This window comes from Corvus kubaryi, unplaced genomic scaffold (assembly GCF_017639235.1).
Source record: "Corvus kubaryi isolate FWS band 111438036 unplaced genomic scaffold, C.kubaryi_AGA036_p1.0 68, whole genome shotgun sequence".
NCBI classification, from domain to species: Eukaryota; Metazoa; Chordata; class Aves; order Passeriformes; family Corvidae; genus Corvus; species Corvus kubaryi.
Window position 1 is genome coordinate 576697 of NW_024582056.1, and position 72089 is coordinate 648785.

General features: G+C 38.8%; 1 protein-coding gene across 1 annotated transcript; it reads right to left on the reverse strand.

Annotated features, from left to right (window-relative positions):
- Window positions 1–26747: 26747 nt before the first annotated feature.
- On the reverse strand, window positions 26748–28539 carry MC4R (melanocortin 4 receptor). Its single transcript, XM_042048885.1, has 2 exons — window positions 28314–28539; window positions 26748–28165 (listed from the first exon to the last, which is right to left on the reverse strand). Exon 2 carries the CDS (start codon window positions 28080–28082, stop codon window positions 27087–27089), a length of 996 nt encoding a protein of 331 aa, XP_041904819.1. The 5' UTR covers window positions 28083–28165; window positions 28314–28539; the 3' UTR covers window positions 26748–27086.
- Window positions 28540–72089: the final 43550 nt, after the last annotated feature.

Genomic DNA, 72089 nt, shown 5'->3' on the forward strand with positions numbered 1-72089 from the left:
GATTCTGAACTGAACAATAAAATAAAAATAAAAATAAATATATGGTCCAAAATAAAAATAAAGCCAATTTGTTGCGTACCGCAGGAGGTATTTTTAAGCCAAGCAGAGACATATGTTACAGAAGAATAAGACAACACCTTCTAAAGGTCAAGAGGTGAAGGAAATGAGAACTAAATCAACCACTTTGCCCATCAGGGTTTCAGACTAACAATGCAATTAGAATGTTCTGGGAAAGGAAAGCCCAAGGGCATGAAATTTCCAGCTGATTATTTTTCTGGGTTTATACAATTATGAAACTCTATTTTTTACTGAGTATTAGTTATTCCTGGAAGAAATCTGGAGGTCACTACACCCTCAAACCCCACTGCTGCATTGTGCAGAGGCTCACAGTTCACCTTGGCAGTCAGTACAACCAAGGCAGGGAGCAGCCCAGGCTGAGTGACTGCACAGCTGCTCCTTAGTGCAGCACAGCTCCCCCCCAGAGCTGCCTCAGCAGTGATAGCAGACATGAAGAACATTTTCATTGGTGCTACTTGGTTTGTAACATGACTGCCAGCATTGTCTTTCAATTTCTTATGTTAAAACACAAATTTGAGTAATAACTGGCACACTTCTTAATTATTCTTTTTATTTCTTCTCCTTTAATTCCACAATCCCACAATCTTCTCTCCCACTCAAGTCAATGACAGCTTGACTTTGCAAAGATAAATGTCTTCAAAAAACTTTCAAAGCTTCCACAACCTTGTCTGACGTACAAATTAATTCCGCCTTTCTTGTCCCAAAATAAATAGTTCGAAGTGGCCTAACCAAAAGGAAGAAAATATTTACTACCAATTTTCTCCATTTGTTACATCTGCATCTCCCAGTAGTGCTTCTCCCTGCTCTTAGTAAGATGACCTACATGTGCTAAGGGTCATTGGAGCAGCAAAATGACTGAGAAATTTGCACAGCAACAAGCTGATTGGGGGGCATCTGAATATCTAGGTCCTGTCCTGGTTTCTTCTTCTCTTGGGCACTGGTGAAATTCCACTTCATAAAATTCCCTCAGCAGAAATTTAAAAAACACTACCCACAATAGAAAACATTTGTTTGCATTTTGTGTGTGCTGCACAGGGAAAAGAACTATTCTGTTACTTTGGATATTAAGCAGCTGGATTCATCTTATTTACTGTCAGGCTGACATATCATAAGCCTATAAAATGGGCAAGATGGAGAAAAAAAGATACTGTTAAAAAGGTTTTTTATATTTAATTCTAAAAGCTTACTAATGCAGATGAAGAAAATAACTATTTAACTATTTATTTCAAAGTAAATTATAGAAAAATATTATGAAACAGAAACAAAGACATACTCATCAATAAGAAATTGGGTTTATGCTGTGGGAAAAAAAATGCCTGTGGAAGTGACGTAAGTGCACAGAAGGACCACAGATGAGACAGCATTAAGCTCTATTCATTGGAATCAACTGAGAGAAACACAAACAGTGCTCTTCCAGTCACAGAAAAAAAGCATTTCCCAGAAATCCCTGTTAGATCCTGACCTTCCACTAGAACAAACTAGCACATGATTCTGTGCTGAAGGGACTATATCCTGGTCATATGAAGCAAAACATAATGTTCAAGCTTTTAAAAAAAAGATGTTAGTACCCAGTAATGATAGAACCATAGAATAGCCTGGGTTGGAAGGAGCCTGAAGGAGCATCTCATTCCAACCCTCCTGCCGTGGGCAGGGGCACCTTCCACCAGACCAAGTTGCTCAAGGCCCTGTCCTACCTGGTCTTGGACATTTCCAGGGAAGAGGCATCCACAGCTTCTCTGGGCAGCCTGTTTCGTGCTTCACCACCCTCATAGTAAAGGATTTCTTCCTAATATCTGATCTAAAGCTGCCCTCTTTATTGCCCCTGTCCTGTAACTACATGCTCGTGTAAAAAGCGCTTCTCCATCTTTCTTGAAGGCTCCCTTCAGGTACTGGAAGGCTGAAATTAGGTCCCTACAAAATCTTCTCTTCTCTGGGCTGAACAAACTCAATTCTGTCAGCCTTTCCTAACACTCCATCCACACTCAATAGCCCGTCTAGGCTGCAAGCAGAAAGTACCTGGTGGTGCACACGGGCAGCCAGCCCGACCTGCCAGCTCTTCCCGGGCTTCCAGCAGGGCACTGCATGGAAGGAACCCCAAAATCTTAGTCACATGCCTGCACTGGTCTGCAAGAAGGGGGTGACCTTGTGGATGATATTGATTTCTAATCTGTTTCACAATTTACTTTATTTTGTCTTTAAATTAAAAAAGAAGATCTCTAAAAGGAAATGCTTTGTAAATATCCTTTGAGTTCTCATTACAATGAAAAAGACAAGTCCTCTTTTGTGTAAACCTAAAGAAAAAGATTTCTGTACTGATTTTTTAGTTTGGCAGGCCAAGCTGAGCTTTCGAATATAGAACTTAGTCTGAGAGAATGCAGCAGCAGAATGAACCTAATAGTAAAGAGTCTTAAATTCAAACCACTGAAGCCTATGATAAACTGACAGGTAGTTCTATTTTTTTACAAATAATCCATCTTTAGTTAAAGCATGCATTTAACTGGTTAGGCTTCTAACTCCTCATAAAACACATACCTGTCATTTTTTTTCATGTCATATTAAAATTTTGGTACTTTGAATAATTTATTTGTCAAATTCTATTATTCTTTTACAGAAGAGTACTTGCAGAATTTATAGTAGGCCAGATTGTTTTGTTGTTTCTGGCTAGAGTCCATAGATTCTGATCAATTCTAATGATCCTTCCTACATAATTCCCAACAGCAGACTTAATGAATCTAAATACACATTTTTATGGAAAAACAGGTGTTTTAATGTGTAATTGACAAAATTGCTATGATTTTAACTGACAGGCAGAAAAAATTATTCCAATAATTTTTTTGGTTTTAATTCACACTTTTTTTTCTGCACACAGTTTTGTGAAACCTAATAATAGAATAGAATTAGGCCACATTGTTTAAAATGATGTTACAGCAAGCTATTAGTATGAAATTATGCTTTGAATAAGACAGAAAGGCTGATTAATATCTCAAATGTACTTGCATGAAGACACCAGTTTCTGATTTATATTTAAGAAGCTATGTAATGTCTCTGTAGCCATCATTTTCATTCTTTCAGTAATCCATCATGTTCCTGGCAGGGACTCTTTCCATCCTATTTAAAAGCAAAAAATACAAAAGATGTCTGAAAAGACATCAATAATAGGGCAAGGCCAGCCTTAAGGCATCTGCAAAAGTCTGACTGTGGTTTTAGCTACTGTGCAAAGATGAAGACGAAAGAAAGGTTGGAGTTTCCCTGCCCACTGAGGATAAGCCATGCATATCAACAAAGGCGCTTCTTCAGACTCTTGCCACATAAGATGATCAGCTGCTGGAAAGGCAGACAGGCAATCTGCCCTTCCTTTTAATCAATTGTGTGTGGTTAAAAAGCTTGGATGTACACACAGATGGATGCTGTAGAGGGCCAAGAGCCATGAGAGAAGAGCTCAAAGCTCTTGAGGTTCAATTAAGCACATTCAAGGACAGCCAGAGGTCACAGTCACTGGAATACGCTGCTGCATTGTTGGTTCCCACTTTGCCTTTTATGAACATCTATAGCTGAAATCGCCCTTCACAGGGCCTGAAAAAAGAAAACTAAATGGTACATCTCATGATAAGGAGAGCTCTGCAGTCAGGCAGGGCTGAGACAAGCAGGGCCCTGGACTTACAGGCAGAGTCCAGAGAAGTGATTTGCAGTCAGCAGGCACACAGCTGCCCTTGGAGTCAGGATGGAGGGTCAGAGCAGCAGTGTCCTGGGATAGAACATAGTGACAAGTAAGAATGAGATTGTCTGGAAAGGGAGATTTTAAAGCAGAAGCTCTGCGGTTTCATCTTCAAGAAAACATTAGTCAAAAGGACATGATGTACTCAGAACTATAACGAAGAGGAAATGGAAGCTCTGGAGAGAGGAAGGATCTTTTTCTTCTTTTTTATTGCAGCCAGGACCAGCCAAACAAAAGGCCTCATTCAGAGAAAGGCAACAGAAAACAATGTAATAATAATCTCTCTGTTTTTCCATTACAAACTAAGTCAGGGTGCCATGCACTTTGAACTACATCAGCTTTTGTTTACACCAAACAATCCAGTCCATTGCCATTCTGTGTTGCATCCACTTTTGCTTGTGGTTCTTCCACAGTGGATTATAGCAGAATATTTCTTCAACACCTTGTATTTTAATAATTCCTGCTGTCAACTCAGAAGCTTTAGCAGGTTAGTGAGAGGCAGTGGCTGGAGGTATTATCATTACAGTAAATATTTTCTCACACAGGTTTAATCCATTTTGTGTGATTTTAAGTTTTATCTTGGATGTGAAGTGTCATCTCCTCACCTTGATTATTTCTGGGTTTAGTTTTCATAGTTTCCATGCTAGACATGTTTCTGACGCTGGACTGGGCTGAAAAAGGGAGGGACAAAGTTGACCATTTTGGCCAAGAATGCCTGCATAGAAAGAATACATTAGAGACCCAGCAGTGTGATGTTCCAAGAAAAATCTTTGGTTCCTAATGTTTTTGCTTAGTTGGCTCTAATATGCAGAAGTTCTACTTAGCAGTAAATCTCAATGGACCAAACAAACCAGGAGCATCCTGATCCCATCTCCTCACTGCTCCTGTGCAGTGCTGGTAGGTATGTTGAAAATCTGGCTATAAAGCCACTTTATCAGGCCCCCAAGCATACCACTGCCTTTTGGAAATACTCAAGGAAGTAGTCTGGGTCGATTATTATCCACCTTTTTACCAGCAGAAATGAAAAAAAGAGCACAGGACAGAATAACAGCCTTGATCTCTTGATAAATTAGAGACAAAAATTATTCCCAGATTCCTGAATCTACAGCTACAAAACTGTTTACTGTAAGACAAGGGATATTAACTATTAATCATAAAGGTTGGACTCAGTGATCTTGAAGGTCTTTTCCAATCTTAATGATTCTATGTTTCTATGATGAAGACTTTACATATCAGACTCAATCTTGTGCCTGCTTCTCTTCTAGATGAGAGAGGCGCTCTGGACCTCTGCCAAGATGTCTCATTCTCCCATGGCACTTTTGCATCTCAGTTCATGGGCAAGAGCTGGCACATTCAGTAATAGAACATACAAAACACTACTGGGAGCCACCATGCCATACCCCTAATTGGCTTTTTTTTTATTCTTGAACCCTTACATATTCTTACCCACAATCATGCAACTGGTCAAGTTTTATAGAAAAAAAATTCTGAAACAGTGTTATATTAAAATAAAGACCATTTACACAGCAGCAGCTGTGTAGTAATGAAGTAATGTGTAGTAATGCTGCAGTAATGAAGACCACATACTGATAGATAGAGAGGAGCACCAGACTTGTTGCTCTGATACAAGGAAGGAGCATGCTGGTAGACAAACCAAAGCCAGAAGCACTACTGACAGAAAAAGAACCTGACAAGGAGGGCAGAAATGACCCTAGAAGTCCTGCAACAAGAAAAGCTGTCTCACCCCACCTACCCCACTGCTCAGAAAGTGTCTGTCTGACAGACATGATGCAGAAGGGGCAGTGATTGCATTACCAGCTGCATGAGTGGAGCTGTAAATGATGCCATGATGATTTTTTGCCTTTTCTTTTAAACCCCTTTTATATACCTTTTTATAACTTCTGTATTTTTAGTGCTTTTTAGCCTATATTCTTAGACTTGTTTGTTTGGCTAGGAGACTAAACTTAGAAGCCTCGTAGTTAGGGATCAGAATGCCCCAGACACCAAGGTCCTCTCCAGAACACATTTTGTAGACTAAGATAGAACCATCCAGTGGAAGGTTCCTCGGGGAAGGGGGGCTCACTTGAGCCTCTCACTGGGGAGTCTTTCATAGATATGCTAATTAGTAAGACCTATAATGTTATACCAGATCTTTTGTGGGTGTGCATTGTGGTGTGCATTGAGGTGCATTCGACCTGGATGTGGTGCACCTAAGGATCCTTAAAATAAATACCAAGGTAAAATCCCTTTTTCCCCTCTAACTGTGTTTGATTCTTGATTTTAAAGCCAGAAAAAGGCATCACCAAAGGTTCATAATACTCACTTCTCACGCTTGTTGAAGAGAGACATGCACAGTGGTGCCAGAACTACCATCAATGAGACTAAAATGAGAAACTTCAGCATTACAGAAAAGCAGGAAGCACAAGCATATACAAAGTATCAACACAGAAAGTGAAGCCAAAGCCCCAATTAACCTCTTTTCTGTCCCCACCCTCAAAGAAATCTGCTGTTTTGGAAGTCCAGAGGCTACATGGATAGTTCAATGTAATGATTTCAAGTGAAAGAGAGCTAAAAAACTCCACCAGAAATCCAAACAGAAAAAGGTATTTGTTAAGGGTACTCATGATTCCTATCTGTCTCCATAAAGTATGCTCAACCTTTTTCTTCAGAGCATCTCCACAGTCATTTGCTGGTCCTCTTGTTTCTCTGTTATGGTCTGTATTGTTAGCATTTCAGACCTACTAATGTTCGTAAAAAAACCCTGTCTCGCCATAGCTTCTGGGTGTTTTTCTTGCCATCTGATCAGGGGGAAATGTAGCTTGATTAATGTAGAGATCTGTTTTCATGAGTGTAGAGGCAAATAGGAAAATTAAATTATCTTCAGTTTTCCATATAAATATGTAAGTATTTAGTTTAAATAGTAGTCATTATCTTTCACTGAAAGATGTTCTGGGGTCCTGATGAACTCCCTCTGAAACTGCTGTCTCCTATAGTGAATATATCCTTACTTCAGCCTGTTGAACCAAGACTTGTTGCCTCCAAAATCCTGGTCACAGCTGGAGGCCAGACTTCTGAGGAAGTTCATACCTGTCACAAGGGGTTTCAGAGCAAATACCTCTTTTTCCAGAGAGGCACCAGTGCAAAACTTTCCCATGGGACCAACCAGCCACTGTATTTTTTCCAAATGGAGCTTTGCCAAGGTATGCTGTTTCAACCTCATATGAAGTAGCCTTAAACCTCTGTGCTTATGTGTTGTGGCTGACATTTTCAAACAACACTGTCCCATTCACAGAACACAGAGATGCTCTACTATTTCACCATTATGCTTTGCTGCTCCTCTTTTTATTATCTTTTTCTCTTTGGTCTAAAGCATGAGTATGAGCTACATAATATCTGACTAGAAAATAGTGCTATTAATTTTCTACCAGTTAATATCTAATCCCACCTCCCTTTTTGGTGCTTAGCTAAATTCCATATAAAGCCATGTCAACGGTGTGAAATACTGCAAATATTCTGGTTTGCTGTTTAGCACACATTTTTGGGGTGGACATTAGCACATTCAGTGGAAAAGAGATGCAGTTTTTGGTGACAGACATTTGTTTGTCGAGTGGCAGTGGCATTCAAAAGGACAGCATAGAATTATAGATTTGTTTGGGTTGGAAATGACCTCTATGATCATCAAGTCCACCTGTTAGCCTAACACTGACAAATCCGTCACTAAACCATGTCCCTAAGGGCCGCATCAGCCCATCTTTGAAATATCTCCAGAGGTGATGACTCCACCGTTTCCCTGGGCAACCTGTTTCAATAACTGACAACCTTTTCCATGAAGGACATATTCCTAATATTCAATCTAAACCTCCCCTAGTGCAACAAGAGGACATTTCCTCTCCTGCTATCGCTTGCTCCTTGGGAGAAAAGGAGGACAACCCCCACCTCACTGCAACCTCCTTTCAGGCAGCTGTAGAGAGCAATAAGGTCTTCCCTCAGTCTCCTTTTCTCCAGACTGGTCAAGCCCAGCTCCATCAGCAGCGGCTCATCCAGCTTGTGCTCCAGACCCTTCAGCAGCTTCATTGCCCTTCTCTGGACTCACTCCAGGACCTCAACTTAATTCCTGTAGTGAGGGGCCCAAAACTGATCACAGGGTTCAAGGGGTGGTCTCACCAGTGCTGAGTAAAGGGGGGCGATCACTGCCCTGGTGGCCATGCAATCAGAAAGTTTTACTTTGTGGTTCAAATGAAAAAATGAACCAAAGCCCAGTGTCATTTCACTCCCACTCATCACTTCTGGGAAGCTTTGCTGTGTACAGAGTTTGCATTCTGATTCTTCTGCTCCTTCACCACATATGGAATAGTCTCAATTACATTTTGCTCATTTGAAAGTTGAGGAAACTCAGGCTGTGCTCAGCAGATGCTTAAATTTCTTGGTTTTCAGACTCCAGCAGGCCCTTAGGGGATGAACATAGTAGAGGACTATATCCTGCTTTCTTTAAGGTACCTTCCCTCTAATGCAAAATCCCAATCCCAAAGATCACATTCTTTGACTCCATACACAGCTCACTGGGAAACACAGGACACGAAAAAAGCATCCCAAATGTCCTTCAGGTTTAGCAGAGAAGAATGTAGACTTCCATGCAGACAAACCATTAAGTACATCTGAATTCTTACTCCTTCACCAAACCCTCTGACAGAATTTATAATTTCTGTTTTATCCTGTAGCCAAGGGCTGGGCTCTGGCTGTCATTTTTTTCAGATGATAGCTGAATTTCAGAAGATCAGTTTGGAATTCAGACAAACGGTGAGCATTGCAGCACATGCCAGGGGCACCTGTCAGGAACTTTCAGGGAAATTGACTATAGAGGGAGCCTGAGACAAAGTAATGAAGTCTGACTGGCATTTCTAGATAACATCTGCAATGATTTATCTGAAAATGGGATCAATTACCCTCCATAGGCACTTTTTTTCCTATCTGTTTGAAGAGGGAAGAACAGATGAGTAATTTAGTCTACAAACCTAACTTTTAAAAGGCTAAAGTTAAGACAATTGAATTGCCAAAGATAGTCATCAGCTTTGCACACTGTGCAGCTGCCCTCTGTTTTACTTTTTCACGTTAAAAGATTCTTACAAATAGTCGAGCAGACACAAAAATCAGTAGACCAATCTGCTTCTTTTAATGCAAAGTATTGTTACAAACTTTTAAGAGAGATAATTATTAAGATCATGAAAGTTTATTAAAAGATTTGTCTTGATCTCAGTTTTTACGTAGAAATTTGAGGCAGCTGTGCCCCTGCAGCCCATGGAGGTCCATGGTGGATCAGATTTCCACCGTAGGCCACTGGAGGACCCCACCTTGGAGCAGGGGAATTGTGTGAGGAGTCCTCCCCCTGAAGAGGAAGGAGCAGTAGAGACAATGTGTGAGGAATTAACCCCAACCCCCCATTCCCTTATCCCCTGCACCACTGTGGGGGAGGATGTAGAAAAATTGTGAGTAAAGTTAAGCCTGGGAAGAAAGCAGAGGTGTGGAGAAGTGTTTTTAAGATTTGGTATTTGACTGGTAACAAATTAAACTCATTTCCCTGAGCTGAGTCTGTTTTGCCCATGATGGTAATTGGTGGGTGATCTCTCCCTGTACTTAGCTCAGGAGACTTCCCTTGTATTTTCTCTTCCCTGTCCAGCTGAGGAGGGGAGTGACAGAGTAGCTCTGGTGGGCACCCAGTGCCCAGTCAGGGTAAAGCCACCACAATATTAATTACTTTCCCATTGTTTTCTGATCTTTAAAATGTTTTTCCAATATATTCAGGAGATGATTCAGAGCTTTTTTTTCAACCAACTCTTTCTCTTCCAGCCCCTCCAATCAGCCCTCTGCTTAACACCCCAGTCTTCAATTGTCAGTCACTTTGCTACATGCTGTTCTCTTTTCAGAAATAAATGAAATAATAAGTCTCCTTAGAGTACAAAGAATAACTTTTTCATATGCAGGGAAGCTTCAGAGAGCATGTATGAAACTTAGAGCAGCTGTCCAGACAGTCTGCAGATTTGAGAACCAGCAGCGAGACTCAATTGAAAGATAACTTACAAAGACTTTTGAAAGTCATAGACAGGGAAACTTTAATCAGAGAGGAGGATCAAGATAATAATAGGTAGGATGAACTCTGAGTAGAAAGATCTGATGTGATTGCCAGGCAAAAAGAAAAAAGAGAGAAAAAACTCCACTAAAAGTCCTTCAATGAAATTCTGAATTTGAATTAGGAAGACTAAATCTTCTTCAACTTAAAATCCTCCAAAAGCATTTCAAATGCCACTACTCCATCTTGATTCTTCCCTTGTGCAAGTAATGTAAACAATATCCAGTTCTTCTATTTGTAAATTTTGTTTCAAATATAAAGCAAATACCAAATATCTGCAGTAAGTTAGTGAACCTGTAGCGAGAGAAAAAAAAATTAATTAGCGCCCAAACAAACAGGTCTCAAACATCCCAACTGCATGTAGACAAACTTTGGTACCTAGTCCTGAACTCTAGTAACACACCTGAGCTTTCCTACCTGAATGACACAAAAGAGTTATTGTTGTCATCAGGATGAAATAGTATTTGTGGCTGTATTTCACTTACCTAGAGATATATCCACTGTCAGGGTACAATTTAAACGTTTTGAATCCTCATTATCACTTTGATTTAAAGATCTCAGATTATTCAGTTTGCAATAAGCAAAAATTTACTTATGAGAGACAATTGCCTAGGACGTAAATTGCTTATTGTTCCCTAGTATTGCTGCCAAAGGCTCATTGTGCTTCACATTTACCTGCAGCTTAGTGGTGCTGCAGACCTCTTTTGACAACCAGAGACCTGGGAGCCCATTTTGCTGCACTCAAGCCAGGCCATGTCATCTCTGCATAGGCAGATGTTTCCACCTCTGCCACGGCCAAGCCTAAGAAACTGCATTTAACAATCATCTTTAATTAGCTAGCAAAGCCAGGACAGTTCATCCAATGGCAACATAAGAAAAAGCACAGAAGGCTTTCTCTTGCAGTACATTTCACTGATACCTTACACATATTATTAATTCCTGTGCATACTCCAAAGTTACCTGTTTCCAACAAATTTATGATTTTTGCACTATGCACAATAAAAGTGCCTAAAATCACTGTTACATTTTCACTGTGAAGCTTTTGAAAAGTCTAAACAACTTCTAAATACTTCCTTCATATACATGTTCTGATAGTAATAAATAAAGCTAATATAGATGTGATGAATTGCATTTATTTTCCTTAAGTATTGATTTTCTGTTATCTAAGAAATATTACAACTTAAAAAAAACCAGCTATTTTTTTAATACAGAGATATTGATGTAAATTAAACCTAATAAAGTCAGCATATTCAAATAAAGCAGGAATTAAACCCATTCATAAGAAATCTAGGCTTTTTTTAGAAGTGGTTTTAAATTACATAGCAAGGCCATGCAACACAGGATTCCTTTAATAGAAAATGCATTCAAAATGTAACTATTCACCTGTTTGAAATAAGAATATTATTGAAAATACATGAAAGGACATTCCAGACCAAAGAGAAGCTGCATTTGCGATAATTCGTATTTGTTGGTGCTTTCTAAAGATTCAGCTTTGAACTTTGAATCAATGTTTAATATTTTGTTTTCTATTATCACAGGAAACTGCTTGAAAAATAGGCTTTTTTAAAATTTTTTCTGGCAAACACTGAAAATTCTTTGGCAAGTAACTTCAGATAAACCTCAGATGATACGAGGTAGTGGAAGCAGAACAACATTTATGTACTTACATGATTTGACAGAGAAAAACATTTCTTTTTAAACTAAACCCAAAGAATCCATGAAAAAGCTAGTCATAAGAGTGAAATTTTTTCCCCATGCTTGGGTTTATGTAGTTGAAAGCAGCCTGTGGTGGGCAGCATTTTGTGAAGAGCTAGTCAGAGCTTTGAAGTGATGCTATCTGCACCTTTCTTTATGGGAAACTCCTGGAAAAAGCTTTCAGTCTCTGAATATCCTGTTCTTTGTCACACTTCAAAGTGTGCTTTATCACAACAGCAACCTTTTGGCACAGAGAATGTACAGCTCTGCTGCACAAGATGCATTAAAAAAAGTGAAAGAATTGGCAACAAACTACCTCCTACTTTTTCCCATACTTGCTCTCACCATCACTTTTCCGTGCCTTCCTGAGCTACAACACAGTTTGCACTATTCCCTCTGCACCTTTAAGAAAAGTGAGTCAAACCCCTTCTCTTCAGCCAAAAACCTGCCCCTCTCTCCATCACACCTGAGCTGTAACATGTTCCCCAGCTGCAGTGTTGCTCTTCTGCCTGTCCAACCATGCCTTCCAGCTGAGCATGCTCAGCTCCTCCCAGGAAAGGAAACCTCTGATGGGATGAACAGAAATATGGGGAAAAATTTAGAGGAAGAATTGTTGAGGAAAGAGCAGTATACAGTCAATGATATACAGTCCAACATGTTGGGGAAGAATAAATCATATGAAGAAAAAGAGATAAAGGAAGGTTAAGGCAGTGGTTTCTGAGGAGTGTTTAGAATCTGATTTTTATGATCATGTAGAAACTTGTGCAAATAGCACCTGGACCTTTGGGGTCTTTCAAGTGGTCACTCTGACATTAAAAAGAAAAGAAAAAATGATGATATGTCATCAGAGAATATTGCAATTGGGATGAAAACCTTGATGCAAAGGTTATTCTCATTTTATAATGCACTTTCTGTATTCCCAGTAACAATATGTGAACAACAGTGGCATTTAAATGTCAGAGGTGAAATCCATACTTTGTCAAAGTCAGCTCAGGTTTCCTAACCACTACAAAGAGACCAGAACTGGTCCAAAGACTTTCACAAGGAGGTTTATAATGTCTAAATATATATTGTTATTCCTCCTTCCACTGCTCCTTCACTAGTATTGCATAAATGTTCTTCAAAAGCTAAAGAAAAGCAGATAAAGCAATAGCCTTTCTCATTGGTTTCCATAAGGCGTTGGGATGAAAAGATGTAGCATTCTGATTCTTACCACTAAAAAAAGAAAACGTCTTGGGGTTTCCCTGTCAATGCTTTAATCACCCCTACCCCAAAAGCTGCAGAGATTTCTGAAAGACAGAGAGGGAGGGGGGAGATGGAGATACCTTTCAGTGAAATTATTTTAATTTCCTGGGAAATTATTGCAAGAGCATATGAAATTTCAAAGAAATTCAGCTTCCACTGTTTCAGTACTAATAACAACTACTTTATATATATATATATTTACACCCTTTCACCAAATTATCTAGATATTATTTACTCTAGAAGTAATCTTTGAGATGGAGTTTGTCTATTGTACCTCTGTAAAGCGCTTAGTACAGTGGGTTCCAATATGGTTGCAGGATTTGGGAGGTAATGTAACAAATATTTCTTCTTTAAATAAAATGAAGTTAAATAAAACTCTCAATAGACATGCAGAGCAGTTAATCTATTTTATATTTTGTTTTACAGACAAGAAAATAGGACACAGGGAGGGCTAAATCACATGAAAGTGGTCATAACTTTGTGGGATCACTTATCCAATCTACTGTATCACTAGGAAAGTTTTGCAGAGCTCTCACATCCCTGGGGTTGAGCAGGGATGGAAAGTTTGTATTAAACCAAAACAAACTCAGATATGCTTGAAAATTGTTGAAGACTTCAATATCCCAAAACAGATGAGCACAGATTTGACATGATGATGCTTTTGGGACAACTGAGATTCATGGAATATACTTAAAATAATCTACTGCAGACTTATTCTAGTCAACAACACAACCCCATAGGGCTGTTGCAGCAAGAGTTCTAAATTGCACTGATGTTATGGCCAAAAATCTAATAAATAAAGGAACTGCTTGAAAGTTGAAATGTATTTCTTACTTTTGCACTTCTGGCTCTACTAAGATTCTTGTAGGTAGCACCTGGGAGTATGTTGGGAATATAACTAAAATGCTTGTCAGGTCTCTGAAATGCTGAAACCATGAAATGCTGCAGATATGGTAGCAAAGAAAATGTGGATGCTAATGACAGCCAAGTAAATTAACCAGTAAAAGTAGCGCAAAGGACACCTTAGAAAAATAGGTAATATTTCCTGAATCAAGTTGCATTGTAACCTTTCTTTTAAAATTAATTTTGAGGGCAGATTTCAGCAAAGTACATTTTTTAGTGTAATTAGAAGCCAGGTTCTCATTAGAAGCAATCATTAAACTATCTGTAAATAGGAAAGTGGATGCTTTTCTGCTTATTTCTAGTGTTTTATTGTTCTGTACCTACCAAAATTAGCACTGGTTAAATATCAGAACTTTTGTTAACAAAGTAAGTAAATTAAGTAAATTTAAGTAAGTAAATTTCTCTAAATTGAATCTCTATTTCTAGCACAAGAGATTACAGTCACATTCCTTATACTGTCTTAATTGTTCAACTTGTTTAGGTATCAGCCCTTTCAGAAGTTGAAACCCTTACTAATTTCAGGCCACTTAATCTTAAAATTTGCCTTGGAACTAAATTTTGTCTGTGTTTCCTTTATAGAGCAACACTAAATGGAAGCTCAGAAGCTCATCTTATGCTATTTGGACTGGTAATGTCCAAGCATTATGTGATCTCTGGAGCACAGTAATAGGCTGGAAGCATGACTGAAAAGTCCTTCAGGAGCTGATAGACCTCCCCGGTTTCACAGACAAATGCTCTGTGTATTATATTTCATAGGACACGAAACTGTGAAAATCATTCATCACCTGGATCCTGAAACTGCAATTCCTCGCAGTCATTTAGAGATCTCAGCTAAGACTGCCAAATTTTTGAGAGGGACATTTTTGACAGGGACTGCACAGTCTCTTGCAGGATTACTGTAAAGCCAGACTATTCCTCAAGCTATGCAAAGCCTGTGAAAAAAGAAAACAACTTCACACATTTTCTTTCTCAAACAGATTTTAAAAATCAGTTTGTTTGTTTAAAAATGTTGCTGGTTCTCATTATTTCATTGGTATTGCAGAGATGTAATTGAAAAAGGAATTGACCATTGCCCTGAACTGCAAACTCATTAAACTAATACTGTGTCTGTGGCATATAAAACAGTATCTCCAGCTGCCTCAATCACCAAGGGTTATGCTTTAGGAATTTTCTGTTGTGAGTCAGGATAGGCAGCAAGACAACACAGTCTTTGCAGTGTCACCTACTGAAGAGGTGGCCACCTTTCCTTTCCTGGTAGATATAGAGCTTGGAGAGGGCAGCACAAGTTGAATGATGGAAAAGTCTGGAGGTGTCACCGAAGAAACTAAGCATGTGAGCCAAAAGATATGCTGCTTTGTAATGAATTCTTTTAGAAATGCAGCTGTTTAATACAACCAGAATGAAATTCTTCACCTAGCACAGGACACAGGAATGCTTTCTTTCCACTGGCATACTACCTCTCAGGAATTAAAACGTTTAAACAGTGTGCCAAAAGTTTGCCATCTCAGTACAAACATGTGACAGATAGGATTGGTTTTGTTTGTGTTTTTGTTTTGTCTGGTCTGGTTTTATGCTTAGTATGTGTTATGGCTAGAGAGTTAGATGGAGGGATTTATAGTTAAGAAGTTTTATAGGTCTGATGTCAAAGAGCAGCTTCTGCTCCTGTTTGTCAGGCACTGGACTTGCTTCCCTGGAAACTCTTCAGTAACCAGAGCTCTTTCAGCTGTCCTGAGGGTGCATCTTATGATGCAGTTAACATCTAACATTAAAACATTTGGCATTTCTAAATTAGTTCTCACCCCTGAAACTGCTGTTGCTCACATTACTACCCCAGAACACTCATTCTGAAAAAGTGAGAACGAAACACAGATAAATTAATTATAAGGTAAGATCAATCAGGTACAAAGATTTTCTACGTAGTATTTCAAGAGACTTAAGGTAGAGTTACCTGGCCTACAGAAATGTTTCCCTCTCAGATGTATTTTTGCCCTTCTAATTAGAGGTTTCCAGGATATTTAAACCCTTTTAAGAATCTGAGCTAATAAAAGGGAAAATATTATTTAAAAAAAAAAGGCAAAAATACAGAATCTTCATTCTGCAGTCCCAGCATCCAATCAGAAAAAAAGAGTGCATGTGTTTTGAAAGATATGCCAAGTTTTACCTCCTTGTATCACCTTCATGTGTTCCTTCATGACATTAAAACAGAAAATGGCCTCTACAACAAAAAGTGCTATAAGCTGAAGTTGGAGCCACCAGGTAATAGCTTACTGTACAGCTAGCAATTCACTGCGAGCCTAAGTAGCTGTCAGATTTATAGAAGCAATATTATTCTGATGAGGTGGGTTTAGTTAATTTTTTACCTAAATCACATCCAATCTTTTTGAGGCTGCTCCTTTGTTAAAACAGAGGTTATAGCAACAGTGTCATAGAAAGATGTTTGATGGCTTTAAACCAGAAAATGAATGAAAGAACACATACAAATGTCTTTTCTTACCCCCGTCATCATCATTAGGAAGTTAAATGTTTACAGCTGAGATTTCCTGGCCATCAGTGAAGGCACTGCAACAGAAAAGAGGGATCCCAAAGACACACCATAACTCCTGGCTGCATTTTGAATTCCTTCATTAGGCAGCAGAGAGAGCAAATCAGGAAGTTTCACTGACATTATTTAGGAGAATGAAGATAAGAATATATGATGACTACAGTATTCAGGTTAAGAAACAAAAGCTCAGAAGGCAAGAATATAGCCCAAGAGTAACTCAGAGCCTCTTGTCTTAAATAAGTACTTAATGATTTTGTAGTAAATTACATTTTTCCACAGAAAAATTATTTTCTTATTTCTTAAAGCAACAAAGAAAGGTAAGAAAGGCTGTGAATGTATTTTACTTCTTCTTTCCATATCCTGCAGGAAAACTGAGGCCTTATGAAGACACATTTTCACAGTGTATCATCAGGCACCGGCTGGCTAACCTGCCATATCCACAATATCTTGTGGGGGGAAGATTGTAGAACACAAATTCAAAACTCTGCTTTCTTTTGTTTACCCAGAGATACAAGGAACTGCTCAGCTCCCTGAGCATCTCTTTGGAATTTCCTGAGCTCAGAACATCCTTCTAGATGGCAGTTAAAATTTATGTTTTTCAGAGTAAATTAAAGTTTTCCATTAAGCACCTACACTTTCATCCCTTGAGTGTCCCAACATTTGAATAGCAATCACAAGATTGAAGCAAAAGATGGATGAAGATGGCAGGTGAACCTTCCATGTTTGAGATCAAGCTCCATGATTGATGAAGCATTGAAACCAATTGTAATTACTTCTGTGACAGGTGGCTATGCTGGCAGTGTTAAAATATAGAAATTTGAAGTGGTAGCTCTTCCCAAAGTATCTCTGTGGTTGCAAATTACAATGCTCAGTGATAATACAGATAAAGTGTCACTTACTGGTTTAATATTTCTTGCATGTAAAAAGCTACTTCCACAGTTATTAACTATTCATTTGAAGTGACAGCTCATTTGGAGTAGAAGCAACTTGAGAGGGGACGTGTGTATTTTATCCCAGTTAGAAAGGAGATAAATCATAGAGTCATAAAATCATAGAGTGGTTTGGTTGGAAGGGACCTTTAAGACCATCTAGTTCCAACCCCTCTGCCACGGCGTGGGACACCTTCCACTAGAACAGATTGCTCAGAGTCCCATCCAACCTGGCCTTGAACACTTCCAGCCACAGGGCATCCACAGCTTCTTGGGGCAACCTCTTCCAGTGTCTCACCACTCTCACAATAAAGCATTTCCTCCTAATATCTAGCCTAAATCTATTCTCTTTCAATTTAAAGCCATCACCCCTTGTCCTTTCACTACCTGCCCTTGTAAAAAGCCTCTCTCCACCTTTTTTGTAGGCTCCCTTCAGGTACTGGAAGGCCAGAATTAGGTAACCCCAAACCCCTTCCAGGCTGAGCAAACCCAGTTATGTCAGCCTCTTCTCACAGGAGAGGAGCTCCATCCTTCTAATTATTTTGATGGCCTCCTCTGGACTTGCTCCAATAGGTCCTCGTCCTTCCTGTGCTGGGCATCTCAGAGCTGGATGCCGCACTCCACGTGGGATCTCACCAGAGCAGAGTAGAGGGGTAGAATCACCTGCTGGCCATGTTGCTTTTGATGTAGTCCAGGATTCCATCAGCTTTTTCATCAGTAAACTTCATTTGGCTCATTAAAACAGCTTCCTACACTCTGCCTCTAAAAGCCCCTATCTAAATTTCACTTAATAAGACAGCATCTTATTTACTTCATGGATTTGACTCCCATAGACAAATCAAAAAATCCCAATTATTTGAAGGGAGAAATGAACTCTTCATCCCATTAGCGGTATCATTTTTCAATATCTGCACACAACCAAATTATGTGGTGTAAAGCATCATGAACATTTCAGTTCTATGCAGACCATCACGACATTTCTTTCAGAGTTAAAATTGTTGAGATCAAAAGAATCTCCAAAGTTGGGAGTGGATCATGGTGCCCTGTTTGCAATTCTGTGTTTGATAACTAAGGCACTGCATGTGGCAGAAGTGACTGAGGTTTCATAAAGTGACCACAATATTTGAATACTCAAAGGATATTTGAGCATTCAGGATATTTAGCTACACAGAGAATCCTAACTTTGTGGCATCCAAAATCAGAGATATTAAGTTCTCTATGGCTGGTATTCAGAAGTAGTTAAAGCCTTTTTAAAACTTATCTAATATCTGGCTAAAAATATATGTATTTTATGACATGCACAGGGTGTATAAAGTTCCATATCCCTTTCATTTTAGTGCAGGTCTTATTACTGACAAAGCTCTTACTGGGACAATACTTCTGAAGTTGGTACAAAGATGTATGTGAAACATGGCCCCTTCAGAGGCCTGTAAGAGCATTAAATCATCTTTAGAAAATAACCTGAGCTAAAATCAAACTAGTTTGCTCAGATTTTACCTCTGAGTTTTTACCAATGCCCCATTCTCCTTAGCCAGACAAGTGTTATCCATTGCTTTCAGGGAAGGAAACAGCCTGGGTCACCTGGTTCCTCCAAGGTAGTGAGAAATACGGGATTTCCTGAAGGAATACTTCACAGATATGGATTCTCCATGCTGGGGCCAGAACAGAATTTGCAGTCCAAATCCATAGTTTAATCTCCCTTGAAATGCCCAAATGTTGGGTATTGCATTCCTGATATGCAAGCAGATTTTCAAGTCTGAAAGAAGTTGTTTGAAAAACAATGAAATGGGTCATCTCTTGCTTCAGCTGACCCCTCAGAAGATTCACCATGCCTTTGCCTTGGGCAGCTGTTTGGTGGTGGATAGTCCCAAACTGATTGCTACCAGTGTACACAGGTACAAATAAGGAGAATTTCTACCAGCAATACCTTTAATATTGCATGGAATAACATCCTGTTTGACCAGGAGACAATTCTTACGGAGAACCACAATCCTTGTCTTAGAGGGGTAATTAGGTTTGTCTGTATTATTTTGAGCACTGTACTTCCTTGGGTGAAGCTGAAGATAATAATAATAGGAAAGAAATTATATTCACCTCATCTCCCCAGCAAAAACTTTACGATAATAAGTAAAGATTTATTTTTATCCAACCTGCATTATTTGCCTTTGTCCTCATCCAGGAAGGATGAAAGGTTTTTTTCAGCCAGGATTCTTCTCCAGTTTTACTGTGGTTGCTTGTGTATTCAGAGAATTTGAAGAATCAGTGATAATGTATGGCGTACACTCTAAGAGGACTTTTAATGCCTTAGTGTAAAAAGCCTGGAGTCAGTCAGAACTTGACATGTTATTGTACAGGCATTTAAATCTCTGGACAGATATCTGCATAGTTCCTGTTTTCCAGAAAGCTTCCAGACTCGCTTGAAAAAGGCTAAATTGGGAATGTGTGGAAAGTGATTACCTCAATGGTAGCAGTTTAATTTTTTTTTTTTTTGATTCAGACATCTTCTTTTGTTTCTCCTTTCCTGCAGAAAACAAAGCCTGACATTTTTTTTCATAAATCAGCTTTCAGGCTGCACTGAATATAACTTTAGAAACCTCACTGGGTGTTTTTTATGATGTACTTGAGGGGCATATGTTGAACTCTGCATGATCTGAGCTTGCATGAGAAGAAATCTCAGAACTGCACAGAGATGATGCAAGAGAAGATGTTTTTATAGCAAATATTGTATGTTCATAATATGTTTTAATTCCTCTGCACTTCAAAATGGTTACTGCAGATTATTGCCAGAATAAGGTGCTCTGTTTATGCTCTGCTGGTAGTTGCTCCAAATGTATTTGGACTTCTGTTTGTTTACTCACCCACTGCCTTTTACAAAGAATAAATCTCTAATAAGCTACTGCAGGTTTGTTTCAAAAATACTAAAGTACGGCAAATTGCACACCTACATGATTTTCGGTTTTCTTTTGGCCAGCTGGAAGACTATGTAAATGACTTTTTATCAATGCATGGCTCAACATAAGCAAGCTTTACAATGGACCCCCTGCTCACAGGGGGAATGCAGCCTCATCTGTGGGTCCTGCAGGGCTGTGTCCAGAGGGGTGTGCCAGGGACAGAACTCAGGTACATAAAGGATTATCTGAGCATCAGTTAGGGAAAGTGGATAGTTTAGAGGATTGAAACAATAGAAATAAGATAGGGTTCAACAGTACAACGTTCAAAGACATTAATTCAGAAGCTGGTAACAGATTTTGAACCTCTAGAGTGAGAGCTCTTCAGCAGGAAAGAGCCTAAGAAAGGGAGCATTTTGTGCTGATTAGTTCCTCTCAGGGAAAAATATCAAAACACAAAAGAGACACTGTGAACATGAAAGAGGTCTATGATTTAGGTGAGGAGTTTTCTGTGAAACTTATCTAAAATGTACAGAGTGGTGTGACTCGACCTGACATGCTGCTGACAGTTTTGTCCCCTGCCATGTCGTGCCCAGAACAGGTGCCCTGGTAATGATGGCAGCACTGGGGGGCTGCCCTGAGCCTGACCCAGCCAATTCCAGCAGCTCCAGCTGCCCCAGCGCAGGGCACAGCTGAGCCCCTCGGCCACACTGGGACGGGTGTTTCCCTGTGGCCCATGGGAAAGCCCCAGGATGGAGCAGGGAAAAGCGTGAGGAGGAAGAAGTGTCAGAGAGGAGCAGCTCCCCATTCTCCATCCCCCTGCACTGCTGAGGGGGAGGAGGGAGAGGAGTTGGGAGTGAAGGAGTGAGGTTGTAGCTGAGAAGAAGCACTGAGGAAGAAGGGTGTTATTTTAGTGTTTATATTTTTTTCCCACCAGCCGAATTACTAAGTAAACATTGTAATTTGGCATAAATTAAGTTCATTATTCCCAAATCAAGTCTGGTTTGTCTGTGATAGTGATAGGTATGTGATAATCCTGTTTTCATGCAGACCTGCAAGCTTTCTCATTCCTGTTCTTCCTGTTTTCTCCCCTCGTCCCACTCATGGGGCATGGGCAAGCAACTGGGTGGGGTTTTGCTGTTGAGCAAAGGCAACCCCACCATACAGACAGGGGATGACTAGTATAACTCAGATGTATGGCAGTCCAGAAATACACAAATACAGAAATAGACCAAGCATGAAGGCTAATAACTGCAAAAAATTAACAATATTTGCAAGGGAGAAAAAGCAGTAAAAGCAGAACAGAGGAATACTTTTACATTAAAAACTTGAAGGGGGTGATCTGAAAATGTCTTTGTAAATGCACTGAGTGAGCAAACATATGGAAAGGAGTTAGGAAAGCAGAACCATTAGGGGGAAAAAAGGAAAAAAGCCAAGCAGGATCAATTCATAACCTGGCTTATATGACAATGAGCATCTGTAGTAGTAGTAGAGGGTTCCTATGACATGTTAAGTGTTTTTTTAGTAAGTAACAGAAGTATTTTATCCAAAGGGAAAACTTTAGGATAGTTGAGATATGATGAAAAGGATCAGAATATTAATTTAAAATCTAAGGTAATTTCTGGATGAACAATGAAGATTTCATGCCCAAGGGCATATTTTCTGAGAGTTCCTTCCAGTAGGATTGAGACTGCAATTCTTATGCAAGCCTATAAACAACACAGGGTATTATTAATAACATCAGGACCAAGTTCTTCACAGAATTAAGTCTGAGGAGGAAGGAGGCCCCAATAAAGACACTGTATAATAGGATCAGTTTAACAGCAACTGAGTAATTTTAGGATTACATTAATAACATGCACTCCACACATCTCTTAAAGGCATAACTGAAGGCATTGAGGCGTTGCTGTGCATTTAATAATGTGAATCTATCAGAGCATTTCTCCTTGCTTCCAGACAACATCATGTTTCAGGTATAAAAGGGATTTTGGATCATCATTCAAGATCTCCTGTACTGAGACCAACTACAGCCTCTAAGTGCTTTTTGGAGTCTTTTGCATTGCTCTAAAACTACTTCAAATCTAAATAGATGTCTTGAAGACATTTGTCTTCTCTTGTCTTGTCTTCTCTTGAAGAAGAAAGACATTTCCTTCAAAAGCTTTGTATGTAACATTAGAGGCACTTATTGCGAAAATGTGGAGAACACTACCTTCAATTTCCAGCTCAGGAAAAGACTTCATTCTAGGAGGATGAACAAATCCATTAGCTTCTTTTTTTCAGCAGAAGTGAAAATGTAAATCCTAACGCCTGTAAAGTGGAGACAAAACCATTTCCTTGCCACAGAGGAACATGCCATTGCTACTGTATTGGGTTTGCATCAACAAGCATTGGTAGCAGAGAGTCTACAGGGGTGGCTTCTGTAGAAGCTGCCAGAAGCTTCCTCCAGGTCTGGCAGAGCCAAGGCCAGCTGGCTCCAGGACAGACCTGTTGCTGGCCAAGGCTGAGCTAGTTAGAAACAATGGCAACTCCTCTGTGACAACATATTTAAGAAGAAGAAAAGAAGTTACTGTGCAGATCTAATTGAGGCCAGAGAAGACAGGAATGAGAATATGTGTGAGGAACAACTCTGCAGATACCAAGGTAAGTGGAGAAGGAGGGGCAGGAGGTGCTCCAGGTGCTGAAGCTGAGATTCCCCTGCAGCCCCTGGTGCAGACCATGGTGAGGCAGCTGTGCCCCTGCAGCCCATGGAGGTCCATGGGAGTGCAGAGATCCACCTGCAGCCCCTGGAGGAGACCCACACTGGAGCAGGTGGATACCCAAAAGAGGGCTCTGAATCCGTGGGAAGCCCATGCTGGAGCAGACTCTTTGCAGGGACCTGTGGAGAGACGAGCCCCCACAGGAGCAGGTTTCCTGGTAGGACTTGTAACCCTGTGGAGTGTGGCATTTAAGTAAAATCTTATAAAATGAAGGCCTTGTTGCCTTTGTAAAATTATGGTTCAGGTCTGTTACTTCAGCTAGAGAAGGACTGTGAGAAAAGTCTGTGAGAAGAAAAACAATTAGTTATTACCCATGAGAATGTAGTATCAACGAAGCAAGAAAGTAAAGAGTAGAAGGAGAAAACAGCAACATATCTGCACCTGTTATTTTTCTGAATGCTTGAATGCTTATGCTATAGGTAGCCACTGGTAGTATATTGAAGTTAATAATAGCCAATGAGTCTATTGTAGTAGTTTAGCAGCCAATGAATCTGTAACACGAATGATAACATACAAGAAGTGTATTAAAGAGGCTGCTTTGTTTAATAAATGGCTTTTTGGCCCTTGAAAGAGGCACTGTCTGTGTGTGTCATGACCGCCCCAACAGCGACAGTGGAGGACCCACGCTGGAGCAGGCTGTGCCTGAAGGACTTCACCCTTGGAAGAGTGACCCAGGCTGGTACAGTTTGTGGAGAACTGTTGCCTGTGGGATGGACTCACATTGGAGAAGGTCATGGAGAACTGTCTCCTGTGGGAGGGACCCCATGGTGCAGCAGGGGAAGGACTCCTCTCCCTGAGCAGTGGCAGGAACAACATGTGACGCACTGAGCACAACCCCCATTCCCTGTTTCCCCTCTCCACTCTGGGAAGGAGGTAGAGCTGGGAGGGAGTGAGGAAGGGAGGGTGGAGGGAAGGTGTTTTTAAGGTCTTATTTTACTTCTCATTATCCCACTCTGATTTTGTTAGTAATAAATTCAGTTAATATCTCTAATTTGAGTCTGTTTTGCTCATGAACAAATCACTCATGAGTGATCTCTCCTGGTCCTTAACTCATGAACCCTTCATTACATTTTGTCTCCCCGGTCCAGCTGCAGAGAGGAAGGAGAAAGCAGCTTTGGTGCGTGCCTGGCATCCAGCCAGGGTCAGCCCACTGCAGTTAGTTAACATGACCAAAATGCTAACTGCTAAAGCAATTACAGTCCCAGTCATTTAAAGAAAGAAATCACATTTTCTTGGAAGATTTTCAAATAGAAGAACAAAGCTCCAGAAAATTGACTGTGGAAAATAATCCTCCACTCCTCCCACACTCCAACAAGCTAGATTAATTTATTTATGTTTCACAACAATAATTTCTATGGTTCTGGCAAACTGATTCAGCTACTCAGAAGAAACAGACTATTTTAGAATAGGAAAATTATCTATGTAGCAGGTGTTCCAGCAATTTCAATGAATTACACTCTCCAAAATGATACCATGAAACGAAAAAGTCCTCTTTAATTAAAAACTCAATCTTAAAAAAGTATGTGTATACATTTACCTTTATGAAATAAACAGGGGAGTGCTACTAAGCAGTCTCAGAGCTGCTAAAGCTCTAGAATAAGCTAATCTTAAAAATTATATTTATAAATGAAATTTAGAGCCTCATGGGGTCACAACTGTCTTGATTAGTCTTAGTCCAAACAAGCATAAAAAAGATACTGGGTTTTTTTGAAACTATAAGAAAACCATTGCCAAAACACAGCCTCTTCAGAATTCAGAGGTGTCTGTTCTTTGTACATCTTCGGGGGAGAAACAGACACTTTCAAGGTAAGGTTCAGAGCACCTATGGTAGTACCTTGCTCTTTGGACAATTTCCACAGGGGTCTCTCTGTACCCATGAACTAAAAAAGGAAAAGCTGGAGCCCCCATTATCACAATTTACAGTCCTAAAATATCTATAGAAAGTGAGGCAAAGCAAAGATCAAGTACGATTTGTGCCTAGTTCAAACTGGCATCAGCATTTCTTTCATTACTAACTAAGCATTTTTGTATCATGTCTTGTGGGAAAAGAAAAGGCCTTTAGTAAAGTCCACTGGATTTTTGGATGGAATACTAATTTAAATACATTCATTGCTTTCTCTGCTTGAACTTTAATTCTACTTCTTTGACATTTTTTATTCTCAGTGGAACCAGGTATTATTGAAACATTTATAGTTTCTTTCAGAAGAAAACAGTAGAGCGAATGTAGTAAATATATTTCAACATCTTTCACACTGCAACCATTATGATGTAAAAATATCACTTATTAAAGCTGAGAAAAGGCAATAGTGGTGTGTTGCAAGCAGCATGGTCCATGGATTGGCCCAAGCAGAAGAACAGACAGTAGGAGACCTGATTTTGGTGCTTCTGGTCCACCAAGGGACTTGGATGCACAAAGTCAAATGATTTTCTTGCTCTTCCTGTAAATAGTTGAAGTTAAAAACACTAAGACCCACCTTAAATCCTTCATGCTCTTTAACAGAGGACCAAATGTCATGGTTTTACAATATCCTGAAAAGTTACTCACAACTGAAAGATCAGCTTCAGTCTGGAGAACCTGAGATAGCAAACATTGGCCTCTTTGAATAGCTTTTATTTTATGTTTTTCTTTAATGAAGAGACAAGCAACTAGAGAGAACAATATGTTTCCAAGAAAATAAATAGTGCTGATTATCCTGTTTTTCATCCATTCACTGTTCATCTTGATAAAATCAAGCATTCACGATCAAAACCTGAGTTGTGTTTTACTTTAAATTTTGAGGTTTTAAATCAGATCTTTCCAGATCTTCTACAGGTTTTCAGTATGTTTTATACTTTCTGGGAATAAATAAATAAATTATTTTTTCTTTGTCCTTACATAGAGGCTGATACCATCAAGATGTTAAGGGACATCTTCGTGGAATCCTGTGTAGTCACGTTTATACTTTAAACGTCTCCAAAAGTGCTAATACCAGGGACCTGAGGTCCTTAGAACAGCCTGAGGAGAGAGTGGAATTTCAGGGTGAAACTGAGAACACATGGATTGAATTCAAGCAGCTGCCAGATGCAGAGCTTGAGTAACCAGACTCATCAGCAGGCACTTATTCCATGTGATAGCATTGCCCCTCCAAAGCCCATACGCTCCACAGTATGGGTTGAGGTGCTCAGACCAAATTAACACCTTCCTTGACTCCTGTGTAAAGATCCTGGCAGTGGATCACATCTGCTAACACCACACTTCAGAACAGAGGGCAGCTTGTTTTCAACAAGGATGTATTTTCATCTGGAGCACAGAGTCCTTATTCCCCACAGCACCTCAGAACAAGGATTGAATGTTCCAGTTGAACTTGCCTCTTCATCTGGTAAATCTCTCAGTGAATTTTTACACTGCTGCTGGCACTGTCAAAGTTAATACTGTACCTGTTTCATGGCCAAATGGAGGGAGCTAGTCTACCTGAATGCAGGTCTAGCAGATATATCCAGGACTACCTGATGCTCCAGGGAGCAATTTAAACTTTGCAAAAAGGTACTCTCAGACATACAGCAATCATCATCTTGAAAACAAACCTAGCCCAAAGCCGAAGCACTCAACTGGCTGTGTAGCAAGTGTTTGAAAAATCTTCTTGTGGTCAATAACTGTAACAAAGAACAGAATTCCTGCTGTGAAGCAAAAAAAAGGGTTCAAAATGAATAGATACAATTTTTGGTTTCACTAGCCTTTCTGAAAAATCTGCTTTCTAATTCCAAAGAACATTTAATCCACTAATGTAGAAGCATATGTTCTATTCTTAGCTGTTAATTAGTGTTAATTAATGTAGTGGATAGCTATAATTACTTCAAAGGAATAAGGAACAATATCAGCCAATAGGTAGTGTAAGTCAGGCAGGATATTTATTTTGTCAGCAACTGGAATATACAGCTGCTCATGTTTGTTAGTATTTCACATTCAACATTACATTTATTTGCTTACTTACAAACTGGTATGAAGTGCTATTTCTCTTTCCAGCCAAATAAATTACAAACTATAGACATCATAAACATTATACAGAAATATGAATTCCATGTGAATGGGACACAAAAATGAGAGGGAGGGGACACAGAAAGAGGTGCTCACTCTTAAAGATTTAAACCAAATTCTGCTGAGAAAGAAGATCCGAAGGCTTGGAAATCTGTGCTGCCTGTTGTGCACACAGTAACATACCCATCCATTCGGTTTAATATTTGCCAGGGAAATCACAAAGCCCTCTCAGGCTACAGCAGCATATAATCTCCTTGAATGTTTTCCTGAGCTCCTGACTCCGGAATGCATAGATAAGTGGATCAATGATGGAATTGCACATGATGAGGATGAGGTAGAAGTTAAAGTGGGACATGAAGCACACACAGTAAGGGTTGTAGGGGCAGGAGATGTAGAAAATCAGGTGTAGGAAAAATGGAGCCCAGCATACAACAAAAACTCCAATCAGGATGGTGAGAGTGATGGCCCCTTTCATGTTGGCCCCTTGGCGAACAGGGCCAGTTCCTGGAAGAACAGCAATCTTTTTTATGTGCATACGAGCCATCATAAACATGTGGACATAGAGGGATGCCATGAGAATGAGCATAGTGAAGAACATGCTGATAAGGCAGATGATGACAACACTGCTGTCAGAGTAAATGATGAACAAAATGCCTGAGACTGTGCAAGCAGCCCAGATGCACGTGATGATAACCCCTACACGCTTCACTGTCATGATATTATGATACTGGAGGGCGTAAAAGATAGTAAAGTACCTGTCCACTGCTATTGAGAGAAGACTGCAAATTGATGCAAGCAAGGAACTGCAAATGACCGAGTCGATGACATTGTCAATGTTTATGGTAAAGCTCTGTGCATCTGTGTCTGTATTGTTTAGCAGCGTGATGACAATGGTTTCTGATCCATTAGATACACTCACTAGCATGTCAGCCACTGCCAAGCTACAGATGAAGAAGTACATGGGCGAATGGAGGTTCTTGTTCTTGGCTATCGCCACAATGACCAAGACGTTCTCCAGCAAGCTGATGATGCCCAGAGTCACAAACACTTCGGGGGATACAAAGAGTTGCTCGTAGCAGCCTCCTGAGGAGTGGCCCTTTTCATTGGGCTCACTGGCTCCTCCATGCAGTCTGTAGCTGTGGTTCCAGAAATGGAGAGGCTGGTGTGTCCCACGATGCTGGGTGAAATTCATCTTATGGAGATCCCTTTCGGCTTCCTGCTTTTAAAACTCCTGTTCCTTTTGCATTCCTTTGAAAACCTTATTTGGCTTTTCAGCTTGAGAAAAAAAAAAAAGAAAAATAAGCTAGGACCGAGGCAGGCAGCAGTTCAGAACACTTTGACTACTGTGAAAAAATAAGATTTCAGACTCAGAAGAACTGTTTACACCCTGACAGACACAGTTTCTGATCATCATCACATTTACCTTGGTGATATATGTCACAGAGTCCCAACAGTCTCTATGTTTGCATCAGATTCTCCCCTATGGTCAGTTCCTGTTTAGTTCACTGGGATGCTGCAAGGCTTTTTTTGGTCCTTTCCATTAAAGAGATCCGATCATAAAATGCCCAGGTGACTGCTGCAGAGCAGGAACTATTTTCAAACTGCAAGCACCAGTCTTGCTGTCAGGCAGTGCATGCTGGCTGCCTGTTTTACCGTGTGTGGAAGAGAAAAAATATTCAGGGCACTCTCCGCCTCTGCTTTTCTTTCCAGCCAATGGGACTCAGGAGCTGCAGAAAGTGGAGGGGTTGCTGATTCCGAGCCTCTGTGAAACATCACACAGCACCGTGGATTCAGATGCAGCACAAGTTACCAGTAGCTACAGGAAAGCAGATGGACTTTGTGAGATTTGTGTCTCTTCTTTAGCTTCTCAAAATAATATTTCAATACTGATTTTCAATTAGCAAACTTACAGTACTGTACTAGCAATCTTACAGAATTCTTACAGCTGAACTGACGGATTTTATTTTTCAGACTGTGATTTACTCTTGCTCCTTCTGCGGCACAAACTTGTTCTGCCTTGTATGTGTGGCAAAATAAGAACAGGGAAGGGAGGAAAAGAACATCTATTTCCTCTTGGTTCTCTCTCCCAAGTCCCCTTTGTCTTGCTACTTTTCTATGCCATAGCTGTCCATTTCCAAGATGTGTTGCAAGGTTGCATTTTACTCCCCAATAAGCTTCTTAAAATTTTTAAGCAATGGAGATAATATAAGGACCAAAACCAACATGAGTCAAATTCACAAATGGCTTAATAAGCTGTCCTAAATAAAGTTGTTTTTTCCAGGTAATAGACTTCTTAGTAATCTTATTATTGAGAAGGAGAAGATGATGAAGTTGATTTCAGAAACCCTGTCACTGTCAAGAATTAAGATATTGGGCAGAAAAAGAAAATTCAGTATTTAGAACAGATGAAGGAAATCAGCAGGAGACAAAGCTGCAACCTGTAAGAAATAGAGCTCATACGATGGTAATGACACAAAAGCATCAATAAAGCTCCTAGAAGTCCATATGGCCCAGAAGCCCTAGATGCACAGGGATGCCCCTGGGCTTACCAGACATGAGCTGAAAGTTAGCTTGTGTGCAGTCTGTCAGGAAAAGCCCTTGGGAATAAGGAAGAAAAGAATGCCAAACTAACATGAAAAGACAGGACAAAAGTTGTTTTTCTGTCAAGTCTTCAAGCATTGCAGACAAGCATTGAAAAACAAGCATGCTGAACAAAGCCTAAAATACATATGGATTTTAAAGGCCATAGGAAAGTCAGTCACTGCACCTCAGAGTAATGTTTGCAAGGAAATTGAAAGAACATTTACAGCGGACTAACCAGGAAGACTCTGGAGGGGTCTGTATCTGATGCAAAAGTCTATTTCCTATAACCTCTCAAAATGTTTTCATCTTCTGTGCATCAGCTGGTTTTAAAGTGAATCAGCTAATAAAGAGGTACAGGATGACAGAATGCATGTAGAAGCACAACCATCTGTATTTAACATCTCACTAGCAGGGTGAAGTGTGATTTTACTTTCACATTAGGATCTGCTACTGCAGACCAATGGTTATGAAGACCTATATAGGAAGAAAAGCCTCAGTCAATGTTTTCTGGGCCCTTCCACAGATAGATTGCTTCATAAAGGTGAAACATAAACAACCAAGACAAACAAAATAACTTGTGGCACAGGAAATCCCACATTAATCCATTTGAAATACATCATTTACCAGCAGCCTGCTTGAAATTAAATAGTTTTCTGCTGAAAGGATGAGATTTGCTTTCCTGTCAAGACATAATGCAAGCCAAAATTTTTTATCCAGCTACTGATCCTTGGGCCAGCATACAGTATTCACTAACTCCTGCCACAGACAGGACTTGTACACCCAACCCTTAAAGAACAGAGCTGCAGTGCGAGAGCAGTGAGAAAAATTCTATAAAGACTGATGTGGGAGAACTGCATCTCCCCAGATAAGGTAACTTTTCTACACCTGCATGCAGAAATGTATAATCTGCAAGCTGTCCCAGGGGAGTAGCCACTCAGCATCCCATCTTTCATGAGCCTCTCCATGCTGGATATGCCCACGACACAGGGATCTTTCTCCTTCACCTACTTAGGTGGACCTAGAGCAGGTGAGGCTGGCAAGAATAGAAAGAAGATTCCTCCAGGGAGTACTGCCCCATTTGTTCCAGTTGTCTGTCTGTCTATTCCTCTCCTGGCTCCTTCCTTTCTCTGAACATTATCTCCATTCTCATCCCCATTTATCTTTTCATTTACTTTCTGCACCCAGAAGCTACCCAGATGATGATCCATCTTTGATTCTCTAGATGTGGTCATAAAAATGTAACACTGGTTATAAAAATGGAAAGAAAAGCACAGTTTTTCCCCACCCCACAGCCATCACTTCCCTCCAAATTTCTTCTTATGCTCTGCATTCTTGGGACACATTTGTTTTGGTGCTCACCACTCATTTCTGGGATGAGGTTTCATGACTGGAATCAGCAGACGTAAGGTAGCTTAGCAACTTAGTTGAAGCATTGAAGAGGTGATGTACCATTGGCCTGCTCTAACTAAAAGGTAAAACAAGCTATATGAGCATTTTTTTAAATGAGAGAGGACATATGTACATCTAATTATTTCTATGGTAAAAGATGGATACATGTCTCTGGCTCCCATTTAATAAGAAACAAACCATAGAATGTTAAAAATGCTCAAAGTATCCTAGCTCTCTTGTGCCTGAAGACGTGTTAATATTTCAGTTATCTATTTCATAGATGATAGGAGTATTGCTTAACAGATATTGTCTGAATTGTTTCTTGAATTTTAAAAACTAAAGCTGAAACAATATTTCTTTTAAAAGTGGTGGCTGGAAAGCTTTTCAGCACCATGGAAAACCAGCCATGGTTGCACAAAATGAGAAACCGGTAACAGTGATATACTAATATGAGCTCCAGGTCTTAAGAGATATAAACCATCAACAAAGATTTGCACAAAGCCTCCCCTTTTAATATAACTCCCCCATGTTCTATGCTCTGTTTGCAGCTACTTTTCAACATCCACCTTCCAGACAGGGTTGCAGTCATCTCCATCTCACAACATTTCTCAGAGATGAATTATCCTCTGGCAGCTGAATTTGAAAGTCAGAAAACAGCAATAAGCAATCCCAGTAGTAATACAGGCAGAGACATGAGCAGGCTGTACAGGACCACTGTGGGGAAAAAAGAAAGGTTGAGGGAGTTTGCCCAGACCCTTTCTTGCTCAAATGCACAGTGGGTGAGATCTCTTTGAATCCCACGACCACGTTACTCAAGCAATGAGATAACATTTAGCACTTCAGCATCTGTAAGTGGAAACAGAGGAGTGGCTGTGGGAAGCTGAGTAGAAGGAGGAACAAGAGAAGCAGATTATTAACATTTAATCAGTCCTTCAGAGTTGGGTGAGTACGCTGGTACTGTGCAAAGGGTGATGCTGCATTTACATGCACAAGCATAATTCATGGAAAAGCTTGATCACATGTGCTCAGATCCAGTTTTTCTGTGCATTCAAAACCTCAAGTCCATAACTATGGTAAAAAACACTGTAGTATTTTTTAGCATGCTGATTTTGAAATTAAAAAAAAAAAAAGAGCCAGGCAATTAAACTTTGGAAGCTTCTATGAGGTTTAACCTGCCTCATCTCTCTATGTTACAGCAGCAGCAAATTCCACCTAACACTCAAAATACTCACCAAAAATGGTTAAAATAGTGCAGTGTACTTCTACCTCCTATCCACAGATGTCTTTGGAAGAAGCGTTTCTTTAATTCTTTCTAGTTCACTAAATTAGCCTCTGATCAATATGGGGACACTTGTTAGTTCATGTATTTGGACTGGTAGTTTTCTTTCAGTCCCACAACATCCTTCTGGATCAAATCTCTGCTCTTTAGCCTGTCCACCATTCACCCCCCTCATCCTACTACAATCTGAAAATCTCTGGGTGACGCATTCTGTATTCACATGCCTGTTAGTGATGGAGATATGAAGAAAATAATTCCTAAACTCCATTGTTGCCCAGCATTCAGGACTTTGATCAATATCCTTTGGGACCATATGCAAATAAAAATGCTGGGCCGTGGAAAACTGGTCTAATACATTTTCACCTAGCATTTTATTTTGGAGTACTGATTGCCTCATAATCTTACTCTTTTAAAGGGAAAGCAGTTTTTAAATCAAGGGACTTCAGTGTCGAGAGTAGGAGTCTCAGTAGCTTGCCTCTTTTCCCCATGTCTGCTAGTTACAAGAACAGGAGAACTGTTTAGTCGACTGAACACTGAAAGCACATAAATGTTGATTTTTCTGGCAAGTGATACATTTGCACTTACTTGAAGATGCTGTAAATGTGCATAAGTGGAATGTTTTCCATTAAAAAGGCATGAGAAGCACAGAGGCTTTAAACATTATACTGTATAAATTTGATCTCATTTCTATTTTAGGTTATCAACATTGTGATCATGGAGATTATTGATTTGTAGCCAATGCAGAAATCACCATCCTTGTAGCCTTTTCTCCCTCATCCTACCTCTCAAAAATAATCAATTTTCTCTTCCTTGCTTGTATATTTAGGTGCTCCTCTGTTCAGACTCACCTGAATCACTTTGTTCAAGTGACTCCACAATCACCTTGGTATTATTATCCCTCTCCAAATATCTCTCAAAAAAAACATACAACAGCATCTAGGTTTAAGTACAAGTTAAATACTGCCATCAATCCAGAGCAGCAAACCAAAAAAAAAAAAAAAAACCACTGAATTTGTACCTTCGTTGATTTTTTTTATATAAATAAGCTGTTATTTAAATGATTTATGATTTTTAAAAATAAGCTTTTAACCTTGTATTTTCCTTTGTTCATGCCCTTTGAACACAAATACAGCAGAAGTAACACTTCTAACATCTACACACGATTCTTCACTTGCTATATGCACCTGACAGAGCCATTTTCAGCACTACCATTGTTTCTCTCTCTTTAGATCATGAGATAATTTTATATTATGAAGTTTAAAAAGATCTTCACTTTTCTAGTTTCTCATACTCACTTTTCTGTCATAATGATATTCAGTTTTTATCTGTGTGAGAGATGCAGTAGTGTTTTATTCTAGCTGAGAAACAATCTAGTCAGTCCAGCTGTCTAACCATGAAAAATGGTATGTCTCATTATAGTTCAATGAGAAGTCGAGAGCCAAGGCAGAAAAACTGACAGATCATCACCTAATGAAAGCCCAAGTTTGCATTGTGGCAAAAAAGCAGCTGTTTTGTATGATGTCAAATCATTTCAGTTTCTCAGAAAAGTCGTCGGAGACTTCCCATGTGGGATGGAAAGTTAATAACTGGCTTGAGTTTTGTCTTCCAGTCCACTCACTTCTGAGTGTGATTGTTGTTATTCCAATGGAAAAGTCACACATTACCATGACATCATTTCTTTAATGAACTTACAGGAAGAGTTGTGTGCTTAGTAGCCACTGTTAAAGATGCATCATTTATGTCTGAAGGGGCTTATATACTGTTACTGAAAAACAGATTATTTTAACCCTCACTGAATGCTCTGCACAAAACCTTGCAGATATATATATATAGATATATATATATTTTTATATTGTGTATCTGCACAGTGGATTTTCAGGGTTTTCATTCATTTTGGTAGTTCCTCAAAGCACTGGTTTCTTAGCAGAGATATTGCAGCAATCCTGGACAGAGTCTGCAGGGAGTGCTTAAGCTACTTGTGAATTGCTTTCCTCAACAGGAGTTCTTTGAAGCAACTAGAAATCCTGGAGTCATAATCTGGTACAAGACATAAAGCAGATGCAACAAGTGATGTGACAAATGAGTGAGTCAGCCAGCAGTGGTGTCAGGATAAGACTAGATGAAAGGATAACCCTGAGAGTAATTCTTTGAGGTAAGTGCATTGTCACTGACACAAAATCCAAAATTGTCGTAGCTTTCTCTGAGAACTGGGCACAGAAGGGGAAAGTACAAAATGTCTAGATTTTTGAAGAGTTGTAGTGTGTCTGTAGTGATTTGATTTCCTCAAAACCTCTTTACTACAATTATCAGCATATGGTGAGAAGAATACCACATTTCATCATGTGACAACTGCCATTCCTCCTTTGAAGATCTCTGGTCCTTTAAAAAGTCTGAGTTACAAGATTACATTGATAGTGAAGCTGACCCACTGGAAAACAGAAATATTTTACTTTCAAAGCTCTTGTAGAAAAGTCTTCTTCTAAAGTTCAGGGGGATGAACCAGCTCCTATTTTTGAACAGTAGAGTTGGTCTGAGTCATTACTTAGAACCTATAGCCCTCACTGAAGGGTTATTTTTCATAAACTCAGGAAAAGTCTCCTTTCTTCGCTTTTCAGAAGGAGAAAGTATGTCCTATGAATAACCTTCCTCTCTACTGATGGCATACAGGTCTTATGGCTGTCTGTGACAGAGGCTGATGACTTTCTGCCATAGCAGACTCTCATGAAAATGAAAGGTTGAATGTATATACGACAGCAGTGCAATAAATAGAGTAGCTTGTGTCTTTATGGTGTTCAAAACTCCACACTCTATGTTTGTTAAAAAAAGAACAGAAGGGAGAGGAGGTAAGCATGGCTGAAAAGCAACACTTGAATCACCTTGATGGCTGAGAAATCAAGCCATCCTCGGAGATGCTTTTACTTCAACAGACAAGATGGAACTCCTGGTGGTCTAAATCCTGAAAGATTGATAAGGGCTCACAAGCAGTCTACAGAACTATGGGTGAACTTTGAGAAGTGACCAAGAAAATCCCCAGAGTTCTCAAGCTGGACTGAAATTCTCTAATGTGTTAGTAATATTTTATCTGTCTTTGTAGAGTAAAGAGATTTTGTTGAAGCTAGATGTTTAATTGAGAGGCTAGAGGGTTGTTTGAAACCTTTGAGAGTTAAACAAGGAAAAGGAAAGTACCAAAGGATCCTCGCATGCCATATGGCAGAGTTTTCCATGAGAGTCTCTGCAGCTGTGTAACCTAGGATGTCAAATGGCCTTTGGGCAGACTCATTCAGTTAATCCTCTGCTCCAGAGTGACTCTTACTGTGGCATTGTGTGAGCAACAGAGATGAGATTTCTTCCTCATGTCTGCAAGAATTCGGTAGAGAATTGTAAATGTGGATTGCAAGGGAGACAAAGACAGTTTAAATGCATGTTACATTTCCTTTTCAGTAAAGGAAAACCAAAAACAAAGCTAAAATCCCTCTAAGGACTCTTAGCCTCGACAAACATACATCAATATGCCAGCATGCGACACCTTAGGATACTGTGAATTGCTGCAGATAATTGAAAAATTATAAAAAGAGAAAAATTGAAAATAACTTAAAAAATTAATGAGGTAAAGAACATCAGAGAAAAATTAAGAACCTTGTGAAAAAATCCCAAGTAACCAAAATGATTTTTCATCACCCTGGGAAGCTTTTAAAAGCTTACTCAAAGTTTACACGGCAGATAGCTATGTCCTGGGAAGAACTTACTGATTAAGATTTCTTTTTGAGAAAGGGAACAATTTCCAGCAATTATTGCTGATAGTATTAAATAGAACTTCTTTAGAAAGTTATTTTAAGAACAAATTCTACAGTGGTTTTTTTTTCTGAGTGTCTTCAAAATCAGAATCACGAAGTATAATTAAATCATACTGTATGTTTTCCGAAAAAAATTCTGTTTCATCCTCCTTTCTTTAATAAATGAAATTCAGAGCTTCTTTGAAAGGCATCAAACAAGCATCTTTTTTCTCTGCCTCTGAGGAGGTTTTCTATATAATTTTAGAAAATGCTTGTTGAAACAGGAGGAGAATAGTAAAACAGAGGGTTGAACCAGCTTACTTGTGCTACTAAATCTACATGATTTAACACATGCTTAGTGACAGACCATTTCAGTTATAAACATAATGCCACATCATGGTCAAAAGTATAAATAATGAGAAAGTTGCAACACTGTCTTAAACAAAGCTATAGTTTCCTCATGACAACTCCTCAGCAAGATGGAGTAGCTCTGTTTACTTCAGATTATAGTGAGACATTCTTGTAGCTGGTAGAGCAGCCGAGTTTCCCTGTGAAACCCACAGAGGCTCTGAGAAGCAGTGAAAAGCAGACAGAGAAGGAAAGCAGACCTAGCTTCAGATGAGAAGCTACTGATGGAAATAGCACAACCTTCCCCATCAAGTTTTCTGAGTGTAGATATACGTGTGGCTTTCATCTATTGGGAAGTGCAAGCACTGCAAAGTCCTGAAAGATTTTTATTTAAAAATAGCTCTTATAAGCATCTCTCTATATGGTTAGCTAGCAGTATGAAAAGGATTTTCTGCAATGAAGTATAACAAGCTCCTTGTGAGGGTTGTCACCTTTTTTCCTACCTCTCCTAGTATAAAATCCACACAAATTATAGCAAGGTCACTAAAATTCAAGCAAGTGATTTTCTGCATTAAAGTGATTAAAATCACTCTGAGACAGAAGAGAGTAATTTTCTGTGCTAGAGTCATGGAAGACATGAAATTACATTTCAATTAATTTACACAGGATAGAAAAGAGAAACAAGGATGAAGTATTACAGGTCTATTTTAACTATCAGATATGGCAATGTGCTTGCTGTATGACAGTGCCTAAGTACTTTGTATTAGACAAGCAAGAAATTCAAAGGTCAGTGATGTTTTAGTTCAGCTGAATTGTCTCATATAGAAAATATATTATTTTCTTTACATCCTGCACTATCTTCACAGAGACAATTTTCCATACCTAGTGACACAGAATTAGTGAAAATAGCAAGTTGAAACCTTTCTAACACTTTAGAAAGCCAATCGCATGAAGGGAAAATTTGTTTAAAAGTATGTGATTTTCAAAGAGCCTCTTGCTGTCTGCAGATCAAGTACCAGTAGAATAAGCACTCTGTCACTCTTAATTACTGGATTTAATTTCAAGTGTTCGATAAATTTATTTGAAGGAATCAAATGAGCATGGAACCCCATTGTCATAGACACTGGGAAAAGTACAATCTATTCCTCAAAGAACAATTCTCATCTCAGACTGGATTGAGTATTATATGGAAAAGTAATCCTTGCCAGGCCTCTACAATCTTAACACAAAATAATCAATATGATGCAGTTTTCACTATTTCTATTAATTCAGAGCACTTTCTGGGACTAGAGACCAACTTCAATCAAAATTTTAAAAGACAAACCATTTTAGGAAAAGGTCAAACTTCATGGGAGTCTTAGCTCTCTACTATTTTTTATTGGCTCCACCATGTGACATTTTCTATCCTACACAGAGTTTCCAAGACAACACTGCAGAGGTCAATGACAGATACTATTAACAAGCTACACTTTGGAAGTTTCTTGAAAAAAACTACTATTTTTATATATATATATATATACACATATATATATATATATATATTACTTTTATAAAGCTACCAAACTCTCATGAATATTTTAGTTTAACTTGGGGGGTTTTTATTGATTTCTTTTATGCTTTCTAGCCCACAGGGTTTCCCCTCTTCAGTGTTTGTATGGTAGGTATCTTATCTTCAGCCTGGGTTATTGTTCAGATTGCTTATTTGAATTCAGACAATAAATACCCTTTACCTTTTCATGTCTGCATTCCAGTCATTTGCTATTTTGAAATGAAAGAAGCGGTGGTCACACTTGCTACCTTATGGCTGAATAGAGACATCAGCATTTCTTACTCTCCCATTGCTACATTCATGCAAGAGTTGTGCATTCTCCTCTTAAGTTATTTTATACACATCAGGGATCATAATTTTATCTAATTCTACCTGAGTTTCCCAATCAGGCTGAGACATTTTCTGGAACCTGTTAGAACTTTTATTTTTAAACCTTCATTTGAATCATCTCATTTTCTGTAATACCAATTCAGTTCCCTAAGTTCTTTTCAGGCTCTTGGAAGCTTATTCTAAAAAATGTAAGGAAAAAAACCACTATAAAAGTTTATTTTAATTTTATTCTTTATAATAATGCTCTGAAACTTTTTAATGATATCATTTTTAGAAATGCAGCGTCTTCTGTTGAATATATTACGAAAACTCACCTGGTATATGACAAATACATTATAAATATATGAACCTTCTGTCATTCCTCAGCTGTGGGAACTATTTTGAAATCAATGGCAAAATTTCTACAAATTCATTAAATACCTCTCTATCTTAGTTAAATTATTCCAAGTCTGGTTTCGTCAGCCATCTTTCATTTAGCTAGGACATACAAAACAAAACAGTCAGAGTAAACTCTGAAGTTTATGTTTCTATTCAATTTTCCAAATAACTGAGAAACCACTAATTCATCCTTAGTGACAAAGACTATAATTATTCCCTTTTTTAATAAAATCATCCATTTACAGTGAACAAGAAAAATTTTTGCCAGATATAGCATTGTACTCTTCAAAGCAACCGAGAATAAATGAACTGAAATTATGTGTCCCAAGAAACTATTCAACTTTATGTAAATACTGTGTGATTGATGGTTTGGGAGGAACACACAAATTCAACTAATGCTCAAATTATTCCCTTTGAACCTTCTCTTGGCATAAAGCTGGAATTCTGCACACAAAATAGAAGCTTTGTATTAAGTTCAGTTTCTGTTTGTCAAGGTAAGAGTTTTCTTAACTTGTACTTGAACTGATTTAATACAATTCTTTATAAGCTCTTTGTCACAGGTGGAGTGGGAGCTTCAGACAAAGTTTATTAGAGGAGCCCTCCCAAGGAGTCATGAGGTGCAGACAGGGCTCCCTTGCTTTCTAAGCTCTTTCTCAGAGAGGAGCCTGGGATTCAATCTTAGGCCCAGACTTTGTCAACAGCATAAGTAACTTTGTCCCATAGGATTAAAGACGGCAAATCAGACATATTTATGTAAAATGAGTTATTTCTTATGACAAATGATTAGACAAAAGATCTTAATCAGAATTATTTACTACTCAGTATAAAAGCTAAAACTAGTAGCGTAAAATACAGTATAGTGCAATATATCAAAGCAAATATATTGAAGCATTTATATTAAAGCTAGCAAAAAGGAACAACTGTAAAGTAGAGGTTGATGTAACTCACCACACCAGAGCTCGTGGGCAGATTTCTTTCACTCGACCTCAAGGAGTGTCTTTGGGGGGCATCCCCACTTCAAGGGAGGGAACATCATACACACATTCCCAGAAGGAATATGTTAGAGGAGCCTACGGTATGAAAGTGGACTGGACTTTGATAGTGTAAAGTGATTGACAGCCAGTCATAGGTCTCCAGGTCAGCTTGGCAGCTTATCTGCTAAATCTTTGCCTCACTGTCAGGATGTTAATTTGGGGCTGATGAGCCATACTGGTTTTAGCACAATTCAACACCAAAAGCAGCACATGGCAGCCCCCTTTCAGCCCACCACTGATAGGTCACAAAAAAGGGCATTGTTTGTGTTGTTGGACCATGTTTCAAGGGCATAGAGTCCTGCTACACTCTCCTACTTCAAATGCAGATAATACGGAAAACTATACTAAATTATTCAGGATGGATTAATAAAATTTCATAAAGTACTTTATTCACTGAAAAATCCTATCTCAAATTGGCGAAAATAATCCACAAATTAAACAAGTATCATTAGTGCAACCAGTCAGAAATATTTTGTAGCAAAAAAAATGCTTTTAAATATGTTTTCATTTCCCACTTCCAAATTTTCAGATTAAAATGTAACAAATTTTATTATAAAAAGTAAATTAAAAAAACCCCAATTTATTCTTCTTCACTTCTTCTTCACTTGCAGTGCTTTGGCAAATCCCAGTTCTTTTTTTAATGCTCTGAAAATCCGGTTCAGCCGAAACAATCCTCATATTTATTCACTGTATTACTTTGAGCTGATCAGGAAAAGTAGTGTAATGAAAAATTAAAAAGTGAAAAGTAGTATCATGTACCTGTATGTTAGTATTTCTTTAACTTGCACGCCTCAGTGTTCAAACTTAGTGTATTAAATATATGTTTGGGGGCATTAGCAGAGATTTCTGAAGCCAGGCATGTCAGATAATCCAGGCAGCCCCTTTTAAAGAAGGGAAACTGATCTGCTGTGGTTGTTCTTCTCTAGACAGTGGCAGGAGACCCATCAGCCAGGACATGTCATCTGCAAGAGCAACTAAAGGAGAAAGCAGCACATTAAGCAATAGAAGGACACCACTGTTTTTTGCTGGCTGTACCCTCACATGCTGAATGCACTGAATGCTCTCTTCTCTAAATACAGGCAGAATAACTGGTTATGACTCAGAAAAGAGGATTTAAATAATGAGTTGGTCTGTCTCAAAAAGAATTCCTGAACAAAATATACAGTGGGTTTTTTTCAGGTATTTCTCTGCTAAGTGCCACCACAGACAAATACATATCTGTATTTCAGGAATCAATGTAAGAGTACAGAGGCTGGGGGGTGTCATAGGTTAGCAAGCTGAGTCTTGGAAGTGATGTTCTTCTTACAGCTTCCTCTGTGACCTGACAGAACCTATCAGCTGGCCAGTTTGAATATGGACAATCCTCTTAGCCACTTAAAGTTGTGACCACCTCTGTGATCCACACTAAGAATAGAAACCCTGAGGCAGAGGCCCTCTCTCATTTCTGGCGCTGGGACAGGTGGCTGTGGGCCCCGTGTGGGGGCCAGTGGGCCCAGCCCAGGCCCTGCTCGGGCCAGGCCGAGCCGGGCCATGTCCATCCTGGAGCCGATGGGCCCTGTTCCACCCACGGAACCCCCCCACAGCCCTGCGCTGGGCAGCCAGAGAGGCCCGGCTCACCCGGCCCCCCCCCCCCCCCACTTCGATAAGCCACCTTCCAGCTGCAAGGTCTAGTTGAGATTAACCCTTTTAGTGCTGTGAAGAGCTGAAAACCTGAGGGAAGAGAAAGAGGAGATGCTTAAAGCTGAAATTCTGTTGTGAAGCTATGATATGTCAGACCACCCATTGTAATTTCATGAAGGCATGGGGGGTGGAGCGTTCAACTCGTGCTTGTTAGCAAAAGCACCTGCGCTGAGATAGGCAGATGCTGACGGAGCTGCAATTTCATGAGAAGTTTGGACAGGGAGAGATGGACCAGATGAGGACTTTTGCTCCACACGGGAAAGGAGAAAACTTCAGTTCCTAGAGATGCTCCCAGAGATAGTCCTAAAGATGAAGATGAGGAAGACCCTTTGCTCCCAGGGAAGGAGAAGGGCCTCTGTTCTTAGAGATGAAATGCTCCCAGAGATGGGTGAAGAGAACTTTTGTTTCTGAATGGCTCAACCTTAAAATTGTACCCCAAAAACCTTCAAGAGTGGACCCTCAAAAGCAGTTGTGGGAAAAGCTGCAAGTCGGGTGAAGGGATTCACATGTGAGCAGAGAGACTCCTCTTCCTAAATGGACTGAACAGAGTTATTTGGAAGTGGGCAGCTGGCTCGTTGTGATAATGTGTTCATAGCATGAGCAAGAGAGACTCCTATTCCTAAATGGACTGAACAAGGTATTATGGAAGTGATAAATAGACTGAACATCTCAAGGGTTGTCTTTTTACATTGTCAGTGGGAGAAGGGAGGAAGGTGGGGGGAGGAGAAGAGTTCTGAAGGTGTGGGATTTTTTTTTTCCTTCTTTTAGGTCTGTTAATAAACTTCTTTATATTTTTTCAAGTTTGGTGCCTGCTTTGCATTTCTCCTAATTCTTATCTCACAGAAGATAAACAGTAATGAGTATCTTGGACCAAACCACTACAGGGGGAAAGGAAAAAGTAAAATGTATAACAGATCACAGAATCATCTGAGCTGGAAGGGCCTAAAGAATAATTGAGTCCCACTCTTAAGTGAATGACCAATACAGGGATCACACCCACAACCTTGATGTTATCAGCATCTTGTTTTAACCAACTGAGCTAACAAACCCCCTAACAACCACAACGGGAAGAATTTCAAATAGTTGAGCATTGCAATTATTGTCAGACCGTGTTGCACTGGAGACTACAAAGGTGTACTTGTACCTGGGCACATCTCCCACAGGGGCGCTCACAGCCTGTCCTGGCGTAAGAGCAGGGCACAGCCTGCAGCTGGCACTGGGATGTGCCCTGCATGATCCCACTGGGGCTCTACCTGTGAAGCTGCATCAGCTGTGGCCAGTTCTGAGAGGACCTGTCCTCTGCTGGGGGTGCCACTGCTCCCGGCTGGGCCGGCGGGGTCACAGTGCCCCTCCTGCAGGAGCTGCCGCACCCCGCCCTGGCCATTGCTGGTGCCCTGGGGCTCCTCTTAGAGACGTAGGGCCTTGCCCAGAGTTCCTCCTGACCCTGTCCAGGTCTTGTCAGTCACTGTGGCGTGAGCTTCAGGCTCCTGGTGGGTCTTTGTGCTCCCCTGAGATTTTCATGTTTCAGGAAACCCTCCCGTGCACTGTGCTGGAGCACTTGTATGGGGATTGTGCTGCCGCCGGAGCTGCTCCTCTCTGCCACGCTGTGAGTGTGCTGAGATCTAGAGCTGGAGCGATCCTACTGTTCTTCTGCAATAGTCCTCCCCGTACAAGATGATTTCTTGATCTCTCTCATCAGTCTATAATCCTTTCTTCTTGCGTGTCTTCCTGCTAGAGGTGTAGGAAGCAAGTTTTTTCTCGTGTCTCCCTCCTCTGTGTGAACAAACTACCTCCATAATACCAATGTTTAGACCTTAACTAGCCATTGCATAACCATGCCCTTTTGTCTGGGGGAAACTCTGTGCTGCACAAGATTTTAAATGTTGGGCTGCAAGACTTCTGTTTCAGTACACAGAACAATGAAATGGGGGCCAACAGACTTTTCCAAACTGAAGAAAAGGTAATTTATTTCAGATCCCCCTGAAGAAAAAAAAAAAAGAATATGAACATCTCCTTCTACTCAACTGCTAGAAGAGGATAAAAAAGCAAGTAGCAACAAGAGACTATTCTTGGCCCATCTTCATTAAAAACATGTAAATGTCAAACTACCTTTGACCGCTTCCTAATCAAGTTTCTCCAGTCATGACTTTTTTTTTCTTCTGCTGCACTGACCTGAAAAAGATGTGTCTTAATACTAGATATTCAAATAGCTGTTCTAGACATTTTCCTGGAAGTCATGACAAATAATGAAGAATTTAATGAGAAAATTTTCAAGTCAAAATTCAGTGAAGCTTCTAAAATGAAAGCATTGCAAGGTTTGCTGATCATTAAAATATTTATTTTAGTAAGCTCTTCCGCTTACTAAACAGACTTACTAAATAGATTGTTGATTTTGTAAATGCTCTACATAACCTGTTCAGGTTAATGAATTCTGTATGTGGCAGAGAGAAATAAACTGGAGCTGAGATAAACCACTGAACTGATAAAATGATACCTAGTTTCATAATTAATTGAAACAAAAATGAAAAGTTCTTTTGCTTTTTTCACACAGACATGACCAGATGTAAGCAATGACCAAGCATGACTAGTGCTATACATTTGGGTACAGAACATGCTTTGTGATATTCTCCAACTAAATATCTCCAAAATAATTGCAGTGCAAATAACTCTTACTCTGGCAGTGTGCAGTGACTTCACCTCAACACCACAAATGTATAACTTTTCATTACATTAGCCAGTTGGCATATTTATGGGTGATTACCACATAGAAAAAAAAAATGTAAAGTTTTCTGTGATGATCAGTAAAAGCAGTGCTCATTGCAGCTCTTTCCACTTCTGTATTGCCCGTGGATGATCTCTGCTCATTGTTCTACCTAGGAAAACCTGCAAGAAAGTGAGCATGGTGCAGAAAATGTGAAAAGGAGAACAAATTATCTTGTAGTTGATAATAAGAGCAGTGTAGTACAAGAGCAGGCTCCACCTCTCTTTCCTAGACATGAGTGTTCACAGCACAGCTCTTGAGAGAGGGGGGAAAAGAGAAGTGTCGACAAGTTATACTTTTGATCTTGACTCCTTGGAGGTTTTTTATCCTTTTTTTCTTTAAGGAATTAACAAAAAGCATATGGGTCACTTCTTCAAGGTTCTGTGTATGTTTTGATACCTTAATATAGGAGATGTTGATACCATTCATTGGTTTATTTGAGGTTGGACACTTAAACCCTGAGCTTACTCCCCTGAGGAGCCATATAGTAAGAAGGGGCTCTTAGGCATTTTCAATTCTCTCTGTGCACACAAATCATCCCTGACAGACAACTCCCCAGCCACTATTCAGACAGCTGGTTGTGGTTGACTCTCTATCCTTATGCATGAATTTTATTCTCACAATGGTTCTCCTAAATCTTTGCTGCTGTATTACATTTGCCTATTGGTTTTATATGCCTCATTATCTATACTTTAGTTAATTCAATTTTTCCTCACGGGTCATGTTTTCTGGACCTCTGGTCATTCTCACTGCTGTTCCCCGGACTTCCTCTGGCTGGTCTGTGTCTCTTTCGAACCATGAGTCAGTAAGGTTAATGGAATTTAGATTTACACTATTGCATGACTGATGATTAGTTCTCTGAGCTTGTTTTGCTAATGCTGTTACACTATACTACATTATTCAAAACTATGTGAAAGATGTTCCTAAAAAGCTTATGGGGTTTTTTTTGTTTGTTTGTATGGTGAATCCTCTGCATAATGTTTAGAAATTATCTACAATGATCACAAGCAATAGCCATTCATTAAAAATTAATCAGGAAGGATTTGGATAGTTCTTTATGCAGCTTCAAATTCAGTAGTTAGCAGAAATGGTTAATTAATCACTTTTCATGCACTTTCATTTCAGAAGCCAGGAAAACAGAAACATGGTCCTGACTTCTGTGCTTTTCATATGTGCATGCCAACAGAAACAGAATAATTCTGAACATTGTTTCCCCAGATGTCTCCTTCCAAGTCCCACAGAGGCAGCAATGGTAAATCTTTTTCTGCCAAACTGTAGCTGTTGGCCCAGTCCCTGGTAGCAGTAAGTTGCATACTATTAAGTTCTACACCAGTAATAAATCAGGAGCTCTCATATCAGAAAAAAAAGACACATTTTCCAATGTCAATTTTACCTAACACAATAGGATTCACATATGCCACACGTCTGCCTGATTCTCACTGAAAATGTAGAGCCCTTTGTTTTCTTTGCAAACACCACTATGTTTCAGAGACTTTCTGCAGCAGGTTTTCCTTTAAGTAAAGAAAAAATATAGGGTTTTTTTTCTGATTTGAAGTAGGAGTTATAAGTTCTTGTATAACTATCAATTTGTTAGAGCAGGCAGACTCCTTTTTCGTGTGTGATAACAGCAGGAGAGAATCCATTTTGTGAATGATTCCATGCTATTTAAAGAAATCAGATTATTGTTTAGCACAATTGAAATAACGTAAAAAAATATTATTGTGTCCAGACCTCCTTAAAGGTCATCTGTCATGGTTTTAAAATACTGTGTTCTTGCTTTTTCTCACATTCTTTATAGTTTACAGTTGCCTAAAGTCTATCAACTTCACATGGGAATCTCAACTGAAAAAGGATTAAGGCCAATCAAAATTAATTGCAAGCATTGCTATTATAGAAGAGGGATGGTCATGCACAAAAACAAGTTCTATGTCAGTTGGCATGGATAAAACAAAAATCATTTTTACTTTGGAGAGCTTCTTTCCAACCAGACATTCTAATTGCTCATGGGTACTGCTGATGAGTGCTGCTGCTCAAGGAGTAGTTCTGGACAGAACTGCACAAATGATGCTGCAGAGCAGGGAGAGGGTACAGTTGGGTCTCCACTGCATGATACAGACCCTCTGCTACAGCTCTTCTTTCTTCTCTGCTCCTGCTCTGGATAAGCACCACTTCAAACTCAAACACCAGCTGGCTTCTCCCCAGCATCATTCTGGCTTTAAAGCTCTTTTTCCTCAGAGATGATGCAGTAAAAGCAAAGGGAAAGAAATAATAAAATGTGCTAGTGACAGCACAGTGCTACATCAGAAAGAGGAAAAAAGTTATGCTTCCTGTTACTCTGCTCCTCCAAACCATAGCAACATCTCCTCCCACTCCTCTGCTAAATCTTCAAAAGAATGGATGTTTTCTATCACCTTGATATAGCATTCGAAATTCCTAGCATATCCTGCCTGTCAAGAAACTGCTCTAGATACTATCATGTTGCACATGCCTACATTTCCCAAATACAGGCTCAGATAAAGAAAGATTTTAAACAAGGGGAATGTTAGGTTCTTTCTGCCTTATTTGTTTTATTTAGTAGGTCTTTCTGCAGTTTGATAGGTCCTCTACAATGGACTTCCCATGCTGACAAGTTGTTTCTTTCCTCTCTCCATCCTTCCTCACAAGGCTGAGTACAGAATTTCCAGCTGGCCTAACTTCTCAGTTTAATGGCTTTGAACATTAAAGTAAACCAGAGAAAGATGCACTTTTTATGTTCCTATTGGCTGACGTTCTGCAGGGAGAGATAGATATCCTCATCCTCTTTGCAGGGTCAGTTTCATAGGGCAGTACAGCTCAAATATCATCAGGAAAATAATGCAGGTACTGATTCTCTTCTTCACTATTTATTGTTACTTTATTTATTTGTGCTTGCAGTTCTTAAGGGCTTAATGTTGGCCTAAAGAAAAAGCAGAAAGACAGATATTCTTCAAAAAGAAATATGCTCATTAATGAGAACATTTACTTTCTTAAACAACTCCCAAGAATTTGAGACTGAGGGGGATCTTTACTACCTTCAAGGGAAAAAACATTTTATGTTCCAACTTGCTTTTTAGTATTAATAAAGAGATGCCAGGTTGGTTTTTTCCCTTAGTTCACCTTGAGAATTTTCAGAGTGCTTGGAAAATGTTAAGTAGATGCTTTTGGACACAATTTCGGAAATATTGTGCTCACTCCCATAATAGAAGCAGTTTACTTTGTTCCAGTTCTGCCAAGTAATATGTTACAGATTCAGTTCCTTCTTACTTTTGCTGTGGTTAATTAAAGATTTGTCCAACTTTTATCTCTAAAATCTCAAATTCAAAACTTTTCTGGGGTAAGCTCTTAGGCAGCAAGGTAAGCTGCCCCATCCCTCTCTCACACTAACGTGCAAACATGCACAAACAGATGCACACACATATTGGCAAACGGATTCAGTGTTTCTTCTGGCATAAAATCCTGTTGCAAGTCCTTGTCCATTTTAATACACAGACAGATATAGCTACTGCTACTTGTAAACGGAGAGGTTTTACAAACCTGAAATAACTTTAAGGCAATAGACACATGCACTGAAAGAGAACGTGCCGACCCCTTGGGAAAATCAATTTACTTTATTTCATACTGCACTTGTCAAAGGAAAAAAAAAAACTAAAAGACAGAGTGAATAAGATAGCTTGTTCAAATATTTTTTATGAGTGAACAAAAGAGAAAACCAGCAGGAGGGAAACTTTAATATTTTATATTCACCAGATTCAGAGCCCAGTAACTACTGAAATTAACAGCTTGTGTTCCAGTTTTCATCAAAAGTATATTGGTTTGGTATCACAAGAGTCACTGAATTACAAACTGTAATGTCATGTCCTACATACTCAGTAATTAAAGCCATACCTGCAAATATGCATAAGTATTCTCTGGATAAAACTGGAGCACTAATGAAGGGTTATTTTCATTCTAGCTGCATCTTGGCAGCAAGAGATAGAAACTGTAGCCCACAGCACAAGCTGCAGCACAGAAATATCTGGCTCCCAGTCAGGTTTTCTTTCCTCATGCCCACATGTGCAAGCAAAGAAACAGAATACAGTGTTTTTAGGAATCTAAAACAGAGGCAAAGCACATTCTAGGAGTGTTACAAAGTTATGTCATGGTTTTTTTATTATTAGTGCATATAATAAACTCAATTAATCCACAAGAGATGAGGAAATGCAAGTGATTTAAATAAGAATGCTGCATTTTGCATTTCAGAACCAGAGGCTTGTAATACAATGCAGTGGATCACCAGAATGTACAGAAAAAGCCTTGAAGAAATGTAGCTTCTACAGAGTTCAGTAACTTCATTCTCTCTAACTCTGTCAAATCTTTTAGACTGTTTCTGCATTAAATTAAAGTACAGGGAAACAGTCAAATGGGAGAATTTTCCTTCAGAGTAAATGGAAAGACTAATATTAGGTATCACCATGGTGCAGATGGAAAAGCTCATACAGGAAAATATGGGCAGGTATTAACACTTACATATCTGGTAACAAGCACATTTGCTACAAAACATGTGCATCTCCTCCAGTGGGCCCAATTCTTTCTTCTGCAGTCAAAATTCATTACAGTTTAGCTGACAATCTTAATAGGGTATAAAGATTATTAGGTAGATGCAAGAAGTTTTCTCTCCATGCTGCAGTCTGAAGCCCTGTACTTACATATCTGCAAGTCTCACTGTGTAACAACCCACAGATGCTTCCCCAAGAAACCCTCCGGTTGCAGTTTCAGTCACTCCAACATATTTGCCTATTTGACATATTATACAGAGCCTCTGCTTCTGTAAATCAGCCAAGTTCCACCAGTATCTCAAATTGTTCTGGTACTGGTGTTACATGGTACTGGCTTGGCTTTAAGGTCCTAATAAAACGAAAAGTAGAATTGAGGAATAGTGTCGAGCCTTGCAATATCAACCTTTTACACCTTCAAAATGAAATGTGTAATTCTCAGGGGTGGTGTTCACAGTCCTGAGCTGCTTGTGTTGTATTTAGGTTAAGAACTGAGGCAACTCCAGGAATGCATGACAACTATGTCAGGATTTTGAGAACAGCGGTTTTAGAGTTTCATACTTGCCTGTGAGTGGGAATAGATTTTAATTCCCATCTGTTTGCCTAAGAGCATTAAGTTGATGTATTATTCATAAAATGCCTTTTTGCTTCTTTTTAATTAGCTTTGGTGCTGCTTTTAAGACATCTTTTTGTTGTTTTCTAATCTTTGCCTAATTTAAGTTTATGAGAATAAATCCTATATGTGTATCCTCATAGCAGCTGTCAGCACTGCAACTCTAGGGAGAAGAAGAACTTGTAGCTATGTATCTCCAGTAGATTTTAATATGCCATAATTTTCCTCAGCCTATATTTGAGCCTAGTCTTCAGGGGCATTACATTTGCCTTCCAGGAACACTGATTAAAGGTCTTAGAAAGCTTCCGTGTACTTGCCAGAGACTTCCCACCAGCACTGCTGGGGATGTTCCTCTCTCCTTTCTCATGTAGAACCTCCCCCGAGCCCCTTAGGCCAGGGTGCTGTCCCTGTGCTCCATGAGACTGAGCCAGCTACTTGCACATTGCATCCACTCATACTGGCTGGGCTCTGAAAGCCCTGAAAAACAGAGATCAGTAAACTGCAGCAAGAATTAGTTCTTGCTCTGGAAATAAACAGGGCTTTTTTGCACTGGGATGCTGAAGGAGCTCACAGCATTGTGTTTTTAAGGAAGGTTAAGAGGTTAGAGAATCACAGAATATATCTGCTGTCATGTAAGAGAACATCTCTATAACACTGCAAGCAGGTTGTAAGTCACAGAGCCAAGCGGGGAGGTGAGCTGACAAGGTCTGCCAAAAATCTGGGACCTGCCACCCAAATGCTGAAGTCGAGAAGACTCAAAATTCTAGCTGTAAAAGGTTACATTTTCTGACCTGGGAAATTAACTACCACTGAGTCATAGCATCACTTCTCAGTGTCTTTTGAAATGAGATCATTTTTGGCAGGAATTTAAATATCTGCCTCACAAAAGGAATTTTGGGGTGGACTGTCTGTCACAAATGTATTGAAGAGGTAGATTAATACATCAAAGTCAAGGTTTTCCCAGTCTCAAGAATTGTAACTGAGTCTGACAATTAACTTTAGGGAACCCATATTAAATTTTATGGAGAATTTTCAGCAGCACACACTCTGAAAATTCTGACCTGTTTATGCATGCAAATTTTGGACAGTATGTTGGAATTCCTACTGCAGATAACAATATTCACCAGCTCAAAAAGACAGTGAAAAATATGTGTCAGCATACCATCCATATCAACTAAAGAAATTTTCTTCTTTTTTTTCCCAAAGCTATACCTTTTTTCTATATGAGTGCTCATTTTCAGCACTTAAACAATTGCAGAGCACCATGTTATCCATAGTTATTAACAGAAGGATCCACAAAAACATAGAAGCACTTTTGAAATAATTGGAGCTTTGAATTGGAAGGAATCATCTAATTTATCAGATATTCCAGCGTCTTTGGTATCTTCAAGCACTGACACATGGATTTTGTTATGAGTCCAGTCTTCATGAACACTTCAGCTGATAAATAGACTAAACTCTATCAATTTTGCAGAAGTGAACTAACTGGCTCTTTCTGATGCATTTTAGTAGCTTTAACAAATACACATATTTAGGAATTTGCCTTCTTCATGTTTCATCATATTTATAGAATCCTGTTCAGGATACTTTTTTTTTTTTTCAGAAATTTCAGTTCATAAATATTTTTTTTAAATACAAAGATATCGTGGGACAACATCTCCTAAAGTATCTCAGTAGCTCAGCGTGGCTTCAAACAAGTTGAATTTAAATTATAAGGTCCAGGTACTATAAGCAAAGCAACCATACTTCAGATATCTAAAATTTAAAAACAACATACAGGAATGACTTAGACATGCTAAACACAAAACATAGAACTCAGACTTAAAGTAAAAATATTACCCAGGAACATTGCTTGGAATTAGTGAAACAAATAGTGTACTAGTTGATTACTGCATTTTGTGTTATTTTTCTGAATAATGCAGAATGTCATAAATAGAAAATATAACTATTAAACTGGAAACAGAGTAGGCAATTTATCTTCACTACTGAATTTATCTTTAGATGTCAACTAGAAGGACAAGCTTTCAGTTTATCACTCATGAAAAATACCTTGCTCTGCCTAAGCACAAAAGGGCATAGGTTAGCAGATTGAAATTGAGAGAAATATTCTTCCTAGTGCAGTCATAATTAATGAAAGCTTATACATTTACAAATGTTTTATCAAAGAACTCTTCGCTGGTTATTTGCTGTTTCTTAATTTAGACTTTCTAAATCTGTGGGGTTTGTGTCAAGTTATCATGGTGTCATAGGTTAGCAAGCATAGTCCCGGAAGGGATGTCCTTGCTAAGGGGTGCTTACAGTTTCCTCTGGGAACTGATAGAACCTATCAGTGGCCAGTTTGAATATGGACAATTCTTTAAGCCACTTAAAGTTGTGACCACCTCTGTGATCCACATTTAAGAATAGGCAAACTCCCCCTCCAAGCTCTCTCTCGTTTCCGGCGCTGGGACAGGTGGCTGCGGGCCCCGTGTGGGGGCCAGCGGGCCCGGCCAGGCCCTGCTTGGGCCAGGCCGGGCCGGGCCACGGCCATCCTGGAGCCATGGACCTGTTCCAGCCATGGAACCCCCCCCACTGCCTTGCCGTGGGCAGCCGGAGCGGCTCGGCTCTCCCCCCTCTCCACTGCGATAAGAAAAATTCAACATTCCAGCTGCAAAGCTGCAAGGCCGAGGTGAGAGTAACCCTTTTACTGCTGTGAAGAGCTGAAAACCTGAGGGAAGAGAGAGAGGAAATGCTTAAAGCTGAAATTCTGTTGTGAAGCTATGATATATCAGAGTATCCTGTTGTAATTTGATGAAGATATGGGGGGTGGAGTGTTCAACTCGTAAGCAAAAGCACCTGCACTGAGATAGGCAGATGCTGACGCAGCTGTAATTTCATGAGAAGTTTGAACAGGGAGAGATGGACCAGATGAGGACTCTTGCTCCAAATGGGAAAGGAGAAAACTTCAGTTCCTAGAGATGCTCCCAGAGATAGTCCTAAAGATGAAGATGATGAAGACCCTTTGCTCCCAGGGAAGGAGAAGGGCCTCTGTTTTTGTTTCTGAACGGCTCAACCTTAAAATTGTACCCCAAAAAACTTCAAGAATGGACCCTCGAAAGCAGTTGCGGGAAAAGCTGCAAGTCGGGGGAAGGGACTTGCAGGCAGAGAGACTCCTCTTCCTAAATGGACTGAACAATATTTGGAAGTGGGCGGCTGTCTCGTTGTGATAATGTGTTCATAGCATGAGCAAGAAGAGACTTCTCTTTCTAAATGGACTGAACAAGGTTATTATGGAAGTGGTAAACAGACTGAACATCTCAAGGGTTGTCTTTTTACATTGTCAGTGGGAGAAGGGAGGAAGGTGGGGGGGAGGAGGAGAGTTCTGAAGGTGGTATAATTTTTTTTTCCTTCTTTTAGGTCTGTTAATAAACTTCTTTATATTCTTTCAAGTTTGGTGCCTGCTTTGCATTTCTCCTAATTCTTATCTCACAGAAGATAAACAGTAATGAGTATTTTAGACCAAACCACTACACATGGCCATGGTACAGATTTCACTGCGCAAGGAGAAAAATTAATCCAAATAGGAAACATAACATGCTGAGAGAGTCCCATTGGAAATGTAGTGTTTCAGTTTGTTTCAATGTCTACAGCCTTTGCCTTCTGTTCCATAAGCAGCATCTCAGACACCTCAGCATCAGTTATTTTCCTGACTAGTAAAACTTATATTGTGTATGTTACACATCTTACTACTAAAATCACATTTAAAATTCAAGTGACGTGGATTGTTTCTCATTTCATTTCCTAGGAATTTCTAAAATAAAAGAACAGTAGAATGACCACCCATATGATTTAATATTTCTTTTTAAGAGATAGCTCTTGATTCCTATCAAATGGAGGTTCCAAGAGTGCTCAGTTTTAAAATAATATTATAAATCTCCCTTCCCAAAATAGCTAGTGAACTGAAACACACTGTTTTTCCTAAAAGAATTCTAGTACTCTTCTGCATAGGACTCAATATGTTTTTACTAAGCATGAAGTTTACTATGTATCCTTCATTACTACTGTGTGTTTCGAAAGTGGGCTCATTTAGCTCTTGGTTTTCAGCTAGAAACATTTTTTGTTGTTGTCTCCCCTTTTTTATTCCCATTTTAAGGAACAAAACAGACTAGATGTCTTTGACCAAAATATAGCACACTCTCCAGCATTAAAAAAACCAACAAAAAACCAAATATGACTCTAAAAAAGTGATTGAGAAAATCAATCCATAACACAAGAAGGCCATGACACTTACAGCATCGTATTTTCTCCTGGCCTGTCTTCATGCTGCTGTCATTGAGAGATGCTTATGATCATCTCAAAGGTAATGGGTTTTGTCCTAGTCTTTACTTCTGATCCATCTCAGATGAGTTCAGTCATTACTGCCTCAGAAATTAGCCAAATGAGGTGTGTGTGAAAAATGTGTAGTTTTCCTTTCCCTAATTAAGTATAGAGCTCTTTATTGCACTCTCTCTGACTCAATTTACCCAGATGGTCCACTGTGTGTCTGCCTTTTATGAAATTTGTGTTTATAAACAAATTAGATGATGTAAGCTATAATACATAATAGTATTAAGTTCTCAACTGCAACAGTAACCAGACTTTCAACGAGATGCAAGTAGCAATAATTCACAAATTTTCTATGCATTAGACTAGACTGTCATCACATATTTTTTGAATCTGCATCATAACTTAATTCAGTCATCACATAATCTGAAAGAGAGAATGAATGTTGCTCACTAGGTGGTACCATGAAAAGCTTTACTTTTCATGAAATTGTCAGAATATTTATTTTTCCCTTCAAGTAGTACAGTTCATCCTCACCCATATCCCTGATTCGGTCCTTTTCTACAAATGTTCTAAGTTTTGCCGTTTACCAAGTAATCATTTGCTTGAAAAATTCTCATCCTTTCTCAGAACCCTAAGCTCATTTTATTTCAGGTAGGAAAATATGTACCAGTTAAAATAAAGCAGCTTCACTCTTTATTTTGGCAACAAAGAAACTTGCTGTTTTATAGTGAAAATCAACCTTTCTTTTGCTGCAGGTCAAATAGATTGGCTAGAGAACATTTGGGAACTCAGCATTCCCTATAATGGAGTCTTGAAACCCTTTAACAGGCAAAGAAAACCAAAACCACACAATGGGAATTTACTCTGAGAATACTCATGTCAGGCACAAGGTAACTTTTCCATCTTTATTAAGCCATTTCACAGACACTCCACTCACTCCTTTCATGGAAAAACAAGTACAGTGTAGTTTCTTGCTCCTGAATTGATTGGAATATGGTAAAGCTTCTAGGGAAATCAGTAAGAAAAAACACTTAATGCATGATATTGAGCCATAATTCCTTTGGGTCTTGCTCATTTCCAGTTCTCATTATGGCTTTAAATAGCTGGTTAAAAAGGAGCAGATTGGCATCTTTGATAAACTTCTGTTTATAGCAGTTAATGTTAAAAGGTGACCAAAAAAATATATAAAAGAAAAAGGAAAAGAAAACCACATGAATTCCAATTGTTCTGTTAGAAACGAAAAAGGAATTAAAATTTCATTACACAAATGCTTTAGCTTACTTATGGAGGTTACATAGGAAGATTGCAATGGCTTATTTATTTGCAGGATAGTTGTTGCTGAAGGGTCCAAAGAGAAATAGCAATAGCCCATTCTGCTAGGGCTGCTAAATCATCGGAGAAAAGGAGATCTATGTCCAAGATAACAATTTTTGAATCAAAAAAAAAAAAAAAAAAAAAAAAAAAGCAAAGAAAAAGGGAACGGTCTTCAAAAAAATAGATCCCTTCTTCAACTCAGATAATACACTGAGTGATATAAGTTTCTTTTGTATCTTTCTCTTTGTCCCTTTCTCTTTGTTCCCTTCTTATTGTGTGAAGATAATTTATTACACTTTATGCCAAGAATTCCCAAGACATGCAAGAAAAAGGTAACAGATGATAATTTATAATCAATTATCCAAGAGAAATCTAAAAACATAATGCAATTCTATGAGACCTGAAATATACATTTACTAATTTGTTTCTAGTTTTATTTATCTTCTTGATTTAAATCACAAAAGTAATGAAGACTGTGGAATTTCCAGTTCATATCAAAACACAACTGAAACATTACAAGTAACAGTATCACAAAGATAAAAGTGCGTGTTTTCACTGCTCTATTATTTTCTGCATGACTATGCACTAAATTTAACTTTTATCAGAGAATCAGACTAAATCAGACATTAGCAAAGGGTAACAAAAGAAATTAGCTTCCCTTTGCCTAAAGGTCACAGATTAATTGATTTTAAATAAATATGAATTTTAAAGGCTGCCTGTTTGGTTTTTTTTGTAAAGTTCACATTGTAACAGATTAAAAGAAAGAAAAATAAATAATTTGATGATATAAGAATGCAGGGTTTCCTGATATGCTTTAGTATTTTCTATTTTAATTGAGGATGGCATAAAAAGCAATATCAAAAGAAGCCTGCATGGTTTTGCTTCATTCCTTTTCCTCTTGAAGTCCAAAGAAGTTCCTTTCTTACTCTGTAGATTATTGCCTTCTATTTATTAAAAATTATAACTAGTATATGCTGTCTTTGATCTTGAGGATACACAAGAGAGAATAATCTAATGTAAGTCCCAAGATTCAGAATAAATAAGCACAAGCATAAAGTAGCAAATCTTTACAAAATTAAAATCTAAATCTTAATTTTAAGTGACTGCTGGATTTGCCTACAGTTCACATGCAAATCAAGTCCAGGGCCACATATTACATTAAACAGCAAGATCAGAACCTCAATTTTCTTACACTACGAGAGTGGGACTAGGGCTTTTGAGACTCAAAGTCTACTTAAAGCCCCTGCCTAGACAAATTTCTTAAGCAAATGATTCATTTTTCACTTCTTTGCTGTTTTGCTAGTCCTTCCTATTTTGATTATATGAGCTTTATGAAGTAAATACCATCATTTGTTCAATTTTTTCATGGGACCTAGAACAATTGCTTCCTGAGTGAGCAAAATACTTTAAATAATACAGGGTGGGTTTTTTTTATTCTGTGCACTGAACTAACAAAGCTGTCATGCTTCTGTCTCTTTGCCTGTCTTCTACATGCACTGCACTGTTTGGACTGATAAAATCAAGGGTACAGAAAGATAAGTTGAAGGAAGGTTTGCCCATAACATTTCATTCTGCCTACTGCAGAAATAAGTGTGACTTTGCAGTCTGCCACCCCCCCTGAACTTAATAAAATGACACTTTTATTAATTGTAACAATGTTATAAACAGTTTTATTGACAGTTTATTGACTGTAGTTTATATAAACTACAGTCTCTGCCATAGTATCCAGTTTGGGGGTTGTAAGAAAAGATCATAAATGTTTTCATTTTTTGTAGGATGCTCAAACACTGTAACACGAAAGATACTACTGTTTGTGCATGGGACCACCATATTCTACAAAGCCATGAAGTCTAGACCCATAAAATATTGTGTAGGAAAAGGAGGATGTGGTAGTTGCTGCAAAAATGACAGCCTCTGGCACTACCCAATGTAGAAAGAAGAGAGAGGTTTGTTTCTATACAGGTATCATTGAGGTAAATGTGGGGTCTGGAATCCTCTCTCCCAGACAAAGGTAATAGGTTGAACTTGCCTCTTTGAACTAATCTATTCTATCTGAAGGCTGATCCTTATATAATAACTATTTTGTGGGGGTTTCAGCATCAGGAAATGATGATGATGCTCTCTGAGTCATTCTCTCAACTGGATCATGCCTGGATCATATTGTCAATAGCAATTTTGAAAAGGGCCCTGCCTGCTCCTACTCCACCAGCAGCAGCAGCACAAGACATGGGCATTCAAATAAAATGCAAACAACAGACAACTAGCTGGTTTGGCTTTGTACATTCTTCTGCCTTCAGTTTCAAAACAGACAGGAAGATCAATTGCTAAGTGGCTCATTATTTGTCTTTTTTCCTCTTTTATACAAAGCAAGACAGTAATTTGGAAACAAGAACTATAAAGGAAGCAAGATGACATTTTATCTCTGCATTAAAATAAAAAAATGAACAAACCCTCTACACAAAACTGAAAAATAAATATTACCAACCATAACATTGTCCTCTTGGGATAGCTTCATAGCATGCTGTAGCACTGAGGCTTGACGGAAGCTCAGGGTGTCACTGCTGAGCAAAGATGTTAGTTCACAAAACCTCCTTAGCCTGTGGGCAAGAAGTTCAAAGCCATTTATAACATCACTTCTTGCCAGAAAGGGAGCTGGAGTATGTTTTTAATACTAGTTCTGAGGCACAGAGTAGACACAACAGAAAAATGATTTCATCATCACACATGCATCATGACTCTGATAACCAACACAGAGGCATCATTTGAAAATGTTTGTTTACTGCTTTCAAACCTCAAAAAAGGGTAAGTACTTATGAGAGATGCAATAGGTACTTGCACCTGACATGAAGGCTCTTGCACTCACAATGCTAGTTCAGGACCAGCAGATCCTGCTGTGGTACCAGCAACTAAATTCACCTAGCCTTTCCTTCCCATTCTCCTCTACAAAGCTGAGTGAGGGGACTGAGCAGATATTTCCACTGAGATTTCCCAAACAGCCTATTTAAATCTTGTTCCTGGCTCTCAGGTATCCTTTCTTTCCTATGGCTTTGGGTCTCTATGGTTAAGCTCAGAGGAGGTGGCCCATGGCACAAAAAGGGGACACCTCAGCTGCCAAATACTTCAACATTCAGTCCTTCATACTGGAAGACCTTGGCAGTTTGTTTCTGATTTCTTGCTATGGGTATGTAAAAGAAATGGCTCAGCTCCTTGAACTCTTTCCTGAGCATCCCTCTTGAAGTAAAGAGATCTGCTCATTGCATTGGGTGCAGGTGTTAGAGACCAATAAACCAAATTAATCTATTGAATTAAAGGAAGTAATGATCTTCATGAAAAATGTTGTAGCAAAATATCTCTGTCCATTTTCTTGCTACTGGATATTTAAAAAAAAATCTATGAAAGTGTGTGTGTGTTAAGCTTACTTCTGGTGCATGTTTAGTCTGACAAAAAGTTCTGACTCTATTCTGTGGGTTTCGACAGCCCACAACTGAGGCCATACACTTCAGTACAGAATTAGTGTGGCATGCTCTGCTGCCTATGTGTTGCATATATTGCTCTACTGCTTTAAGACCCCCAAAGGAATATGTACAAGTAAACAAGGGAATAAAAGAGATTTCATCCATTCAGGTGACAAAGTTTGTGTATACTGCTGCTTGACTGAAAATTGAGAGGATAACTTCCAGTGGTCCAGAATGTAGCTTTGGTATTAGGAACCCACTATCTTCACTTGATTGTTCCTTCCAGATGAAAGCTTAAATTTTACTCTTTTGGTTTCAAAGGATAAGATAGCCCACATGCTAAGACAGGGATAAGTTAGCAGAACACAAGTGCGGTCTGCACATCCAATTGCACACTCATCCACCGATTACCCGTTGTTGACCATGACCTGTTAGGTGGGATGGGTAGAACCATCACTGGCTAGATGGGGATTGTATAGTTATGGCTTTGGCAACTCCTCTTTCCTGCTGTTGAGGCGAAACCAGAGATCCTGACTTGCCCCTCCTAATTTGTAAGCTTCAAAGTCTAATATGGATGCACGTGCTGAATCCCTATAGCTTACTTACTGGCTTCAGTTTTAAGTTTGTTAAATACAGATAATTGGGTACCAGTTGCAGCAATCTAAATACAAAACTCATAACACACCTTAAAAGGTCTGTGGAATTCAGCAGTCTACTTTTTGGTATGATCCACATGCCATGAATTGGTTTGGTATTTTCCCAGAGTTACTAAAGTGTTTTCTTCGGTTTCGTCTCCATTTCCAACCAAACCAAGGTTTCTCAAAGACTTTTTCTTATATGGCCATGGAAAACATTTTTTTTCTGTACTAACTGTACTGGTGAGAAGCTGATTGAAAATTTTCCTCAGCTAAACATGCACATTGGCATGTTCAATTTAAAAAATTGAACTGTTACTCCATTGAAACAGCAGAGTTTTTACCTGCTGAGTTCAGCAGTGAAGAGAAACCTCACAACAATCACATTAGCACAGGCAAATGTAAAGACATGCACCTTGGGAGAAGCCATCCATGCTCAGAAGAAAAAATTCACAACTGAGGCCTGCAAGAAAAGGGATTTTGATACTGACTACCGGGCTAGACAGACCGCTACTCTGATCCAGCAGGGCATACGAATGGTAACTTCATTAGTCTTCTTGAAATGAGGGAAAGTGCTTCCACATAAAATTTTAAATGCCATCCCACTTCAATGATCTTCTAAAATATTTTAAATGGGTACATTCTAGAAATAAATTAATGCAATTTTGCTCTGTAGAAAAGTTCAATAGTCATTCATAGCAGCAAGGGCTCTAGAAAGGCAGATTTGAGAATAAGTGCAGACCTGGAATTTCATAAATGAGATTAAGGGATATTTGTGGACAGAACTGCCTATTGCCATTATTAGATATCCTTAGGTAAGATTGTACAAAACAACACAAGCTGGAATGTTATCATGTTTTCACTAGAATAGGATTACATCAGATTTAACATAACATAGCTGCAATGTGTCACACCAGCTCTCACAACTAATCTGGAAGCAAAACACAAAATAGCAGACATTTTAAATGTGAACTTCCTGTACCCAGTTAAATTTCCTTTAACATGTGAGGAACATGCAAACTATTTTTTCTGTGCGGATAAGTTCTAAAACTTTGATGGCAAAATTGGAGTAAACCAAGTTAATCAAGGAAACATTCCATGGTTTCTGTTCTAAAGATGTTGGAATTGCTCCAAGAAGTCCCTCTTTTAAAAAATTGTAAAGTCATGGAATCAGTAAGGTTGAGATCTCTAAGATCATATGGAAGTAACTAGCAACAAATACTGAAACAAGTTGTCATGATTATAAAATGCTCTGAAGCACCATTTTGCTCTGTAATATGCTAAAGCTTTCCATACAATTGCTACAATTGTAGTTATTGTTCTCTGAATCACATTTAATTTTCAAAGATTTTTTTTAAAACATCATTGTATGTGTCTATCAGTGAATTAAGTATTCCTTTGAATAATGCTGTATAAAAATGAAAGTAATGGATTCAAATTTGTTAGCAATCAGATACAGGATAAAAGTTGCTCGTGTGTTCCACAGAGTGAAACATTAATCATTTTTGCTGAACATAGATTTGGAAGACACCCTTTGGGATTTCTCTTATGCACCCCACATATTTTTACATCTGCCATGACTAATTACACAAGCAAATAGAACCATTTACCAAGTTGAGAACTTGGATTTACATGGCACAAATAGTTCCTTTGAATCCTTGATGACGTGAACTTTCAAGTTCAGGATTGGAGCCAGAAGTCTTTCCATCAAGTTCAGTGTCTGGAACAGATTCAGAAACTGTAAATGCTCTAAGTCAAAGAGCAGCCTGAGTAAGTCTTGGAGCTTTGCAGCCAGACTGCTGAACTCAGCACAGACCGTGCTGAATTCAGTAGCCTGGCTTACTACATATTCCTGAGACTGCTGGAAGCACTAGACACATTGTCTGCTCATTATCCACTCAGGAGTGCTACTGGCACACTCCGCATCAGTTCGTAAAGACAAGTCCCTTTTCTTTTTTAATTTCTCTTCAGAAAAAAAATGGAAGTGAGCCATTCTCAAATGTACTTCCTCCTGTGCCACCCAAATGGTGCTACTGGTGAAACATTTGTTTCATTTGTTTTAACTGGTTAGCGTCAGGGCTGCTTATTTCCAGTTGTCCTTTTTCTTACACAAGCCTACATTACAGAAACACATTGCTTCTCTCATAGAGGACAAGTTTTAAATGGGCTTCTCATGGGTTTCCATGAAAACTCATTCAAAAGTGATCCAAAGCAGAAGAGAAACATAAGATGTGCAGTCATAGCAGAATTTCTAGTGCTGGGCATAAAAAATACATTAGTGAAGAGTACCTACTACACAATAAAACTCGTAGTCAAGTATTTCTGAACAAAAAGTGGATAAAATAGCCTCATAAGAAGAAAAGCTTTGTAGGGATATTCTTCTGAAAACACAGGGTTTTGACTCACTAAGTTAGAGTTCAGTAATCTGCTGTAGCATGCCCTTTCTGGGCGGCCATGGCTGAAATAAGACATAACACATGCCCACAGCTCACTCCATCCATGTTCCAAACAGTGAGAGCTACTTCTGTGCTGGAAACTGTATGAACAACTATATTGGCATCATGCCGTCCTCAGGCTAAACTCTCAGCTTTGAAGCTGAGCTCAAGCAGAGAAGCGTATCAACACAGTTCTGTAATTTCCAGTTTATATCAGACCACTTTGTAGCATAGGCATAGAAAGTTAGATGTGACTAGCCCTGTCTGTGCAGAAATAGCTCTCTTCTTAGGAGTACAGGGTGAGCTCCCCTTTGAGGGTTTGTTGATGGAGAGGAAGAGGTGAAGGATCCCTACCCTTGTTTGCAGTGTTTATGAGGCGGGTGTTTTTACCAGAGCTCAGCGTCTCTTGACCTGCAAAGCTCATGTCTCAGACATCTCATATGCTGTTGTTTATATCACTGAGATTAGTAGGCAGAACACTGCATGCTTTTTGTGGAAATTGAAGTAGCGTTTCCTGTTGGGCACTCGACATATTCCTATATATTATTGAAATCCATGGGGGATTGGGTGGTGGTGGGGTATTTTCAGTTTACTCATTATCTCCCATCTTAACCATATTGATTTTGTTTTCCCTTTTATTTTGCTAGAAGGCATCTTGGACTGAAGTCTTATGAAAGCGATATTTTAATTATCTCACTTTTTTTTTCCCCTTTGAGAATCCTTCAAGCATTATTGAACCCAAGTTGTTTTTAACTTACTCTTCACTCTTTCAAAGTCTATTTTATCAGAAATCAGTATTTGATCCCGTAGTCACATTTAAACTGTGTTCAGTTCACAGACTTAACAAGACCATGTCCTGTGAAGGAAGGACTAACATGAAATGAGCATGGGACAAGCCTTAAAATGAAACTTTGGATTTTGAAAGGATTACATAAAGATGCACAGATCTGCATTGCAGAGCCAAAGCTTTACACTGAAGTGAATTTTGTTTGTTGAAACAATAGTTACCCTATAATTTTCCAGATTTCCTAATTTATGAGCTTTCAGTCCAGATTTGGACTCAGGTTGCAACGATGTAAATTCAGACTAATTGCTTACCATGTTGGAAGCTTTTTCCTCAACAATAGGAACAAAACCATCATTTTTTCATTGTATCTCTGGGACCAGTGCCATTGCCTGACTCAGAGTACCGGAGTCAAGCACATTTCATGGCAGAGAAAGAAGAGAAAAAATAAATACTCTGCACCATTCAGGGTTGCTCTGTGTAACTGATAGGGCCCCAACAACATATAGGTGGGGTTTTTAGAATAAGTTTTCTCATCAGCTTCTACTTAGTCTAAGACAGACAAACCACACCAAACTGTTCTATACTGAGCCAATCCTTAGTATAATAATATAGTATACTAACCCATATTAACGACTCGATGTCAGCTTAAATTAACCAACCCATCCACCTCTTCCCTAAGAGTATTTGAGCTGCATTTTCAGAAAATTAGCAGAAATTTGGATTACCTGATGTTTTGAATAATTACTGTCATATAAAGCAATACAGAGGACTTTCAGAAAATGTCACCAAAACCACATCCTAAAGCCAGAGGCCTTTGAGAAACTCTAAAAAATTAAAATTTAATTTGAGAATTTAAGGTGTTTTACTTAAATATAAAATTTCTGTCTAGACAGAGAGAACAACTTCTCAGCAACTGAGTCTCAGACAGTCAAATATTCTAGTGAACATGAAAATCAAATACTACCATTTTAACTTTGACCCTTAACAAAAAAGAATTGGCACCTACTTTCATGGAGACTAATAACAACTTATCTAAGCACAATTGTAAATGTCTTGTAAGTTTGTAAATGCAACAATAGGGCCCCTTATTTGGCCACCCCTAAATTGTGTTGGTGCAGTCTGGGTATTTCATCTTTTCACAGTTGTACAGTAGCCCTCTTAGTTCCTCTTTATGCTAAAACTTTGAGTTCCAAAGCTATAAAAATCAGGTAGTTATATGTTAGCACCAAACAGTTTCTTTTTTTAAAAACAATTAGGGTTTTTTTTTTGCTTCTGAAGATGAAATTCTAAACCCCTTTATAAACGTCCAGGGTTTGAATTAAAAACAAAATAAACATGATTCTCTGTCAGAGCTCCAGAAGGCCAAGTTCCTAGACAGAGGAGTCCCCATAGGCATGATTGTTGGGCTGCTTTTTAAAACCCCTCGCAATTCCCTGCAGTAAGAAGTATTTAAATAAAGAGGAGCAAACTTGGTTGGATGCCTTCCAGTAACAGAAATATAGTGTTGATTTCCTGTGGAAGAGAGAAGTCCATTAAAAAAATAAAAAAACCCTTCCACTGTCTTCAGTTTTATCAGAAACCTTTATATTGCAAAATTGTGAATCCCTTTTCATTTTGTTAAAAAAATTGATAAGCATACTCTTCATATTCCTCCATTTGTATAAGACCATTTTCTCTTTCTTTTTTTCTCCATATATTATATAAGACTGAGAGGAAATTCCACTGCAAGGATATGTCAGACATCAAGAGCATTTTTTGGAAGAGGTAATCTTATATGCGTGTGATTTCACTGCTTTGAAGATTGTATTTCTGAAAGAGAAATTTACTTCCACTACAAAACATATTATTTTTCAAGCTATATTTTTTCTTATCAGTAAATCATCTCTTGTTTGATGGAAAATAGCCCCTGTTAATTGCAAAGAATTAATTATTAATTATTAATTCCTTTTTCTTGACAAAATTGTGCATCAAATATGTCACTTTGGTCTTGTTTTTAGTTGCAGACAGAGAGAGAGTTTAGTTCCTGAAAAAAATTTACAGAAATCTCCTCCACTATTAAAGGTCTTGTGCTCAGATAGATGAACAATGCATGGAACATGCAAAAAGAACCAGTTGAATGATGCATTGCAAATAAATAAAAGCAAACAACTATACTAGGTAAACGACTTTTTTTAAAATGATGTGAAATAGGAGGACTACAAATTAGGTTGAGCATCTTTTACAGAAATTCTTCTCTAAGAGCCAAAGCCAGAGGGCATCCAAAAACATGAAATTACATGAGGACCGTTGGTGTACTTGTGTATTTCTTTGACTGTGGTGAGTCTTCTAGAAAAGAACTTGTATGTAATTTAAAAGGGAAAAAAAAAATAAGTTGTTCTAAACTTAAATGTCATTTTATCATCCTAGCGACATCATAGTGGCTGCTTGGAGAAAATAAGATTAAGTCAAATCACTAATTTCAGTCCCACAAGGGTTTGGTACAACAACCAATTTCTTACTTGTCTTTTGGTGGTTGTAGGGATGTTCAAGGGACTTTCTTCAAACAGTTTTGAGGATTAATCACTTAGTGTATCCCAAGTGCATGCAACATGTTTATAATTCCAAACATGCAGTATTCAACAAGATGAGAACTAATCTAAAATATTTTTGACAGCTTTCAGAAACTTGCCAGTCCACTCGGCAGATTTTTCTACTGGTTAGTTTCAGAAAGCCCTACTAAATTCTATGCTACTGACAACTGTCCTCATCTGCAAAAAGGTGATAGTTATCCTTGTATTTATTGGTAGATTTGCCATCTATTACTGTCAAAATAAAAACAAACCCACATTGTCTGTTTATGCAAGTTAATACAAATCAAGGTGTAGATTTTGACATGTTCATCACTTTCAGCGGGTTGTATGCCTATTACAGTATTTGTACCAAAACAGAATCTCTGAACAGTGTTCAAGGTGCATTAGCTTGGCCAGAGTAGCACATAATATGCTTGCTAACTCACATATTTTATGGAACACCATTATGCATTCCCACGTAAATGTACTTTCTGTTGTACATTTCAGTACATTCATTCAGTATTCTGCAGTGGTTCTTCTGTGACTTGTCTAGAAAAAACTACTTATTACATTTTATGATACTACATTGGCCTTTTTTTTCAATTTAATTGGTTTAAAAGCTTACAAGTTATATATTTCCTCAGCTTTCTGTTCACTTTAATTATCACATATTTTGACCACATTGAAATGATAAAAGACATCTGAATTTGTGGAAATTGTTTGCTGTTTGAAAAACTGTGTTGTGTTTATTGTTTTGATAGAAAAATCCTTCAGTGTTAACTTCATTTTCTTAAACACTTTGCGTTTAAAAGTTACTTTATTTATTAGTGCCTTGGAAATTCATGCATATGTTTACAGAATTGTTAATTCTAGTTTTTCACCTCTTCCAGTGCACTGAAGAAGATTCACCTAACACAAGCAAATTAGCATTAAATGCATATGAGAAACCATTCCTCATACATCAGAAATGATACAGTAAGAATAACTTAGTAGTTTTCCAACAGGCTCTGAATAAAGTACATTTTTTTGAAAAATTGGAAATTTGGCTGCGTGTAAGGTTTTCAGTGATAACATTTTCAGGTTTTAGCTCTTCTACTAAGCTCATAAAGCACACAGTATTGCAGCATTGGGCAATAAACAAAACCATTCAAAGACTACTGCAGTGAAAAAGAAATTAACTGTTCCTTAGAAAGTAGATTTGCTACAAAATTCAGAGAAATGAGTTTGTAATTTCAGAAAAAGGCATGAATTTTCACAAGTATACTTGGATCTGACAAATACCCATGCAATCAAGCCTAAGTAGCTACTGACTCTCAGTTCTCTTCCTTTTAAATCTTTCCTAGATTCTTCACTGGAAATGGTTGTGCTATTGTTTGTCATCTCATGTTGTAGCATACATTATTTGATACCAAATTTGATCCTGCCTTACTGAAAAAAATTGTTGTTGAACCATGACTGTCCCTACTAGTTTATAAGTAGGGAGCCCAGACAATATTACATCAGGGCAAGATGTGAAAGAAGAAAAGAACACAGAGAACAGGAATGAGTGTGCTGAATTAATAACAAGCTGGTAACTCCAGAATTCAGAAGTGAAACTCTCACAGGAAAAGATACAGAAAACTAACAAGAAAGTGGGAGGTCAGAAGATGGCAACTCAGGAAGATCAAGGATCCACTTGCTCACAGGAATAAAGGCTGACACATCTTCATCTACTTGGGCATAGCTTGGACAGCAGATATGAGGGAAGGTAAGCATACAGATGCCTGGCCTTGAGGCACACTGCTCTCAACACACTTGAGAGTTAGCCAAGAAAATTGTTGGATACTAATAGGTCATGGGTATAATTCTCTTCTGAAGTCTCCACACACAGTAAACAGATGCCCAAGCAAAACTGACACAGAAATCTGAGGATTTAAAATACTATTTGTAAACAATAAAAATTTGCCTCTTGACTACATACAAAATCCCAAACCAGAAGTGATGTACACCAATCTAAATAGAAATTCATGCCAAGGAATCAAGAAAGAAAACCCAAGGCCAAAATAGGCACCCCTACCAATGCCTTAAGCACAATTAGAGCACAGTCAAATCTATCACAATATTTCCAATGAATCCATAGGCTCTAATATTTTTCAGGGCTTTACTAAAGTCCAGGGAAACAACTTCCTTTCCTTCATCTATTAAGCCATTAATACACATCTGATATTCCATTCCAAATAAAAAGAGAGCTTTGAAGAGAATCCTTGCTGACATCTTAAGTCAATATCCCTCTTCCTAGCTCTTAACACTTCTACCTCAGCTGTGGAGTGCCATGGTGGTTTAGGGGGATGAGATTTCAGAAGCAAAGTGAGGGTGAGAAAAGTTCTCATAGCAATTTAAGAACTACAAGGGAAATACTAGAAATGGAAGAAAAAGATGGAAGCTATTGAGGCTTGATGCAGACAATTTATGTCGAGCAAGAGAAGGGTTAGGTGAGAGCATTCCTCTATCACCAAAATTCAAAAGGGAGACTTTTTGCAAGGTGATAAGAAGGGATTTAATAATAGTACTTAGGATAAGAAGTAATAAAGGTGTGAATAAGGGATAGACATAATTCACTTGAGAACTGATTCTTGTGTGCACTGCTACAAAAACACTAACAGAGAGTGGTACAGACAATGTGTAGTGGAAGAAGCTTCTAGTTGAATCTTAATGCTTATCTTAATGATAACCATGGACGCGGTTATCTTTTTTCTCTAAGACTGCACAAAGAAACTTTTCATCTTCATTTCTGTTCAGAATGAAAAGAGGCAATTCTTTGCCATTGTTAGGCATCAATACACTTAAAAGGCAGATGTAGTAAAATCAGTTGTGCTTCTTAATATTACCTGGACTACCTAGGAGACTCAAGCCACTGATTCTGTGCTTCCTGTCGTTGGGGGGTAAAAATAGATACAGTGATATTTTAAGAAACAGCTTCAAAACATGATAAATAATGTCTTTTTATGTTCAAGTTAGGGAAAGTACAAAAGCATATGCAGCAATGCCAGAAAAAGCACAGCATTTAAAAAAATTCAATATGTGAACTGAAACTTGCATCTGTTTCAGCCTGCTGCTGAGGTTTCATTGTAAATATTTGCCCTTGTACTGTTACAAACCCAGCCATTAATCTATCAGTCTCTTGAGGACCTCATCTGCATGATTGTTCTTTAATTTGAGTGCAGCTGTGACTAGATTAGGAATGATTATTCTTTCCTTTACCTCCGCTGTTCAGTGCACTGCTTCTAGTTTACAAGTAGGTAAGAAATTGAAAAATTATAAAGTAGAAAGTGAAGGTGGGGGTAGGAAAACAAGAATAGATATTGGTTTTATTACTCCTGATAGAACTAGACTGCACCTATCTGGTTTACTGACAACTCAGGTAATATTCTTGCATTCATTTCACTAACTACAGTAGCTAATCAGAAGCACATTATGCTGCTGCCATAATTTTCCACTAAAGATGCATCCTTTACATGGTAGCTTGCAGTAATTTCATGAGGGAGCAACTGAGCAAAATCTCTAGTTTAAAGTCTGATTTGATTTAAATAAAAATTTCTTCGTATTTGTTTTCTGTCCTTAACTAGAGCTAACAAACTGCTTTCTCTTGAACTCAGGCATTAAGCAGCATTCCAGCTCTGGTGATTCTGGCATAGGAGATTTTGCCATGTCAGAAATTGTGTTAGCTGGGGGAAGAAGACCCAGTGGCCCAGGCCAGAGCTTCAGCTCCTCAAAAGTTTTTAGTAACTATATTAGGAGATGTGGTGAGGTGACATGAAGGATCTTGTTGATCTGTGGATTTCTCTATTGCTTGGTAGGCAGTCTGTTGGAATCCGGGGAGCATGCTGGCTTCCATCATAGACCAGGATCTGTTGCTCTCTCCTTATTTCTTGTTCAGACTTCTTTAGATTTGTAGTTCCTGCAAAATGTTGGAGGGTTGTTGTTTGATTTTTTTTTTTTGGGGGGGGGGTGTTGCTGGTTTTTTGTGGGGGGTGTGGGTGGGATTTTTTCTGTTGTTTTTTCCATTAATATTTCTGCTGCAATAATGGCTTTTCTTGGCTCTTTTTCTTGGCTGTGATGGCTGCTGGTGGTCTATACATGGCTGATTAAATACAGTGTCTGCTTTGTGTTTCCAGTTCCAGAAAATGTACATTTCTGAAATTTCAGTTTGTCTCTAAAGTGAACTAAGTGAACCAGCATGTTTACCACTGTGGTCTATGAGTATCTAAAGAACTCCAGGGCCCTTTGTGCTAGGTTCTGCCAGGCACTGAATGTGATTTCAAAGGGAAAGGAGGGAATCTGCCTGGAAAACAAAATGTGAAGTATCTGTAGGACTATCTGAGGGTTAGCCTAGCAACGTGTACAAAGCACTTTAACAGGTGTCTGTATATACCTCTAAGCATTTTCAGTTAGAGTCTTCTCTTTGTGTGACTTAAATACGGCTCTAGGCAATTGTATTTGACAAAGGTATGATCACTGGTGACATATCTTTTGTAAAGATAAGTGACATCATCTTTTGTAAAGGAAAATAATAGGTCTTTGAATAAAGAGAAAGCAATTCCTTATTGTAAGGAGCTGACTTTTAATGAGTCATTGCCCAAACATGCCCACAGGACAATGGAGTTGATGGGAAGCTCTCCACAGCTCAGAATCCTGTGTCACTCACTAAGTCTAACAGCATTTTCAGCTGTTATCTTCCTGGGAAGTTGTGCTTAAAATACAATTTTCCCAGTTTTTTCATCTCCTTCCTCCAACTACTGCAGTACTTTTTGTACTAGTTTTTCTTTGGTTAGAAGGCAGCCTTTTGGACAGATAACTGAAATCAAGTACTTGCTACAATTTAGTTCTATTAATGCCAAACTACAAAATTTTGCAGCCTCAAAAAAAAAAAAAAAAATCTGCTTCCTTTCATCTCAAAGGAGACACCCCAATAGTGTAACTGCTAATGGATTGGATAGGTTCCTGCCAAATCACAATTTATGTAGCTACATTTTAATCAGTCACTCATCTAATATTATTTACTCAGTACCATAGATTTAGTGCCACATATTTGGGATTCTTATTACTTCCAGTATCTGTATCTTAGAAGACTGAAATGGCTCCCTCAAATTAGACTGACCTGCAAGAGTTTCAGATTCAATGATTTACATGAAAATACTTTTAATTTGAATTTGTGAAAAAACCCAACTGTAGATGCTAAAAAGCTAGTAGAGAGCTTCTCGAAGCTTCTCACAAGCTTCTCACAGCTTTCCTGTGAGAAGCTTTCATTCTCACGCAGTCTCTCATGAGAAAGCAGTTAAAGTAAACTCTTTGCAGCTGCATAATTGTTATGAGAACTGTATATTGTTTTGGGTACATGGAAAAATAATATTTACAGATGGGCGTTATACCTCTCAACCTATCACCTTGAGAGGTGGTGGGTGAATAGGCCAATCATGTAATTTCTTTATTGCAAACCACACTATAAAAGATGAGCTTTCCATTAAACATGGTCTTAGCTCTGTCTTCCACCATACTTCTCTGACCTGAATCTATGCCGTTTTTCGCCGTCCCTGCATGCAACAGTGACACCCAATCACTATAAGCCACAAATCAAACTGACTCAAAACACCTTTTTCCACAAGATTATGCAAGACAAGATGTTGGATTTTCTAGCTCAGTGATTTCACTGGCTCATGATTCAGCCTTGCTGGTTTGCTGGTACTGCTGCAAAAGGTCTAAAGAAAACTCTTAATTACATGGTCTGCCAAAACATACAAACAGGCTTTAACTGTAGTATGTAGGATTCTAGATAATAAGATGACTGTGGCTTAACCCCAGCCAGCAACTAAGCACCACACAGCCACTCACTCACTGCCCCACCAGTGGGGTGGGGGACAGATTGGAAAAGTGAGAAAACTCATGGGTTGAGATTAAGACAGTTTAACAGGGAAAGCAAAAGCAAATACAAGCGAAAAAAGGAAATCATTCATCATTCTCCATGGGCAGGCACGTGTTCATCTCCAGGAAAGCAGGGATCCATTGTGCATAGCAGTGACTTGGGAAGACAAGTGCCATCACTCAGAACTACCTCCCCCTTCCTCCTTCTTCTGCCATCTTCATATGCTGAGCATGACTCCATATGGGATGAAATATCTCTTCGGTCAGCTGGGGTCAGGTGTCCCAGCTGTGTTCCCTCTCAAATACTTGTGTATCCCCAATCTCCTCACTGTAGGAGCAGTGTGAGAAGCAGAAAAGGCCTTAACTCTGCCCAGCAGTAACAAAAACATCCCTGTGTTCCTGACACTCTTCAGCACAGATCCAAAACACAGCCCAGTGCCAATACTGTGAACAGAATGAACTCTACCCCAGTCAAAACCAGCACATGAGACTTGTGAATAGGACATAAATCCAGGAGCAATTTTCACACATGGATTACCTTCAATATGTTTTCCCTTGTATCATAGTAAATCTTTTTAACTTTCAACACAAACTTACATTACAGAATCAAGATGGAAATTTTCATTCACATTTTAGGCAGGTAGTTATGATTTTTTTTTGAGAGAGAGGAAGAACTCTGTCCCATACCTCAAGAACAAAGAGTGCATCCAGCCCTATAATTCTTCTTATAACTTTGTAAAATATTTCCAGGTGTCATTACTGAAAAATGATAAAGAAATACAATTTTGGGGGGAAATTTCTTTCCATTTGATGCAAAGGTATAATAATACAATACAAAACAAATATCCAAAGGATATGTTTTCCTTCCTTCTCCTGCCCCATGTAGTTTTGACCTAAAAATATAATTAAGTATTTATTGACTGGTTTAAATCCCCGATTGTAAAATGCAGACAATTATCTCACAGTTCATTGATTACTGCAACTCTGGTTTATCTTGCTAGCAGATTATCCTCAGTCATTATCTCTAAGTAGGTGGAGAAAAAGACATGTTTAAGCGAAGCACATAGGACATATAAATCCTCTCCAGACTACACTATTTATCAGTCTGGTCAAAGAGCCTCTGGTGGAAGAAAATCTGTGAAGGGAAAGAAACCAAGGAGTGGGAGGTACAGAAGGAATATTCAGCACTCATGTTTCTGTGGCTCGTCATTAGTGAGTCAGTGACTACAAGTGCTGAATCAAATGGGCAGTTCTAATTTGGCAAGTAACTATACCCAATGAAATTGCTGATTGTGAAGTTGTTTATCTTCTCTGTTACCTTTTGGAGATTTTGAACCAAGTCCTTTTGGGTAGGGGTCTGTGTCCCAGGAATTAAGGGAGAGCAGAGGAAAATAAAACACCTGATCTTGAACACAGAATTCCTTATATCAGACATTGAGAGAAACACCTGGTCTCCTGACAGGACTAGGGCATGTACGAAATTTGTTATTTTCTCTCCATAAAATCAATTTTGCACATTTTAATAGGTATTCTCAGCTTTTTGTTTAAATTTAT

Coding starts and splice junctions, on each gene's coding strand:
- MC4R (XM_042048885.1), bottom strand. CDS start 28,082: ATGAATTTCACCCAGCATCGTGGGACACACCAGCCTCTCCATTTCTGG.